General features: G+C 46.1%; 1 protein-coding gene across 1 annotated transcript; it reads left to right on the top strand.

Moving 5' to 3' along the window:
• Positions 1-19,702: 19,702 nt before the first annotated feature.
• On the top strand, positions 19,703-34,285 carry EMP1 (epithelial membrane protein 1). The gene is made up of 5 exons (XM_058805077.1): positions 19,703-19,852; positions 30,888-31,005; positions 31,678-31,780; positions 31,885-32,025; positions 32,626-34,285. Exons 2-5 carry the CDS (start codon positions 30,928-30,930, stop codon positions 32,787-32,789), a joined length of 486 nt encoding a protein of 161 aa, XP_058661060.1. The 5' UTR covers positions 19,703-19,852; positions 30,888-30,927; the 3' UTR covers positions 32,790-34,285.
• The last annotated feature ends 37,804 nt before the right edge of the window (positions 34,286-72,089 follow it).

The following is a 72,089-nucleotide window of genomic DNA, read 5'->3' as shown; positions in this document are numbered from 1 at the left end:
TGGAATAGGCTATGAAACTAGGAGACTGGCTGGAGAGAAAAGGAGGAACACAGCTCTGAGAGACTGCTCCCACCAGGCTGAAACATGGGTCAGATACACTGAGGACACCATGGTGAAGATTTGGGGGCTGGGTCAGTGGTAAAGAGGGTGGCTCTGAGGGAGCAGTGGCACTGCCTAAGCATGCTCATGGTCAGTCCTCATCTCTGGGTAAGAAGTGGGAAGGCTCAGCTCCTGCTCTCTGCATGACTCTCACATATTAGTTTCCACCAGCAGAGTTTTCAATTATGAGAACATTTTGATTAGAGGCTTCTCTCTCACTGTCCTTGTCTTTAAAATAAGAATTTTCTGTTTTGCTTTGGTTTGAACTCAGATTTCAGTGCATTGGATTAAAACAAGGGATTGAAGAGCTGGTCTTTCACTCCAATCCAGTGCTGGAAAATAAATATCCTCAATTACTCCCATCAGTCATGAAGCCTCACACACAGCTTGACCCTGCAATCCTGACTTTCAACATCCCTAGCATTTCAGTCCATGACTGGATGCAGTCACAGGTCAGGCACACCCCTTTCAAAGCAGGTGACTGGCCTGTGCTAGGGCCCTTCACCACGGCTGCTAAATATGTCTGTGTTGCAGTCCTGAGGATGCCCTCGGGCTCTGCTGAGGGACACCTGAAGTCCAGCCTTATTGAGCGTTTCCCAATCAGCCCTAGGAGAGTTCAGTCAATCCTACTGTACCACATTTATTATTCCAGCCTTGGAACACCTCCAGGGCTAGCACAGCAGACCAGGAAAACAGCTCCCTCTGCAATCATCATGCTCCAGGTTTGGTACAAAGGTGACGTGGGAAGTACAATATTGCTATGATTCCAAATGAAACCATTCCTGAGCTTACTGGTGTTTCTCTCCACCCACAGTCTGTTACAGACCTTGAATGTCTGCTTCATGGCTTTGTTGGAGCAGATCTGCTGTTCCACTCTCTTCATAGAGTAAAAAGCATTTTTTAATTAATAAATTAAAATTAAAATCTATAGTGAACTTCCCCACAGACCTTCTTAGCCATTTTTACAGCTCACTCAAACTCTGCACTGAAGATCTAGAGACTGTTGTTTCAAAAGCTCTTCTGAGGTCCTCAAGAAGCTTTGAGATCCTCTAGAGCAGAAGAGCTACTGATGTCTTTTCATTGTAGCTAAAGAAAAAACCTGTGGGTCGCAGATCAAATCTGGTAAGGTACAGGTTGTCCCAGACAGCACCAATTGCTGCCTTGGGGATGTGTTCAGGAAGGCGTAGGCAGGGGTGTCAGAGGAGCCATACATCCAATCTGGCTTTGTTTACTGTATTTCCTAATGGGAAGATGCCTGTGCTATTCCTTCTCCACCTTCCCAGGCATTCACTGGTGCCCTGACTCAGACACCCAGCTCACTAGCCCATAACCAAAATGTACAGGCAGGGAAAGTGACCTGATGTCTGCAGATCTTAGCTAGATTATTCCACCACTGCTTGGAAAATAGCCATGGCTTGGGATGTCTGTGTCCACCCCCAAAAAGCTTCTCTCTCTTTTTCTGAGCCCAGGGCCTCTCTAAGCTCCTGGGTTATGTGTGGGTGCTCAGACTTCCCACAGAAGAGAGCAGCAGGGAATGCAGGGAGCGCCACTTCAATCTCCTATCCCAGAGGCAGATTTAATCGAGTGCTTCCCACAGAGCTTAGGGCTCCTAGCAGTGATGAAGGAGACTGAGTCTCTTCACAATGCTTTGGAGGTTCTCACAGAGGCTTTCCCTGTACTGGTCACACCTCTCAGGGACACAGGGGCATCAGCTGGACACAGCAGATACCTGCTCTGACCCTGTGCGCAGCATTCACCCTTGGGGTTTTTCCTGCCCACATTGTGGCCATGGTTTGTCTTAAATCTGTCTTTTTTAGGGCAACATCCAAGCTGGGCTGAGAAACTTCAATTGACAAGGAATTTACTATCCCTAAACTGTCCCAGTAGCTAACCAACCTCTCAGTTTGGAGTGCACACCCTATTTCTAGATGCTCTTCGCTGCCAGCCAGTGAGGTGACTTCTCTATTGGCAACCCAAGCAGTCCAAGGCACGCACAAGCCCTGACAGGCAATTTCCCATGTTGTTCACATGCTTTGTGGCAAGTTCTGGCGTGTAGCAGCCAGTGCTCTCCGAACAGCAGGAGGGTTCTCTCCTGACAGCAGGGCTGACTCTGGCAGCTTGGCTCAGGGCACCGTTCTTAACAGATTATTTAAGGGGCAAGGCGACTTTCTTTGGGGGAGAAGAAGTTTTATTCAAATGAATGCTGTGCCACTTGCCCTCAGGTTCAGAGCACCAACCCTGGATCACTTTATTTACCAGTGTAGGTGTAACCTAGATTTCAACAAGAGCTTTTCTTGCAGCACTGTTTACTATTAGAAATCTATCTCAAGTGAAATATTTGTGGACTTCGATTAAGTCAATTCCTAAATTTCTTTTACATAAACTACATTTTGAGTCCTTTCCAGTTTTTAGCACCCTTTGAGAACTTCAAACAGGGAAACAGAAGCCAGTACTCCAGCATGATCTCACAAGCCAGGCCTGGACTGCAGGCTCTTCCCAGCTTGCCTTCTCCTTAGGAGCACAAGTCTCCTCCTGTCCTCACCCATGTACCTCATCTCCAGGGTTAGGGATCCTACAGATTTGTGCCAACTGGAGAATACACTAATCTTGTCCCTGATATGAGCTCTCAGGGTATCAGACTTTAGAGGGTGCCAAGTTATACTTCCGTTGCTCAGTTTGGACATAGAAGTTAGTGGGACTGAAAAAATAAAAATGTTGTCTCACTCACTACTCCCCTCATACATTTCAGAGTGATGTTTTTCCTAATCTGTTGAGGTTTTTAGCCTGGAGACTATTTATTTTGATTCCCATATCCTCTATAGTGGCACTGTGAGACAGGATACTGTCTCCAATCTCCCTGTTACATCTCAACACACACTTTGCTATGAGAAGGTATCCATAGCATTTTGTTGTTTAAATGCCCTGAAGAGATCCAACTGTGCAGTTTGAGCTGACCTTACTGTTGTCGTCCTCCTCCCTGTCATTTATGTGATACACAAATATGGCAGAAATTAAATTTTCCTGATAAATGAGTTCAGGAGATGATAAAAGATGACATCCATGGGAACCCCTCTAGAAGAATTTGCAGTAAAAGGATCTCCCCTGGCAGGTACTTTCTAAGGTCTAACCACCGACACGCTTTCCAGCCGTGCAGCAGGAGTGCTCTTGGTTATTTGCCTCTAGCCCAGCCTCCACAAGAACACTTCTGCATCACACCCACTGACTCTTACATGCCATGGTCCTGTTCATTCCATCCCAACACAAAAATAGCTCCTGCTCAGTCTCTTTGCCTCTGTGACCGCAGCAGGGCTCCGTCACTTCTGTTCACAGGGCCGCCGGTCACGCCAAGGCAGGGAGGCACCAAGGCAGGGTGCTACAGGTGAGGGGAGCACATAGACAGTGTCACCCTGTCACTACACCAGCTCCCATTGACTCAGGGACACACTGATGCAAGCTTTGTGCTGTTGCAAAACAAATACTATGGAGTTTCAGGCTCAGCAGCCCGCAGGTGTGACACAGCTGTCACCGTGCCTCAGCACAAGTGTCACTGCCTTGCTAGGCAACCATCACAACACGGCAATGGCCTGCCAATGTACCACGGGAAGGTCACAAGGCCGAGTCTTGAACCTGCAGCCTCAAACTCCAGGGCTTCTTTTGTTGAGCTCTCCATGGTCAGGTAGCCCAGGAGACAGAAATTATCTCCATCAACCAATATTTGTATTAGTAATAAAAATGAAAAAGAAAAGAAAAACACCTCAGCCTGCTTTGCAAGTACAAGTACAATTTGCAGCTGTGAACCTAATTTCCCAGCCATCAGAATGCATTTTTCTCCATATCTGTCCATTTTCTCCCCAAGGCAAACACTTCACTAACCGAATTATGGGCAAAGTTTTAGGGGCTATGTTCAGCCCTCTTGGAAAATACACACTTAGCATACTGGAAGCTTACTGTCCTTATTGTCAGGACAAAACTTCCCCCTGAAGTTCTGCCCCTGACTGGTAACCTCTGCTGGGGCACTTGAAGGGACAACTTTGCCTTCAGCAGAGAGCAAGGTGGCATTAAGTTCTGAGCACTAGATAAAGCCAGGAAAGCAGGAGTCTCATTGTGCTAACCCTTATCTCCAGAAACACCTTTGACATGCAGAATGTTTGTTCGAGGTAATTACCTGGGTGGAGAGGTTATTGTTGCATAAATTATTTACTTTTAAAACCACAGTTATTTGCCTCCACCCTTCTCACCACTGCCCTGCGTACCCCACTCCTAACACACCTTAGCATTTGGGAGCCCTGGGAAGAATTAGGAGGACAGCTGTGCTGGGGTGCACCTGGCAAGAGACAGATGTCCACTGGGACCAGTCATTTGCACAAAAGAGCAAAAATAGTCATCCACAAATGAAGGGAAGTAAGACCAAGCCTGGTAGCAAGGCACCAATTCCTTTGCTTTTGCCTTTCCCTGTCTCTGCCACATCAGAGGCCAGGGTGAATTTCAGCTAATCAACAGCACTTGAGGACACGGTTTAGTGGTGAACACGTTGGTGGTGCTAGCTGGACGGTTGGACCTGGTGATCTTAGAGGTCTTCTCCAAATTTAACCATTCTGTGATTCTGTGAAATAAACACAGTCTAGCAAGCCTCATGCACAACAGGGATGTGCTCCCTCCCATCCCTGCAGGTGACAAGTATATACAGCTTTCTTCTTCTAATGCTCTGTGCATCTGAAACTCTCAGAACCATTCCTTAACAGCTGCCTGAAGGGAGCAAGCAGTAGAATTGAACGGAAGGGGTTTGGATATACCCATGACACAGCTGCACTGATAAGAAGCACCTTAGAGCGCAGAGCAGAGATGGAAAATCAGCTCTGGGTTACTGGATAGAAGGAAGGTCACTGGCAACACTCACATTGGTTTTTTGTGGTGCAGGATTACACCCATAGTCTTAATCCCAGACAAAGCAAGTTAATTTCCTGGCCTGCAGTATGTCCTGCTGTGTCCAATCCAGCACTGGAGATCGGAACCATTAGGCTTCCATTACTGGGTTTCCCTTGGGATGCTACTCCATGCACCAACAAAAGTCAGTCCTGATAATCAACTAAAAATTTCCTTTCTTTCCATTACACCAGTTACTTTCTTCTAGATCTTCTCCCTTAAGCAGCATATTCCACTTGCCTCTGTCCTTCCAAGACAAAGTTTCATCACTGTATGTGCAAACCCAGTTCTTCAGGAGAACTGCCTGACCAGCCCTGCCCTGCCTTGGTTCACCACCCTGTCAAAAGGAAGCACAGCACTTGCAATGCTGGGAGCAAGACTCAGATTTTCAGAATTATTAATGAATCTCAATCCCAGAGCAGTCTGTGGGAGCTGCAATGACCATGTCCAGCTGCCCCAGCAGGCAAAGAGGCTCCAGTCCCAGTGGGACAGGGCTAGTTACCTCCAGAAGCAGGTCTTGCTGCTCCTGAGACAGCATTGATCACCAGAAATAGAATAACCGTGGTACAAAGGTCAGCGTCACATGTATAGAAATACTCTCCAAAGCACCAAAACTGAAGAGAATAATGAAAATAAAATGGTTCTCTTTCAGGCCAATGATTGCACTCTGAAATAGGGACACAGATCTCTGTGATAGCCAGGCTAGTGATGACTACTGCCTTTCAACATCACCTGGATTTCCAAGGGCAGTGGTGATGATTACATTTCTGAACAGCATCTGGCACGCTGGGGCCTGGCTTCTCAGCATTGCCATAGAGCAGATAACAGTAATAATCATTAGTAATAATATGGTTTGGTTTGCTTCCTCAGACCGTTAGAAAAAGTTGTCAGTAAGAGTAATGAGCATTGTGTTTGCCTTTCATGCCAGTGCAAATTTAATTCCAGTGCTACAAAGGTATTCACCTGGCTCTATGAGGATATAGAGACACTAGCTCTAGGCACAAGCAGCCATATTCCCCAAAATGTCTATTCCACATGCTCTGTCTCACTAAAAGAACGATTCAAGATTGAGAAAAGAAAAAAAACCAGTCACTTATTCCCCAGAGCTATTAACCCCTTGTTCCTTCAGCAGGCTTACCAGGGAAACAGTCACAATATGTGAGTCAAACTGAGGCAGCACATAGGCTGAATATGGCCCAGACATGTGCAGACCATTAAATTACATTATATTTGTGGGTCAGCCTGGAAAGATAAATTGAGTCAGACAAGTACCTATAAAATCTGTCATGGTTTAAGCCACTCTTGTTCAGTGGTTTATTGCTATCCTCTGAGCTATGACACACGAGCTGAACAGTGCCTGTAGTGGTATGACGTGAAACAGAGCAGCACAAATCACATCCTGCAATAGTTAACTTATCAAAAGTTGAATGGATGCCTTTAGTCTCTCTGGGACTGAGGACTAGAAAACTGAGACAGATCTATTATAATATATTCTTCCAGCTCTTGAGTGCATGTACATACACAATACATCTATTCTTTTCAGAATAGGGCTCACTAACTTTAAGAGTAAGAATTCAACAACCAGCCACAAATGGTTCTCAAATTGTACTAACATAGAAGAATACAGCCTCTCTAGTCTGTTCAGATTTACAAAACGAGAAGGAGCATCAAGGCAGGTGTTTCCAAGCAGTACCTTGGTGTGGTGCCAGAAGTTCAGGTAGTTGGACCCATTCAGGTCCCAGAGATCCAATGCAGGGTGAAACACCTGATGCTATTGGTGAAAACCAGTGAACTCCCACAGGAAAGGCACAGGGAGCTGCTGGCCATTCTCAGGACATAAAAACAGACAGACTCCCATTGGGGAACAAACAGGACATCCCCCTCACTTTTTTTTTTTTTTTTAATTACTTTAGGGAAAGGACACACCTTCATCCTCTGTGACAGGCCTTAAATTCCAGCCCACCAGTTCAAAGATCTTTGTCCTATTAGTCATGGCAGGGGCATTTACGACAATGATGAGTGTGGCTGTCAGCATTGTAAAGCACTCCACCATGCAGTCACAGAAGAAAGCCTGGACAGGCTAAGCAAACCCAGCGATAACAAGTGTGTGTCTGTTCTGAGGTATTTCAAATTGAATTACAAATTATCCAACTTCCCGGCTGGCAGGGGTCAGATTACAGCAATTGACTCTAAGGAGGCAAGGAGCATTCAAGAAACGTGAAGTTTATTCCTCAGTGGTGGAAGTCACCAAAGCCTGGGTGAACTGAACTGTCCTACAGACAAAATGCAGCCCACAGGCCACTGGCTGGACCACTTGGGCAAAGTCAGTTGTGGATGTTGGAACCTATGCAATGTTTCAGACAACTCATTTTAACTGTTTCTGGGTACATTTAACACCTCAGAAGAATAAAGCTCCTTTTTCTAATTGTTTCCAAAATCTGTACTTGGAGACCTCGAAACAAGGAAACCCCTAAACCCAAATAAAAATTCCCTTGTACTGAAGAAAGTCTTGAAGTTTGTCATTTGCAAAAGGATGTCAGAGTCACTGGTTGCTTCACAGACTCCCCTCACAAAGCCTCTTTCTGCCATGTCTGCAGCAGAGTATTTAGACAGAAGGCTGCATGGATTGGATTTCAAAGCAAGGAAGGTCAGATGAGATCTTCCAGCTGTGAATAGCCTCCAGATGTGGGCTTTTCTTCTCCAGTCCAGAGGGAGGGGATGAAAATGCCTTTCATTAGTCTCATAAAATTAAATGGAAAAACATTGTCTACTGAGGAGGCTGGGCAGCAGAGAAGGTGGAGTCAGAAACTGGGCAGAACAGAATAGGAAAAAAAAGCAGGACCAGAGTTGAAGTAGTTCAGGATGTGTATCATCCTAAAAGCTGTATTCTCTGAGGAGGGATTGGTCTTTAAACAATATGGCAGGCATCAGCAATTGAGGCATTTGGAATGGAAAAGGCCAAATAAACCAAAACATAACTGTTTGCAGAGAGAATATTCGTTCCTTCTCCAGAGCTGTGACAGGATCATAAACTGTGAAACACCTCCAGAGAGGCTGTGTCTGTCTGAGACAGCTTCTGGGTGAAACCGTGCTAAGCCACAAACAACATGCTTCTCTTACCAGCACTCCACAGTCCTGGACTTGTATCTAGTTATCTTTTCTTCTGCAAAGATTGTCTATGGACAGCTTATGCCTCCTCTCAGCTTATTCATGCAAAATCATTCTCCTTAATTGAAATTTGTCTCCAAGCAATGAATCTGTGCAAGCTGGAAAGGCCAATATCCCTGGGGACAAGTTTTACTCTCAGTTATTTCTGCAAATGTACTACTCCCAACTGCAAATACACAGAATCCAAATTTAATTGCTGATACAAAATTTGGTATTTCCTGCTTGGATAGGTGTAACTGTTTAGATCAGACAGCCAGAGCACATTTACTGCAAGGAAGACTATGTCTCTTCTATCTTCTAAATATCTAAGGAAATCTATGAAGGAAATCTAAGGAAAGTAAAGCTAATAGGGAAAACAATGTTCTCCTCTTTTTAAGATCATTACCACAATCTTTGCTTACTTTCACTCAAAAGTCCCTTTTTCTGGATTATAGCATGTCCTTAGCACACCAGTGCAAAGAACATTAGGAATGTCCTTAAGAGATGTCAGCTCCTCATTTGGAAGTTTTCTCTCTTTTCCAGCTCATCAGTTCACTTTCCACTTCTGCAATATGTCACCAGTGGTCAGATAATAATATGGGAATTACTGTAGAACAAAACCCCCAAAAATAGCTTTACTAGAAATGTAAGAAGACCTGTGCCAGCCCAGACTGAAGAAGCAGTATCTCTTCTCTTGCAGTCACCTCACTTAGGAAAGAAGTGTAAGAAACAGAGGAAATACAAACTGTGTATCCCAGCCTGCCTTCTCAGCTCCCATCAGCCTGTGGTTTAGGACACTTCTGATGCAGAGGTAACATGTGTGTTGCTGCATTTGACACTCTCCAAAGGAAATACGCTGCACAGATGTGCCCAACCCCTTCATGGATTGTCTTCCACCAACAGTCTGTGGCAGAGTTCCATTATTCCTTGATGCCTACGTGGAAAAGTCCATAGCTTGTTTATTTTAAACCTGTTGCCTAACCAGTTTATCAGGTGCCATTAGTTTTTGTGATATGGAACTGCATGAATATTAGTTCTTTGTTGACATTCTCCATACCATTTGTGATTCCCTTTCAGGCATCTCTTCTTCGAGATTAGCAATCTGTGTTTACCCAGAAACTTCTCCTACTTCTGATCATTGTTGATGTCTTCTCTTCTCTTACTAGTGTTTCTTTATGCTCTTCAGTGTAGCAACCAGAAGCACTCACAATTTTCAGACTTTCAGCAGGCCATGAAGTACACAGAAGTACAATCATGTTCTTTGTTTCGTCTGTACTCATTCCTTACATTTCTTTTTGGTTTTTTGACCTCAACAGAGCCCTGAGAGACTGTTTTCAGCAGCCTCTCTGCAATGGATCCAAGAATTTCTTTCTCTGCTGGTAGGAGCTGACTTAGAGACATTCAATCTATCTGTACAGCCAGACTGTTTTCTTCCTAGTGGAATTCCCTTGCATTAGCCACCACTGAATTTCGTCTGCCAGGGAGAGCCTAGGCACTCACTGCCAGGAGATTTTCTGCAACCCTTTGCAACTGGCTTTATGTTGCCTCTCTGGGATAACTGTGGGATTCAAGTAAACTCGCTGCTCATGTTCCTGTCCAGACTATTACAAGTGTGTTGAATAACACTAGTGCTACCACAGAGCCCTGTGAGGTCCTTCTGATGAGCTCTTTGTCGAGACTGACCATTTGAAGTGCTCAGATTGGCGTTTGTTTTCTTACTTATGCTCCCATTTACAGAGCTCTCCACGGCCAGGGCCTGCCTCTGAGACTGGTCCAGTGTAAACCAGAGCCTGGCACCAGCCCTTACAGATGCAGGGTGTTCAGACAGCAGGTATGTGAGGCCACTCTGTGATAACTAGATCTAGTTGCTTTAATGGCATGGTCCTTAAATCAAAAAAATCCAGGGATACAAGAAACTGAACCCAGATGCTGCTGGCATCTGTGTCACTGAGTTTCAGGGTATCTGAGGGCTGCATAGGAAAACCAGGGTTACTGCACAAGGAAGGTTGAGGCCATTCACACTGGTGGAGGATCTGCACCATTCCCCTGCAACTGCTCACCTCCATCTAGCAAGAGCAGAATGGCTTAGACACAGATCAGTGGGCCAAGTGTGAGCACAGCACACCCCCCCTCTCCTCTGCCAAACCACAGGCTCAGCCAGGATGTGGCCCTGATTGCCTCCTCTGAAATACCTCAGCTCCTCAACATTCAGCCCCTCAGAATCCCCCAGTCGGGATTCCAAACTGCAGAATGTGCCTTCTGCTGCTGACTCTGCAGCTGCCAAAAACCTCACAGTCATGTGCCCCATGGTTTCAGGTGCCACACTGTCTCCAAGGTGAGAGGGGCCACCTTGGGGGAAAGCAAATAGGAAAGTATCCCAGGCATGAGAATGCCTCTGTGGTTCTCAAGACAGGAATTTCTCTCACACCCATCCCCTCCCTCTATTCCTCCACGCTGCCTTGTGCAGTTGCTGAACCAGCAGCAGCAGCAGCGGGCAAGTTTAGTCACTCCAGCACCTGGGTATCGATTACACCTGAAGGTGGAAAGCAAGCAATCAAAAACAAGGTGTCAGCCTTGCCAGAGGATTCTCCTCAACTCCCAGTTTGGGCCCACTGCCAGTTCTCACCCTGCTGTACTTCAGCATCCCAGCTCTTCCCATGACAGGTGTTTATTCAGGCAGAGGCATTTCACTTTACGAGGCTTCAGGCTTCATGGAAGGCAGAGAATTTCCAGAGCTGCTTTTCCTTGCAGCATTGAGCAACCTAACACCACTGACAGCCAGAACAGGCAAAAAACAGAAGCTTCTTTGTGTCAGGGTCAAGCCCTCCCATTACTTGTTTCTGCCTGCTGACATTTCCCTAGATGGCAAAAGGATTTTTAAATTACAGTGACAAGCCAGCCTGTCTTGTATTAAGAACTCAGCATGCATGGTACCCAGCAAGCCACGGGCTGAGCAACAGCCTGCCTTCAGAGACTGCTCTCCTGGGAAGAAAAACCTCCACAGATCTCTGATTCAGAGCCTCTCAGCTTGGCAACCCTCTCCAGGCATTTTGGGAGGGACACAGGGCATACCCAGTGATCCACACTGGCGAGCAGCATCAGCTGCTGCTGGTACAGAGTGCAGGGGAGAACCTCAGTGGCCACTTGTGTGACTACAGGGCAGGACTGCTTTCCAGCAAAGAGAAAGGCTGGAATTCATGTCTCCAACACAGCCACATATCCTGCTCCCCCAAAAGGGGACAGCAGAGACAACAATAAAACCCCTCTGAGAGGAGATGCACATCAGCTACCAAAGACTTTGCAGCTTTGCAATTTGTCATTGCTGTTTCCATCCTGCTTTCACTCTGCAATCACTTATTTTGGTGGCTGTGGCATGCAGAGATCTTTCTTAACTTACCATACCACACTTCACCATGACCACTCTTTTCCTATGGCATGGAGATGACCTCTGCATGGATGGAGCCATGAAGGTGACAGCACTGGCCTGGAACAAGAGGACAGGAGGCAGCACAAGGAACCCCCAGAGCTGTGCAGCCCATAGATGTTCGTTGCCTGATCGGAGCTGGTCTGCCCTGCCACACTACTGCTCCTGACACATGATGGGGCCATCCTTGCTGTAACATTTGGAGACTTCAAAGGACATCCATACCTCACTTCTCCTCCACCCTGAGTATTTCTCCTACAGACAAAAGGGTTCTTCAGCCAGCCAGATGGAGCTGGTGGTGATCTGGCAGGCATAGCTGTCCTGCAAGTGGTCCATGACTCAGAAGGGCCTCTTTCCCCACCATCATAGAAAACACTGTCATTTTAAGGAGTATAACCAACTATCAGAGCTGTAACACACGTACCACACAGAAGTTCCTAACACGTGTCTCGCTGCCTCTTTAGCTACAACAACAGAAATAGGACACTGGAGTGCCCTGTCAGCTGCCTAGACACTCACAGCAGCACTGTGGCAGGATCAGACCCTGCCCTCAGGAGACTTTTGCCCTGTTCTTCTGGAACTGATGAAGATGATGGTGTCTCTTTCTCTGTGCCTCACTTGACCCAAAAACCTCAGCATTCATACCAAACCTGTCCACCACAAAACTGTTGTTGCAGGTTTTTCATCCTGTGCCTCATTTAGCTCAGCTTGATCCCCTAGTCCAATTTTGATGAGTACTATAAAGTAGACCCATTCTCTTGCATATCACAGGAGATGTAACATTTTTTCTCATCAGGGCAGTACCTACAGCTCTAGGGCAAAACTTAAGCTTCAGTCCAAGGTTCAAAATCTGCATTTTTTCAATTCATCTCCAAAAGTCTTTATTCTTCACCTGTGAGTACTCTTTACCTGTATCATGTCCTTTGCTTCAATTCACTAATTCTCACTTCTTGCCACATATCTCACAGGGATGGAGGTGTTCTAACACACCCATCAAATCCAAGCAATCACTTTGTGACATCAATCAAATACAAGCAATCATTTTGTGACCTTGAGATGTTTTGCTGAATTTTGTTCACACTCACAAAACATCATCCTTAATAAGCACACTTGAAATCCAAAAGACCAGGCTTTTCCTACTGTGTGTTTTCTAATCACGCTCAGAGCCTGGAAATGTGGTGAGTGCTCCCTTTCTCTTGCTAGCTCATTTCCTCCCCCATATTCCCAGTACACAGCGGCACAGGGACATGACAACTCTGACTGTGACTGGTATGAAGCTTTCACAGACCATCCAGGCAATTCTTTAGTCCCACCGCACCGTTTGTGACTACACTAGAGAGAGATTCCTTGTCGTAGGATTTAAGCAAAATCTCTCAGAAATTAAAACATTTAGCTTTCACTGTCATTACCACTGGTAGGGCATATCTGGGGGTGAAATATGGCTGTGAGATCTGTGAATGTTGGAGGGACATCAGCATCTGAAGAGCTCTAAATGACATGATCTGTGTTCTTCTGTGCTACCACATTGCAAGCTCTTCTCCAGCTCTCTCTCTTCTGTTAAGTTCCTGTTAAGTTGCTTCCAGCTTTATTTCTCTTGCAAGCTCCAAAGGCTCACACCCTCTGAATAGCTAACTTTGAATTTATTTTCCCCCAGATAATAGGTCTGCATTTTTCCAGTTTGAATCTTGTGTATTATTTCCTGCCCATATCCTGCCTCAAGCACGAGGGAGCCACACAAGCGGTGACTGTACATTACAAAAGCAGAAGGAATGGAGTAATGAAAATTTTTGTGTTTGAGAATGCATAAGGCACAGACAAGGAGTGGGTATGCATGAAGGGAAGCAAAGTATAATTTATTTTTCTTCTCAAAAGTCCAGTCAAGAGCTGGCAAGAAGCAAAGGGGGCAGGGAGCAAGGAAAGAGAGCTTAGTTAAATGTTCGGTCTTTATGCTGTGGTGAGAGGTTTTCCCCCTCACAAATTCTCTCCTTACCACCAGTTTCTTGACACGGTGGCACTGCTTCAATCCCTGATTCACTAATCACAAAAACTGCCATGAAGTCAGTTCAAGTTGTTCTGGTTCTGTCCTGCTGCAAATGCCCTCGGAAGCTGGCCCGCAGTGTGACACAAGTAGATGTTTCCTCTTTCAGAAGGGAACCATTGCTCTGCAGACACAGGAATCATTTCTGTCTCTCTCCCCCTCAGGGAATGAAGAAGCAAACCTAGAGATTTTCCCCTCCCTCTTCCATGCAGGACAACAGAAAGGAGAGAACATCCCAGCCTCCTGCCAGCTGTCTGCACTTTCTTCAGGAACTTGGAGCTCAGAGGCGTTGTCCTTTCTGGCTGCATCACCCATGTTGTTCAGCCCTCTCTGTCCTGCCCTGACCTTGTCAATGTTTAGCTGTCTTTCCATCCTAGAGACACTTTGCTATTTCTTCTTCTTCTTCTTCTTCTTCTTCTTCTTACTATGCCTTGAGCTTGGTGATTTCCCCCCTTCCATCAACCCTTCTCCTCAATAGGAGACCAGTACAGGTAACCACCAGGAATTCTTCCCTGAGCTTTTCTTTCCATTTAGTTGTGAAAGTGATCTGACTGCTTGGTTTGTTAATATGCCAGGTCCCTTTCAGTCTCTGCCATCTATATTTCCAGGCTAGCACTCTTCCTGCATATCTGTAGAGCCTGGGATGCTATAACATTATTTAAATAAAGGCATGCTGAGATTCAAAAAAGCAAGATACTGTGGAGAGTGTGAAGCAAATACATAAGCCTTTATGTGCCTTCCAAACCTTACCTCTGGCTGCAAAAGGAGATTCTACAACATCTGCTCTAAGAAGAAACCCAGCAATCCTTGAGTAGAGCTAACATGCATACAGCACATGGGAGCAGCAGATAAATAAAAATATCCTATTATCAAACCTCAACCACAGCGCAAAGGGCACCCTGCCCTTGCCTTGGCCTCTTAGCCAAGGTCCATTTCTATGGAAAATCAACACAGTTGCAGTCTAGGATGCAGGACAGTCAAGCAGCTAATTCACTTTGTTGTCACTGAATTAAGGAAGAACAGTAAGGCACTGTCAATTTATGCCATTTCTTGGTGCCTGTAGGATTTTTTTTTCCTCTACTAATATGGTAAAACTTGTTGGTGTAGCAATCAGTACTGTGCAGTGCACACTACAACAGTCACAGAAGACAGAGCTAGAAATGAACCAGGAGCAGGAGAGAGCAATAAAGAAAACCTTTTTGCCTGCCAGAATGCATAAGAAAGGCCTTCATGTGCAGGTGGAGAACACCACCAACCACCAACCCTTTGATGTGGAGTGGGAGAGGTTCTTGTGGAAAGTGACAGCTCAGATAGGTCTGCCAGAGCAGAGGCACCATTTGCACCTTATAAGCAAATACCTTTGGCTGAGCTGTAACCAATGGAAAAAAAGAAGAGACTAAGATGGAGATTAAAGTAAGGGAAAATGAAATGGGGACTGCAGTTCTCCTGCTCTTGTAAAAGCAGGGGGAAAACCACCACATTTAGATGGCTCTCGCCATGCCTTCTTTTACACCAGAGCACAGAAAAAAGTTAATTTTTCCAGGTTTGGGTCTCTGTTCCTAGCTCCAGCCAGCTCATGCTGCTTCCTCCATGTGTTCAGAGCCTCAGCCTGAGGATCATGTTCATCCCATCCAACCTAGGAAGCCAAGGCACCTTTGGGCTACCCTTCCCCTGAGAACAAATTCAAACCCCTTCACCAGTTACAAATGGGTTGCCATGAACCCACAGAATCTTCTGCAGCGACCGCAATGTGATTGTCAGACAGTCTCAGAAGCAAGTGCACCCACTGCACAGCAGAATGATACCTCTCCTTCTGACGTAAGAACAAAGTTATGGTGCTTTCCAAATGGGAGGACAAAACTACATTCCAATCACTATGAAACTATGGTAGGAATGATCCGCTTATCTCATGTCTATATCAACTTTTTTATTCCTGCTAAGAAACAAGGGAACTTTTGGGTCTTCCCAGATGTGATAAGTGAGGTGAGGGGAATGTATTCTGTCACAGATCCCACTCATACTGCTCAAGTCCTGAAGGGAACTATTCCAATTTTTACCTGTTAAAGCTTTGTTACAAACCATGCCTACACAAATGCTACAAACCCAGCGCATTTTCTATTCAATAGCTATCTTGCACTTTCAAAAGATCAGTCAGTCTGGCAACCCTCACTGATTTTGGAAAAGTCATATGTAGATGTTTCTGTGGGTTTTGTTCATCATACAGTTAGCAGAGTACTTAGGACAGAAATTATCCCTGACATGAAAAAAAAAAAAAAAACAAAACAAAGCAAACCCACCAACCAAACCAAACCAAACCAAAAAGAAAACCCCATAAAACTCAAAACAACAACCCAACCCAAAAACTAAACTGTGAACAGGAAGAGCTGCATCTGTTCAGTGTTGATTGTAATCCACCCTTTTCTTGTACCATTGAGCTTGCAAAGTCAGCCACCCAAAGTACTGGACATCTAGCAGTCCTTGGAGGGACAGGAACATGACAAGACACATTAGAGAAATGACTAAAACCACAGAGGTGGGACTCCCAATATCTGTTTCCTCAAAACTGTGAAGCTATAAATAAGGGAACCACCGCCCTTTCCTCTCCAGTGGATGCCTGCTTACATTTGAAGCTCTTCACAGTCAGGCGTGACAAATGCAGTTTATCACACGGTCTGAGATTTATCCTGTGTCTCTGCAAATTATTGCATCACGTGGATAATCCCACAACACACACAAACACATCAATTCCACCACTACAGAGCAGTGTGAAACTTGATGGTTTCTATTTCTTTAAACCCACACAGCAGCTGAGGCTCAAGCCTGCCTTCTCCATGTCATGACAAGTGTAGAAGCAGTGAACATGGTACCACTTCCATTTGCCCTGCAACCAGCCAGCAAGATGATGTACAGAGTAGATAGCACATATATGAGAGAGGAACTCTTTAGTTAGAAAGACACGCTCTTGAGACTGAGGAAGGCTCAATATGCAATATGTGCAGATAGTTAGCCAGAAAAGCAAATCCAAATAGCACATTGTTAAATTCCTGTTCAGAGCATCCCAGAGAGCATGGGAACTCAGTTACAGAACTTTTCCAAGTGCAGAGACATCACGTATGGTCTGTTTCTCCTGGCACCCCCAGTCCCTAAAAGCAATCTGTTCTCGATGTTCCCAGCCAAGTCTGACCATGCCTCCCCCACTCCTAACTTCACACCCCATTTCCCAGTCATATCCTCCAATCCTCCTTTGATCTGGGCTTGCAGAAGCTTAGTGCTTATCTAGTGTCATTGGGAACACTCACCTTTAATGCCAAGGGCTACTGCTCACAGACAGTAGTAATGCCTGAAAATGGCAATACGTAGTAATGTCTGGGGCATGGCAAAACAGAGTTACAGCAGCTGCAAGCTGCTTGCTTGGGAAGAGCTTCAGCAAAGGCATGGCACTGTGTGGGAAAGCTTCACCCTCTCATTGCCCATGGAAATGCTAATTCAGATTCTCACTTAAATTCTCATGGCTTTGACCTGACCACCTCCAATTAGCAAACTGCAGGCATTCAGAAAAGCCTGTGAAATGAGTGATGCCTAAGTCAAGGGACACCATGAAGTATGGCATGGGGATCTTAGGCAATTCAACCTTACTGTGTAAAACCTGCAGAATGCTTAAGACTTCTGATCTCATGTTGAGACTTCTCATGTCATGGGTTCTCTTTTGCAGCCTGCCTTGTGGAAACCACACACCACAAAGGAAGAAATTGCTGCAGACACACAGCAAGACCAGCCTCTTCTCTGGATGAGCGGATAGAGCTGGTTCTCCATCACCACACAAAGACCTGTTGGGCTAACCTTTCATCCACAGAAACAGCCACAGAAACGTGAACAATCCTATCAACTTGAAACTTTGTCCTTCCTTAAGCTACTGGTAGAAGTTCTCTCACTTCTACACTTTTTCTGTATACATATGAAAGGTGGAAGTATCTCAACGAGTTACCAATCTGCCCAATGGAAGCTGAACTCTCCCCTGGCCTCACTGTACCTTGGTGTGAGAGGGTACTCTCTTCTTTAAGCCATCACCTTGCTGATGTGCAGCATTGCTCCCTAACAGGAGCATCTATCCTCACTCCTGTTCACTTGACACGTGCTGTTACCCCCTCATACCCCTGACAGGTCTAGCAGCAGGGATGAAGCCAGTGGCTGGCAGGGTACCAGTGCTCCTCCAGGGCCACGGTCACAGCCTGTGTGGCCTGCCTGGTTACTCTTCTTTGCTCTGCTGGCTGGGCACCAACACTTCCAGATGGAGAGCTAGGAAGCAAAGCTCCTGTGGGGAAGCTGATGCTGATGCTGCAGAACACCTCCACCTCCCTGTGAAGCCTCTGATATTGGCCATTGCCTGTCACAGCCTCCCAGGTTAGAGAGCAGTTTGTACAAAACTAGTTTGCTCTCTCAGGACAAATAATGCTTTGCCAGTCACAGCTCACTTCATAGCCAGCCCCTTAAGGGGCTCCACTGTTGTTGCCCTATGTGTCTTTTTGCTGCAGGTGTTCTGTCTGCTGGGTGCCACTAAGCAGTTCTGTGATTGCAGGCAGCTGGTCCCTGGCAGGCGGGCAGTCACTTGTGAACAGGTCTGGGGCAGAGGATACCTCAGCACAGCTGAACTATGGTCAACAGAGTTTGCTTTGAGATCCTGCACTCTAGTACTTTGTATGGAGCTGAGCATTCCTCACTCCAATAAACTCTGCCAGGAGAACAGAGCAGGGGAAATGGATGGTGCAGCTCAATGCCAGCTTCTACTGCAGGGAAAGCAAATAAACTTTCCAAATCAACTCCTTTCCTGAATATTGTATTCATATATATCAACAAGAAGCACATTCTAATTCACAGGTATTAAACACAGTTAGGCTTATTTTATCCTTGAGGAAAAAAGACTGTCTTTATTTTCCATCAGTGGAAAAATTCCCACGGGATGTCTTTGCCCACCATATGTGTCATCTTTGCTGCTGTTTTATCCATAGCTCTTTTCTAAGCACGTTGCTATAGTGTAAAATTAGACCAGACACATATCAATAACACCATACAGCAGGAATAATCTGAAAACCAGTAAGATCTTTTAATCTGTATAGATTTCAAAGAGAACCAGCTTTGTTTTTCAAATAAAGGCAATCAAATGTCATCCTCAGACTTTTGCCAGGTATTTTGTCAGTATCTGCTTATCTCTTGCTGGGCCTTGCAAAGGCAGGGTAGTAGCAGACCGCCAGCTCTATTGCAGTATGGATCGTATTTTAACACAGATGCTTCCTGACAAACTTCTTCCCCTTTCACCCACATCTCAAGCACATCCCTATTCAATCTTGCCTGTAGCATCTATGAGACAACTCCACCAGCCAATTCTCAGCAAATGTAAAGGACCTATTTTTAGAAGTCTTTAAGATGGCAAGAAATGCTGACCTCAGAAAACTGTGAATAACAAGCTCCTTATTTCTTCTTCCCTGCGTGCTCTCTCTGCGGAAGCAAACCACCACTATCTGACCAAATCACTCCAGAGTCACCACCAGAGCAGGGCTGCATTTTGAGCATCTCTACTCCTTGATATATTCCCAAAAGTGTTGTCCATGTCAGCCTCACAGGTCCGATTTGAATTCCCCCGTGCTGTCAGCCTCAGTGCCTTCTCTGCATGCAGCACGGGAGGGGATACGGTGACTCACCCAGCCCCAGGATCCCCCCTGCCAACCCACTGTTTGTTTGAGTGATTTTATTGTTGAAGCCCTGTTGCCACATTTGTAACTATACATTTTTTTTTTTTTTTTTATGACAACCAGAAGTTCAGTTTTATAAACAGATGCTGTTGTGGGCCTCTCTTACTCAGCTGGATCAGCGTCAGCCGTTTTTCCAGGCTGCGGTCTCTGCGCTGCACACTGAGTCACAGGCAGCCCTGCACAGATTTCTTTGAATCGCTGGTTTCCTCCCAGAGACTCTTGACACCCTGCCAACAAAACAGGGCGTAGCTCATTAATTTTATTTTTTTTTTTCCTTCTCTTTAAAGGCAGTCTGATTCATAGTAACTCCTTTAAAACAGAGTGGAAAGACACCACCCTCCCACACCACCGGAGGAAACTTAAACCACCAGCAGGTCACTCCCCTTCACTCCGGCTCTGCGCTCCGGGACACCGGCACTGCAGCCCAGCACGCTCCTTCTTCCACAGGTGCCAGCACCCGCCCCAGCCCACACGGTAAGAGCTGTTCTTGAAAATCCTCACCAACTATGCTCCCTCAGCGGCTGCTCTCCTCTCCTAACAGCACCAGTCTGCCTTTCTCCTCTGCCCCTTCACTTCTCTTCGTCTTGGCACTCGAGCTGGCTATGGCACGCACCTTAATTTTCATCTTTTGCTTTGAAATCCAGCTGCCTTACGGGGCAAAGGGGCGCTGCAAAGCACCCTGGTTGCAGCCTCGGAGTGCTGGCAGCAGCAATGTTATTTTCACCTCCAGGACACGTGCAGCCAGGCTGCAGGCACGGGTGCCCAACCTGGGCCAGCTCGCACTCAGGAGCTGCTCTGTGCTTTTGGAGTAGCATTGTTGACAAATGTGGAAACATGCCTGCTTGGAATTAGGGCTGCAGGCTCAGTTTTTCTGGCGCTCAAATACTTCTGCTTGTCTCTCTCCCCCCCATAATTAGTTTGCCAAGCTCTAATTTAAAACAATAGCAATCATTCCAAGTGAAGACTGAGAGGCCCCAAAGCCACAGACTCTGGAGTACAATGGAGATAATCTCTTTTTTCCAGGGGCTCTGGCTCCTGAAAGAAGCCAGAAAGAAGCCAAGCCCCAGTTCTGAGCAGAAGGGCCACGTGAAGGGCAGAAATTTGTGTTACGCCTTGTGTGGCAGCACAGCCACTGGAGTGGGGAGCACTGCGAGGGGGAGCGGGTGAATTGCTAGAGCACCAAGGTCTGCTGGAAGGGTGTGTCAAGGAGCTAGAGACACTGATGGGAAGTGTAGGGTTGCAGAGACTGCCAATTCTCCCTCTTCACCTGCCTTTTTTCTACACAACCAGCCCCTCTTTCTTTCCCTCCTCTTCTTCACCATTTCTCTTGTTTCGTCTGCCTGCTGCGGTTTGCATCCTGCGGTCAAATCCGAGCTATTTTTGAGGTCTGCGAAAGGGAGTGCAGCAAAGCCAGTTTGTTGGCACCACACTGGTTCCTGTTGCAGGAACTCAGCCCGCCCCTGCACAGTTTCAGGGGTTTGAAAGAGACTGAACAGTATTTAGCCCAATACAGCCAGGAATGGGTGGGGCTCAGGCTGGGACTGTGCATAATTACTATATGAATGAGCTAGAAGCTGAGCTGACAGTAACTTTTTGGAAAAAGGATAGATTTTGTGAATTTTTAAGTCCCCTCTCGCCCTGCTGCTTGTAGCTCAGTCATGCAGTGGTGCCTTTTGACTAAGAAATAAATGTGTTTGGAGTGGTGGGGAAACTGACTGAGGCAGCGAGTGTTTCCAGGGCATCAGAAACTGGAATGGGAAGAAAGCATTTTTGGAGGTTGTCACTTAATAAGATTAACAACTAAATCATACTGATATTTAAAAAATGCTGTGGCCACAGAACAACTTTCACTCAGAAGCTTTGAATTCCTCAAGGCAGCTTTGAGAGCAGATTTGCCCAGAAACTGCCCACTTGACATTTCTGGATGTAGTGGGATTCTTTTCTGAGCAAACACTCCAGGGAGGTGGGCATGAAGAGTGTGAAAACCTGGAGCCCATTAGCTACTCTTCCTATGATAACAGGGGTTTAAGCCAGCCAAATGCCTCCACCCAGTCCACCTGGGGACTGTGGGCACTGAGGGAGTGAGGGCTTGAAGGCAGGTTATTTCTATTTGCTCCTTTGGATCACAACTGAGGTGCCCTTCTAACACTGCAGTGCCTGGAAGCACCCCTTGAAATGCAGCGTGTTGGTGTGGCCCTGCAACCCACCCACACTGAGGAATTCCTGTCAGTAGGCTCCTGTGGAAGCTCCCCAGCTATGACTAACCACCCAGACATGTGACACACATGAGCCATTCATCCCGGCCACCCCTGTGTGAGAGCCGGGATCTCCACTGGGCACATGCCATCCCCAGGGATACCCCTGACAGCCAGGGAATCCAGCCACACCCAAGGACACATTAATGCAGGAGTGTCTGACCTGGGATCCTGTGGAGAAGCACCAAGTTTGGGAGTGGGTGCCTCAGCTGCAGGGCTGCTAGAGCTCCCCCAGTGAGACCCTGCTGCTGAGGACACAGAGCCCTGGGCTTGGAAAACTGGCCCTTCTGGCCTAGCCGGTGGTCTTTGAGTTTTGCAGTGTAGGAGCGGTGCAGTGCACGCAGGAATTACTGTTTGGCGGTCTGGGGTGGAGCAGAGGTTGTATTTTGAAACAGTTCTGGGAGATTTGCTGATAATAGCCAGCATGTTTTTGGTGAAAGAGCCACCTCAGGGCCTTGCTTATAATGAGACTGAGGAGATTTGCTGCAAGCACTAATCCTTCTCTCCATTCGTCACCCTCCCAAGCCGCAAGGCTCGCACACAGCACTCAGCCTGTGCCCACTTCTGTTTCCTCAGAGCAAGCAAAAGCAGGAGGGAGCCTGCTTCCACAGCCCTGCCTGCTCCCATGGGCCTTCAGGGGGCCCATAATCCCCAGCTGGCTGGTGGGACACCCTCCTGTGGCACGTTTCCCCTTGCTCAGCCCCAGGTCACTCAGTGCTCCCTTCACTGAGTGCTGCGTGGATGGCAAAGGAGGAGACACCTGATGCTGGGCTGGAATTTGCCCTCAGATGCTCAAGTGCCCTTTAAGGCAGAAATAGCAATACTAGACCCCTTTGATCTCAACAGGTTCCTGTGCCTGTACCTTTCAACAGGGAGGTGACAGCACTGTTACCCAGTGCAACATAAGGCAGGCTGCAAAGAATGGCACTCCGAATTTTTTTTCCTTCTTTCTGTTTTCCAACAAAAAATTAATGAGCTAAAACTAAAAAAAAAATTAGATTTATTTACACTTCCTTCAAGGAAGGGAGCTGCTCTTCCATTCCTCTAAAAGGGAGGGTGAGGAAGGGGATTTCCAATCTTCACATCTGAAGATGGATGTTTAATACTTCATTGGTCTTTTCTGCTGAGGCAAAGCAGCATTCACAGAAAAGGAGGCTCTTCTCTATGGCCCTGCTAGGATTGATAACTAACTCACAGTCATTTCAACAGTGGCTGTAAACAAATGTGCTGAAGCACATCTCAGTTATTCCTGTATTGATCCTCTGTCAGGGCCAGTCCACACCCAGTCATCCCACAGCATGACACAGGGTGAAGCAGCAGTTGCCTGCATAAACTGCCCAGAGGGAAATCTGGAGTGCCTCTTAAGCTGCTTTCTGCCATTACACTGCAGGGAGAGCAGCAAAGCAGCACATCTCGGGGCTGCCATCTGGACTGTGATTTCTTCAAACCCTGCTGGGAGAGTTTTGGAAAGTACCTCTTTAGCTAGAGCAGCTTGACAATGAACAAAGGAAACTCTGGCCAAATTTGCAGTTTCATGCATCCTGCTCCTCCTGAACTGTTTTCAGGAGGGCAGAGAGTATATGGAAGGTGCACTCTTGGTTAGACCAAATATAGCCCATGCCTTGTCATAGAAGGGAGGGACAGGTTAGGACAGCTCAGCTCCAGAACCCACATTGCCCAAGGGAGTGACAAGTTTGCCAAGATCATAATTGAGATCTATCCCCTTTACCCTGTGAAAACAAGTCTGTAGCAGAGGCATGGGGAGACACCCATGAGGAGAGCCCAGGGACAGAACTGGGCTGGGTCATTCCCAGTCCTGCAGGAAATGCACTGAACCCTGAGCACTGGGGTGGCTGACACAGGTGAACAGAGACTCATGCTGAAGGCTTAGCCCTTGTGATGCGAGGCCACCTGGCAATATGTTTTTGTATTTGAGGAAATCCAGGGCGAGGACCTTTGTTGTCCTTTTGCCCTTGCAGGGCAGAGTCTGCTGAAGGAGGGGAGTTGTGAAAGCAACCTCCACGACTGGGTCCATTGTCCACATTCTTCTCATTCCAGAGAGATATCTTCCCTGTATTGGCTCCAGCAAGCCTCTGGGAAGGATAGTGAGAGCCTTGGGAGCAAGAGGGGAGAGCTACAAAATGCTCAGAGCCTGGAGCAGGCTGGTCAGAGGGTTGCTGAAGAGCAGCTGCAGGAAGGTGGGCCCCTGCTGAAGGAGAGCCGGGCACATCCCTGGCTGTGGCAGCCTGGGCAGCGGGGCCAGCCTGCCTGTGAGCTGTGGGCTGTGGGCCGGCCTCCAGGGCCTGCAGCTGGGCCAGGGGCTGTGCCCTCAGCAGGGGAGCTCCTGATGCCTCCAGAGCCACGTGGAACATGAACCAGCTTATATCTTACTGATCACAGGTGTGAGGAGCCCTCTGAGAGCCAGATGGGGTATTTTACACCACAGCCATCCTTACCCCACCCTGCACAGAGCACTGACCAGCTCCAGGGTGCACAGCCTCCTCCTGTGTCTGCTTTATTCACATGCTCGCTCCCCCCAGTTCATCTCTTGTGCACTTCAGTTGAAAGAAGGATTTTTCACACAATTTTCTATTTGAATCCTGCACAGTCTTTTCCAAGATGGCTTGCAGGAGCAAAGGCACCCTGAAAGCAAACTGACCCAAAAGCTCAGACTCTTTAGATGCCCCAGTCACACTTTCCTCAGCGTCTCATGGGCCGTGCTTGCATGTTCAGAGGTTTTGCAGTTTTGAGAGACAGACACACTGTAAGATGCAACTTCTTTTTTAGAGTTATCCTCCTTTGGAAAAGAAAAAAAGGAATATCTACACAAGACTGTCTGTGCAAATCACAGGACTGCAGTTTTAATCCAAGAATGCAGCCAAAAGCACAGCTGATGTGGGCTTCACCATCCTTCAACCTCTGTCTAAGTGAGGTTGCAAAGAGAAAAGCAGGAAGTTCCACCACAAGTGATCTGTGTACTTTGCTCATACCTCTCTGTAACCTGAGCTTTCCTGTCAGAGCTGTCAGAGAGTTTCTCCCATGTGGGCACTGCCAGTGTGGCACAGGTAGATGACCCATGCACCCATAAGGAAGCTGTGCACACACACACAGACAGACAGACACACAGAGTTCACAGGGATCCCACAGATGCACATTCCCAGTCATGTGGGGAGCCACACAGAGCTGCAGATGCACACACACAACGCCTCAACACCCAGACTGTCGGTCCTCCCACAAATGCTTCTCGTGTATCTCAGAATCTTGCTGGAGCTCCTGCCAGCATTCAGGGGTCTAATTAACCCACCCAGGGAGCACCCAGCGCTCTGAGGGGTGAGAGGGCTCTGCATGGCGCCTCTGGGGGAGCAGAGGAACCCTTCTGTGCCTCCCTTATCGCTGGGGTTCCCTTCCCACCCTCCCTCTACTCACTGCCCTTCAGTCCCAGCCCTTCCCTGGGGTGAGCAGTGACAGTGTTTTCCTCCAGCAGCGCTGCTGGCTGCCCGCCAGGCCCCAGGCAGCTGTCTCTTCCCTTTCCCACTACCAAGCCAGCACTGGCGTTTCAGTTGATGTTGTCACATGGCTGAGCACTTGAGGGTGGTTTCTTCTGGAGAAAATGCCAATTTCTCACTGTCTGCCCTAGGAATTCTGATATTTCCCCACTCTTATATGAATCATGAGCATTAGAGCTGGAAAACCCTTATGTGTCATCTTTTGTGACTCCCCTCTGCATCTCTCAGTGAGTGGCGGTTCATCACCAAGGGTGGATTCTTGAGGAATTTGTCAGATCCCATAAGAAATTTTTCACATGCTGGTGTTTCACCCCTCCCTTGGGAAGGCAGTTCCACTGATCTCTTGGAGAGAGAGTGGAATTGATCCATTTCACCAGGAAATGCTTCACACGAACCAGACAAAATCTTCCATTTACTTATTCCATAACTTATTTTCAGCTGTAGCCCCTCAGGCTGGGCTGCACTTTCCTTTTGGCTGACATTAACCTGGTGGTTTTACAGCCTTGCTGTGCCCATGGTCTGTGCTGCTGTGGTCACCACAGCCAGTTCCCATTTGTAGGTGAGATCTCAGTGCCATGAGCCAGAGGCTCCAAGGTCTCGTGTGCCCACGCACGCCTCCTGCCCAGCCCTTCTCCCACACACAGAGTGAAATCTCTTTCCAGAGGCACCAACCTACTCATCAACATGTCTATAAAAAGCATCTGACTTGTAAATTGAGTCAGGCTGGTCTGTCAAAACCAGGCTGTCAACAGCAGTGCTGACATACAGTCGTTTGTAAAAGTCTGGAGTCAGCAAGGACTCTGGAATCATCAGGATCTGAAGCAAGAGACAGAGCAAAAGGTGGAAACAAAGTTTCCTGTTGTTTAAAGTTGTCATGAGCTTTCTAGTAATGTCGTGACATGTCCAAAGTCATCATGCCACTGAAATATCAGAGAGGTATTCACATCTTCGCATACTGTGAAATGGCTCTGGGCACAATGAGGACTGGTGCTTATAGCCCACACAAGGACAAGGTGTGCAGTTGTAGCAGGGCTAAGATGCAGTCATGGTCTCAGATCAGTAAAAAGGCATGTGTACAAATTCTGCAGAAGGTTTTAGACCACATTGAGGTTTCCCTTACTGGTAGCAACATGGCAGCATTGCTATTTGTGGGTTGGCTTTGCACTGAGGAATGCACTGGTAACAGAGGTGGAAGCTTGTGGCTGTCTCAAACAATACCAGACAGTTTTTACTTTGTGTCCATTACTGTCCAGTTTTATCCTTCGTTTCCAAGTGGCCTTGGCCCTGATTTGAATCACCAGTATTCTGCTGTGACTCTGTGCCCCTCAGACAGTGGCCAAGACTTACTACTGCCTTCCTTATATTCTGTAGGGGCAGCTGGGAAAGGCAGAATTTCTTTTGAGTTAGTTGTTTTCAATCTATGGAGATTTTTGTTGACATTCTAACTAAAGGCATTTGTTTTTTCCCCAAAAAGCCATCTTTCCATTGTTGAGAAATATAATGTATTGAACTAAAGGGTCCTCAGCTGAAAAATTCACTTTGAAAGGAGTCAGAGGTCACCAGTGTGCACAGGCAGTGCATTTTAGATGTCTTCTTCTCCCTGGAAACTCTAGGGAGCTACGGGATATTGACTGGGTTCTCACCTCAGCCAGCTTCTCTCACAGTACACCTCACCAACTCAGCCTGGGAGAGGCAGTTCCAAGCAGGGACCTGAGCTCAGAGAGGAGGATGGAAATGGAAGTCAGATGAGCTACATCCATTAAGGAATACTTGAGATCTGAAATATTTCAAATTTACTTGAGAGTGCCCTGATTTTTCACCCGAAACAACCCCACTGTTCCAGCAGAAACATCCTGTACACTTACCCCACTTACCATTGCAGTCCTTTCCCTGCAATGCACTTTCTGTCACAAGCAAAGGACCTCTCCCTAATCTGGCTTACCCTCTTGAGTAACTCCCTCCCTATATTTGAGGAGCTATACCACTGGCCTTTATCATGTCTCCAAGTGGCACTACACATTCCATCCTGATCCTTTGCTGGATGCAAACCAGGGGCAAGGACTCACTTCTCTGTATTGCCCTCAGACAGAATGTCCAAAACACTTAGGTAGACAGAGGGGTGATTCTGGTGGCAACAATCTGCCTGCATGAGAAGGCTTTGTCTTAGTTTTAGGCACTAGATAGTACCAGCCTGCTTGAGCTGGAACTGGGGTGCAGCAGAGCTGTGTGTTGTTCCCCAACATGTGTACTCCTGCATGGTCAGAAATAGTCTGTACACAGCTAAGAGTCTGTCATGCTTATCTGCAGGTTTTTTGTGCTGAAGGCTTCTATGGTGATTCTTATTCATGCTTACTGTTGGTGTGGCTTGTTATTTCCCTTCATCCATCACCCCATGAAAAGGAAAGTCCATTGTTATCAGCACAAGATCTTCCCTTGACTCATGCAGGCTGTTCAGTACATGCATGACCTTCCCCTCCCCACCAGCCTGCCCTGCCCCTAGTCCTTCTACTGTTATGTCTCATTGCTTTTTTTCGTGGCTTACTTGGGGTCTCTCCTCTGAAGGATGCTTGGGGAAGACTCACAAATTGTTTGCTTGACTGTTTCTTGAGAAGCAGTCCTAAAACTGACAGTGTCCTGAGCACTTAATCTTTCAGGGTTAAATTATTGTGGGGTTTGAGAGCTTTGGGGTGAGTCAGTGGAAAAAGCTGGCAGCTCTAGGAAGGCTAAGACTGACTCATAGCCCAGGAAGAGCCTGAGGAACTCCAAATGCAGCTGCAGCTTAGGTAGGGGAATGGAAGAAAAGGCATTTGCATGCAATTTTGTCCTATTGCTCCAGCAATGTGACCCCACCCTGTAGTGGAGAAAGATGTCTCACACTTAACAAATGGAAACGGTATCCTGTCAGTCCCTGATGCTCTGCCAGTTTCTCTGTCTAATGGGAGGAAATGTCCACGCCACAGCATCAGAGGCAGAAGTGAATCTATTTCAGTGCCATTCCTTCACCCACAGCTCCTCTGGGATTGTTCTCTCGTGTTTTTTTTAACAGGCAGAGAGAGATGAAGAAAAGGGAAAGCAAATGAATACAGAGGGAGGCTTGTGCTTTAACTCACAAAGAATCAAAAATGAGCTGTGAGGACATATCCCCTGGGGGAGTTTGCGTTTGATATTGTGTGTATTCAGGGAGAGGTGCTGACGTTCTCAGGAAGTAGGTGCACTGAAAGCACCTGAACTAACACTGCTCTCCTGCAGTGCTAAAATAGGCAGAAAAGGCAAAGGGAATAAAGGATTTCAGTTTTTTTCTTCGAGTATTGGTCAAAGTCCTGGGTGTGGGGTCATGATTTTGGTTTTTTATTTTTTACATTGTAAAGTAACATTTTATCCCTCATTTTCATTTCTGAATGCAAACAAAAGATGCACTCAAAAGGACTGTTCTAGTCCTTAGGATGTCATGAAAGTAGGTTTTTAATCTTTCAAGTAGAAAGCTTTGTTTGAAGCTTCCTAAAAAATAATAAGAACAAAAAAAAAGCTGAATGAGATTTTAAAGAGGCCATGGAAAAATACATCCATCTAAGAAAGAAGAAAGTTTAGCCACTGTTTAGTAAAGGCAAATTTCAGAGCAGGCAAATTTGTCAGTTTGGTTTATGCTAGTCAGCACCCTATAGTGTCAAAAGCACTTGTTAAAGTTTGTGTAAGAACCAAGGTAACAAAAAAAAAAATAAAGAAAAATAAAGGGAAGTAGTCAAAGGGACAGAAAGATTTGACTCAAGAATTTGCTGCAGATTTGTCACTTAGTCATGGCAACAGCAATAGTTTCTAGTTTGAGTTGCAGTGGTGATATCTGTATCAGTCGCCATCCAGCATTTTGAAACTCTTGTTCCTTTTACAATGGAAAGAAGGGGTTTAACTCTTAGGTTAAGTGTGTTGATGTGGTAGCCTGCATATACCGTTGAGAACCTGAATTTTAGCAGTGCTGAAATCATAAGTGTCTGTCACTACAGTCAGAGTACGAGTCCTAAGAAGGCTGTGCTTTCTCCAGGATCATCACTAAGGGAGGCACTGTGACAAGAGAGGTCGCAGTGACCAGGGCATCCAGCCAAACCAAGCTCTAGATCACGAGTTTGCCAAGACACCCCAAAGCAGACAAGCAAACCTGGCCCACATTCAGCAAGTCAGGGATTAACATCTCCAGAGAGTTCTCCAGGTGAAGGAAACCTTAAAGTAGACATGATTTGCTGAGGAGATGGGACTAGTCACCAAACCTAATCTGTCTCACTGAAGAGTAGCCTAGTTTGGGTGGGAGCAGTGACCTAACAGAACTGGTTCCTTGAGATCCTAAACTCAAGGAATTCTTCCTGGTCCCCAGCTAATGCTGAACTGGTCAAAGTGCCACTGATGGAGAAGCCCTGCCTACCCACTGTGGTTTGGGAAATGGTAACGAAGCAGTGCCAGGAACAGCTGCAGCCTTTTACAGGAATACCCTCCCACTCATGGCCACAGTGAGAGGAAAGACAGTAGTGGAGTAGGTGGAGTCATCAAGTGAAAAAGACACATGAATGGGACTGTACAAAGCCTTTTGTCACAGTTTGTGTGAAGGGCATCATAAAGTATAAGTGTGTTGTTTCATGACAGTGTTGCCACACCCTGTAAAATGGTGACAGCATCAGACCCTACCTGAGTCACCTGGACCAAAATAACTTGACAGCTAACATTAATCACATGCTTGATACTTCTGAGGGAAAGAGCAGCACAACCTGTCAAACTTTCTAGGAAGCTTACTGACCAGAGAGTGGATTCAAAATGCTTCTGACTGAAATACACTCACTTGATTTCTGTGAATTGTCTGTGCTCATTCTCACAGCTTAGATTTGTTCCTTGTATTTCACGTTTTCAGGTGAGAAGCAATCAGTTTTGACAAACCATGTCATGCAAGCTTTCTAAAGCACATTCCCCTCTCTCTTTCCAATCACATGTTCATCAATGACAGGAAGTCTTAAAAAAAAGTAAAAGTTTGCAGGGTACAGAGGCAAAAATAACCAAAACAAACCAAAGAGGAATTTGCATTACAGGAGAACCTTACTGTGTTAATAAAGTGACCTTCATGCCTCAAGTTTTAAAAGGGAAACAGGCAGTTTTCGTTGCAAACCTGGGCATCTTCCCCAGCTCCAGAAAACCTCATGGCATTTCTGTACTATCCCCTTCACTTAAAGGAGTGGTTTGTGGAGTAGTGGCCACCCCTCTGGCTCACTCTCCACAACTACTCCACAGCTGAGGCACCAAGGAACCCACAGTCCCCCATTCCATACCACTTCCTGTGACCCAGACCAGTTGGAAGAGGCTGAGACACCAGAGGAGAACAGGAAGAGAAGAATCTTTCCTGACCTCTGTGAATCCCATGGGCAAAACCTCCTCTTCCTAGAATATATGCCTGGAGTATGGCATTTTTACTTTACATTAACACACATCAATCTAAGCAACCTGTGTATATATTCAGGCTATTTTTTAAATGCCCCCAGGTTATCTACCCATGCTCTACATCTCCTCCCATATTGGCTCCTTAATCTGTGGGCTCTGTTTAACTTCTTGAGCAGATTTTGACTAAGTTTCTAGTGGCTTTTTTTTTTTTTTGGTGATTCCACATTTCCAGAGTGAACCTAAGATCAGCCTGGGTTTTTGCATGTAAACAAATCTTACGGCAATGCTGTTCTTTGACTCTCTTCACATCCTGCCTCTGTTCTTGTTCTCCCTCAGAGCTCTCTGTGTCGGTGACACCACCTAGAAAAGACCCAAGATGTTGGTGCTGCTGGCTGGTATCTTTGTGGTCCACATCGCCACTGTCATCATGCTCTTTGTCTCCACCATTGCCAACGTAAGTGGGCTGCCCTGGACGAGGCATGGCTGTCACCTCCTGCAGACAGCCGGCCTTAGACACGGCTGGCAGGCAGATCAGGGGTGGGTTCTCAGGTGAGGGTGGGGAACACCCACTCGTGGCCATGGGGAGAGAGGCTGTTCCCACCTGGCGCATCCAGCAGTGCCGGCACTGTCCCCCCAGCCGGGGCCAGGCTGTTCCCACCTGGCGCATCCAGCAGTGCCGGCACTGTTCCCCGGCCGGGGCCAGGCTGTTCCCACCTGGCGCATCCAGCAGTGCCGGCACTGTTCCCCGGGGCTGTTCCCACCTGGCGCATCCCACGCCGAGGGACGCGGCGGGCCCATGGGAGCTCTGTGCCCAGGGGGATCCCTGGTGGCGCTGCCCGGGCCCCCCGCCAGCCGTCGGAGCGCATTTTGGGGTCCCCTCGCACCCGCCTCGCACAGGAGGAGAGTCAGGATGACCTGGGGGATTTCTCCACGATGATTGGAACAGACCTCACGGTGTTTTGCCCAGTCCACATGACTCCTGGCACTGGAAGCCAGTGTCCCACCTGTCCGGTGCCGACGTTTCTGGGCAGTTGGCCTACTCGTGCTCGCTTCATGGTTTAGTCTGATAGAAGAGTAAAGAAGCTTTCCTGCCCCAAGACACAACCTCTGTTCTATCCTGTTTCAGGTTTGGATGGTGGGTTCTTCTAACTATGCAACGATCTCGAAAGGACTGTGGCTGCTGTGCAACAGGACCTGCACTGAGCTGCCAGTCAGCAGTCAGGATGAGGGTAAGTTACAGCCGCATTTTCGTCGTGGTGAATCACAGGATGTTGATGAGCACTGCCGAGACTGAGTCCTGACCTTCTCCAATCCATTCTCTGTGTTTTGACAGCTTCCCTCAAAGCCGTGCAAGCCTTTATGATCCTCTCGATCATTTTCTCCGTTGTGGCGCTTGTCCTGTTCATTGTCCAGCTGTTCACCCTGGAAAAAGGCAAACGTTTCTACATGACCGGAGCCGTCATGCTGGTTTGCTGTGAGTATGCACCTGCACACGGTGCCTTGGCTCCCTGGGTGTGTCCCACTGCCTCTGTGAACACAAGTAGCCACGTATGGTCACCAGGGGAGGTTGTCAGCCAGTAAATGTTTCCAGTGGCCCAATTTTTGTTACAAAACAAAGCACCGGGGAATGGGAAAGTGTTGGGTTGGGATTTTTTTGGCTGTATATAATGAAAGTATTTCCAGATTTTCATTAGGAAATCCCAGTGGGTTTTGCAAAAGACCATTGAAAAACAACAAAAAGGATTCAAGTGTTTTGGGGAGCAGGGGAATAAACAGTTAGCTACTGCACTTGGGATTCAATACGTAGCACCAAACTGTCGTCAGATCTTATTACTGATTTTCTCCTAACAAAGGTTTATTCCTCATGGCACCCACTAAACAAGCCCCAAGTGTCTTATGTCATCACAGCTGCACAAGATATCCTCCACAAATAAGCCTAATGGGCAGCAGCTCCTCTCTCATATGGCACAAGACGTGCATTACAATCTCGGGGGACAGCAGCACTTCAGAAGTCCTGCGGCAATGCTGGTTTCTGTGCGTTTTCCAACTCTCTTTTCCCTCTTCCTTCCCACAGGGATGTGCATTCTGATTGCAGTCTCCATTTACACAGCTCGGTTCACAAGCACAGTGGCGTTCGCCACAAATCCTCACCATGGCTACTGCTTCATATTGGCCTGGATCTGCTTCTGCTTCAGTTTCATCATCGGCATCCTCTACCTTGTTCTTAGGAAAAAATAAGGCTGATGGGTGTCCAGGGGAGAGGGTTGGCTACTGGGAGTGGGGAAGAATTACTCTGCTGAGAGGACTGTTGGGCCAATAGACAAAACCAGCCACCATCATCACCATTGCCACCGCAGAAAAATCACTAACAAAGCTAGAATCCTCAGAACCTCCTTCATCAAAGAGAGGGAGAAACAACTCCTACTGATCTAGCACTTCTGGGGCTAGAAATCTGCAAGTGACCCAGACAGCTCTTCTCCTTTTCTGCAACGTTGTGCCATACCTTCACAAAGCTTCAAGCTCAGCAGTGATGATTAAAGGGCACCACATAAACAAGGGCTATATCTTTTTCTCTTCCTAGAGCCCTTCTCACTTACATTTGAGTGTGCCTTGTGGGTAGGGCAAGTGAGGATTATGACCCCTTTATTTGCCCATTGATACAAATGGGATGGGCCTTTTGTTACATTTTTAAATATATATATATATATGCACATAAGAGATTGCTAAAGACATTAAATTGAGAAAAAAACAATAGAAATTGAATTAATTTTGTATTAAAAAATCTACAAAAATAAGGCAGCAAATTTTTTTGCTGTTCTGTTTTCTATTTGATATTCCCATGATTGAATAAGATACAAGTAGGAATGGCAAATATACAGGCATGGATGATGGAGAGAGAGAGAGAGAGAATAGAGGTAAAGATATACAGAGGTTCTTAATTACAGAGGGTGCAGTTGCTCAGTGGTACATATGCAGGGAGGGAACCACCGGGATGTGTGTCAATAATCTTCTGTTCACCTCCAGAACATGGTAACAGCACTGCTACATCGCAGATCCTTACTGAGACAAGTCCTTATGTGTAGGCAGGGCTTTTTTCCTATATCATCATCTGGTATATGATATTAATTGAGTGCCCCACCTTGTGACAAAGCTCATCTGAAAAGCAGATAATGGTTAGCAGAGGAAAGTTATTCCCTAATGAGAGACTAGGAGAGAGGAAGAAGGGCTTGTGAGTTTTGCTCCTTGCTGCACAACATTAGGCCAGCCACTTAACCCAGTGCTTTTCATCTGCCAAATCCTTCCATAAAACTAGCTACCTCCCAGGGTTGCTGAGAGATTCTGAGTCCACTCTGTAACACAAGGTCCCCATGTGAAAGGCTGGCATAGGAAAGTTAGGCACTGGTACTGCTGCAACCCACTAATTTCTGTTAGTTTGAAGAATCTCAGTCACAAGAGGCATTTGCAAGAGACTAGGTCTAAATTTCCTGTGACTCCATTCACATCTACAAGGTAGAGAGTATAAAAACCATGTTAGTACAGATTGTGCATGGATGCTATTTACCTCTCTCTCTCTTTCTGTTACATTTTCTTCTTATGTAGACTTTATCAGTTTGGTGGATATATTCTAGTACTGTATGTTGGTGTTTCATTAACAAAGGTTATTTCATATATAGTCATTGTAAATATTTTTAAATGCATATTTTTAACTTTGTGGGTATAAAAATAAAATCTGATTCCCTTTCTAATAGAGTTTTGCTCTGTTTTGTTTTTCTTTTTCCCCATTAGTGTTTCAGATATTTGTTAGCAGAAGTACTTGCTGTTCTTACTGAGTCTCAGCCCAGCCCTTTCAGACAATGCAGAACTACCATGTTCTCTTGCATACCAGTAGATGAAATTTCCTGTTCTGGAGGGAAGGGGGAAGGAGAAGAGCTCCCAGAGCTCCTGTTTCAGGCTGCCTGCAAGCTCAGGCAGACAGTGTGAGCAGTGGTATCACTCAGTCTCAGTGCCAGGCTTTGCCTCACACTCAGGAAAGCTGAAAACATACTTTCTCACCCTGGCAGATTCTCATCTGTCCCAAAGCAAAATCACCAAGGTATATGCCTGGGTTGATGTAGCTGTTGCCTCTCCAGCGTTGTCTGGCCAAACACCTCTGCAGTTCCAGAGCTTGAGCAAAGAGTCCAAAGCCCAGGACACTAGCAGATCTCAGAAAACTTGGGGCATGATCCTCTGAGCTGTGAGGTAAGATGCAGCAAGAATCAGCTGTGTAGGAAATTTTTCTTTATCCATTAATCTACTGCAGAGAGAGCTAAGACATGCTAATTGCGGGTAGAATGGTGACATGAATCTTCAGGAGCTGAGGTTTAACCAGAGGGGATCTCTTACAGCAGGGTGTGGGAAGGGCTCACAGTGTGTCATGGGCGGACACTTGTCTTGGTCTCAGGAGGTTCTAGGAGTCACAGATTATAGAATATGCTGAGTTGGAAGGAAGCAATCAGGATCTTCAAGTCCAACTCCTGGCCCTGCACAGGCCATTCCAAGAATCACACCATGTGCCTGAGAGCATTGTCCAAATGCTTCTTGAACTCTGCAGGCTTGGTGCTGTGGGCACTGCTTAGTCCTGTGGGCACTGAGTCCTGCTGTTCCTCACACTCCTGGCACTCCTAGAAGTGCAGGGTAACCAAAGACCAAGGCTAACACCGACAGGCGAGACATCAGCCACCCACTGAGCACTGAGGGAAGTTAGCCAGTTAGCTTGCAGGAGCACACCCACTGCCAGGCTGGTATCTGTGTCCTGTCCTAGCATGGTACAGATGTGACAATATGATACTCACAGGATGACAAGGCAATGCCAGCCTTGTTGACATGACCACGTCATAGGCAACAGTCTCAGTTTTTAAACAGTGGTCTCCAACAGCATTTCAGTCACCACAAACTGTTGTCACTGATAGCTTACAAAGGATATGAAGGCTGCTGGACACTCTGGGTAGCTTGGTTTGGCTGAAAAAAATCACTTGGGCTACTAAAGGATCAGTACCCTAATGTACAGGTGGAAAAAGTCACTGAGTCCCCTGGCATTTGACAAACCTAGTTATCTGGTCCCTGAAGCATAATTCATTCCAAATGAGACAGTCTTTGCTCCACACCAAGTAGCTCCTGCCACCATCTTCTGAATCCTGTTACATTATGGGCACACAGACATGAATTTACATTTGGCACCACCAAGACAGAACACATCAAACAGAAAAGCAGATGCCAACAAATATGGATCAATTACAAAACATAAGGAAGCAGAAAAGGATAGGAGCAAATAGCACTATTGGTTGTGTCATATGACAGATGTTTGCTCAAAAATCATCTTCAACACAGCCTGAAGTGACCCTGACCCAGTGCCACATGGACTGTTAGACACAAAGTCATGTCACTCCTGCAAGAGCCATTACAGGGATTTCAGGGACCAAGCTTCACAAGGCCCAGGTCCACAGCAGAGTCCTTGGACTAGGAAGAGAAGCCTTTGAAAGAGGAGAAAGAGGGAAAAGAAATTCCCATGCCTGAGGTTCAACTGCAGAGCAAAAGGATTCCCTCTTCCCTGGTTCTTTTCTGCAGGTCACTGCAAGAGAAAGGTGTTTGACACAGATGAACAGCTGACTAATTCAGGGCATTTGACTACAGTAAATCAGCTGCAGAAAGCACTAAGAATGAGGGACAGCCAAAGGGGCAAGAGCTTTTTGGACAAGAGACATTCTTGCTCTGATCCAAAAGTCACACTATGTAGGCTGGGAAGAAGTAGTCCAATAATTGGTCACATTAAGGGGTTTGAAATTATCTCTACATATTCATGACTGTGTTGCAAAAGCCGCTGCAGACACCTTAGGGTAGAGCCCTGCTCTGCAAATGGCAGAAGCCCAAACCAGCCAAGCAAAGTAAGTGACTCCTGGCCTGATCAAAGGGTGATGACAGCACTGTGAACACAAAGGCAGCAGCACCTGCTGCATTTACAGAACGTGGCTGACTGCCAGCACACCCAAAGCAGAAGAACGGCTTGATTCCCTTACAGCAAAGACAACAGAGAAAAACCAAACCACCACCACCAATAACAAAACACAAAAAACTGCAAAACAAATGAAACCAAACAAGAACCAAGTGTGCAAGGAATGAGGAGCTCATGGGAGGTATCAAAGATGGGACCAGGAGTGATGTGAAAAGCTACAGGTTGCTTCCAGCACTAGAATAAGGCTTCACTGCTGGCATCCGGGCTGCAACTAACCCAGGAATCTTTTAACAGAGGAAAGCAAGGTGAAATCAGTGTGACATATTATCCCACTCAAAATATATCCAGTCCAGGGGGCAGACTAGAAATGAATTCTGTGGTTGTACTAGGTGTAATTAGAAGGCTGCCTAAACTTGTGATTATTTATATTTGCAGCTCTGCCTGCTCAGATAATAAGAACAGCCAGGGTACCAGTTGATTGTTGGAGGAACTGGGGAGGAATATTAATGGCAGACCCTCTGTTCCCACATTGCACAGTTGGTGAGGTGCATCACTGCAGGCAGCTCAGCTCTCCCAGCATTGTCAGCACCACAGTATTGAATTAGATACACTATGATCTGATGCATGATGACAAATCTCATGTTGCACAATTCACTCAAAGTACGTGGGTATGTGGTATAAATATACACCTTGTCATCTGTTACAGTGCTTAGGAAACCTGATTGCCTTTCTGCTCAGCCTAGCATGGAAGGCTGTAGCTGGCAGCCTTCCTACATTCCACCCCCTCTCAGGCTTCTCATGTGAACCAGGTTAGCCAGAGACCAGAGGGGTCAATCCATAGCAGATGCCTCAAGGCAAATACAGAAAGCATGCTCCTCAGCAGAGATTTATGAGAAGCCAAGATGCTTCAACTGATTTCTCAGGCTAATTTCAGTATCAGCGTTTGGATGACAGAACTGCATCTATCTAAGGGAAGAAGCAGTGCTGTGGAGCTCTGTCCTGTGAATATGGTAACTCTCATAACCTGGAGAATATAACACAGTCAGAGTTGCTAAAGATGGGGTTTTGGGGATGCTCCTGCCTCTGTCAACTTTCCTGATAAATGTATAGGTGGACAGAAGACTAGCTTTTGGAGTTCACAGATGGATGGGACTTTTTATGCAGAGTTTTATGGAGCATCATAGATTATTTCTTTCTCTGGAAGCAATTACCAGAATAAAAGGTTTGTTTAATTCATGTGCTCACTGCAGAACTTTTTGGACCTTGCTCTGATGATAACATGGAGCTGGGGTAGGTGAGTTGTAATTCAGTGAGTAAGAGCACTTCCTAGGTCTTTGGGAGGATGGGGAAATGTATGGTTGTGTGAGACAGGAATATCAGCCAAATGAGGCACTGTCTCGTTATCAGAGCCCAGCAACCATAAATGCCAGGGTTGCTTAGCCAAGAGAGCAAAGGGTGCTGCTGTGGGCATGGCCCGTGAGGGGCTGTGAGAGAGGCTTCCGTGTGCTTCTGACACTGCAGCCACAACAGGTTTCCCTCATGCTCCTGGGGAATGCAGGGCTCCCTGGGAACTGCCAACAGCCCATCAGTCCTAGTGGTGTCCCTAAAAGCTGAGTCTCCTAAGCATTTTGGAGGTACATTTAGCAGCTCCCCCAGGACTGCATCCCAAGTTTTCACCACTTTCATTTACAGACTTGGAGAAGTAAAAGACAACCTCAACACAGCTTGTGCATATTTATTAGAGGGTTGTTTCTAAACCACATTAGAAGCAGGAGATGCTTCATGTGCATGACACAGAGGATGATCCACTAAGTGGTACAGCAAGAAGCTTCATGGCAAAGAAACCAGAAGCCTGGGCCTTTGTATCCCAGCTCTGGAAATGATCTGCAGGCCCTGCAAAAGAGCCAGGGGTGAGGAGGGGATGCAGAGGTCAAAGGCAGAGATAAAGTGCTCAGGATCACCCCTGGGTAGACTGGCAGTGATCAGAAGCCATGAAGGAATGGGGCAGTAGAAAGAAATGAGTTATTAAATTTAGGGACAAAAGGGAGAATGAGATGGACAGGAAGAACAGACACTTCAGAGAATGAAGACCATTGCGGCACTGGTGGGTTGGGGAGGACAAGTAATTTAGCGGGCAGATGTATGGAATCTGGGACACCTGAGACTCACTGCAGTCATCTACCGAGGAGTCAGACCCTCCTCAGTCAGTGAGCTTGCTTCCCGGTATGTATATATATATATATGACATTCACAGCTCTGCCAAAAACTGTGGTGAGCTGCTGTAAACCATCCAGCGCCGGTGGATGGACCCAGACGTGCCCTCTGAGCCCACTGGCGGCTGAAGGCCCCGGTCCCCTGTGCTGTCACTAGATGTCAGTGCAAGCCCAGCAAACGCCTGTGCTGATTAATGTTTCTGTGCGGTGCGGCCACCCCCAGCCGAAGCAGCGGTGATTTATCTCAGTATAATTCAGAAATGGGAGCATGCCCCAGCCCCACTTGGCAGCCCTCGGATGGGCTCCCTGCTGGCCTGTGGCATGTCATGAAACAGAAAAACGCAGCATCTTGACCCACGTAAGAGGTGACATCATGGGAGTGTTTCTCACCAGTAAGAAACCTACAGGATGAATGGAAACGGGGGAAGAAACTCTGCAGGGGAATGGGCAGAACTTTGGAATCATCAATCTGGAGCAGATGACCAAGGCTCAATTCCCTTTGGCGTCTGAGAGGTGGTTTGGGCTCAGGGAGGTCAATGGGTTTGCCCACTTCTCCTGCAGTTAATACCAACCCCTCTGCTGTGTACAGACAGAGGAACTGAGGCAAAGAAATAAGATTGACCGGGGAGAAGCAGACTGGAAGCAGAGAATGGAGGAGGTGATGGGATGGCCTGAAGGTGAAAATACTTCAGAGCTTTAGGATCTCAACAGTTCCTGCTTCAAGGGGACACCATTTCTAGCTAGCTCTCCTTCACTTCCAGTGGATCTTGAGAAAACAGGGTCTTTCTCAGTTTTGCAAACGGCAAGCCTTAGGTCCCTAAAGACTGATTGCAGTACATCAGTAGCTAAACCTGTATGAAGGCAATCAGCTTTCAAGGGTGTGGTTTTAATCCTGATCATTTGCCAGTGAAATCTGTGGAAGATGCAGAGGCTCGGCAAGGTCCATCAGTTTAAGTATCTCGTTTCAAACCACCAAGACAGAAAAATTTGACACAGGCACTCAGTAGAGACCTTGAAACCCTGCAATAGGGAGACAAAGAGAAGTGTCTTTTTTGGGTTGTTTTTTTTTTTGTTTGTTTTGTTTTTTTGCCATGTGTCTACCAAAAGATTTGCAATGACCTTGCTGCAATAAGGGCAAAGTTTGTATTTGCAGTGCAGTAAATCTAGTGGTCCCTGTTGTATAATTGCTGGCCCGTAGAGAAGCATGGCTATAATATATATCACAATGTCACTTAGGCCAACACATATGCTATAGATAAAACAACTACTTGCTTAGAGAATCCACAATCAGGAAAATTAACCCATTCTTAACGTTTTGCCAATTTCAACTGTGTTGCACATGTATCCAAATATCAGCAAAGCTTTTGTGCCACTGTAGAGTCAGATATATTTGGAATTCAAGTGGAAAACACTACACAGCCTTGCTTGTGTCATGCCAGATGGAGCTAAGAGAACAAATCCGCATCCCTATGTTGTAAACTTACTCTTTTCCCCAGAATCACTGATTTGAGTGGGACTCAAGTAAAATGGAGCTCTTCTTTCATCAGGGAGCTCTCTCTGTGAGAAGGTGCAATGGATGGGAAACCACAGACCCCTGAGCCTTTGTTTCTTCTCTCTTTCACTGTCTGAAATTTCTGTTTATAACACCATTATTCATATGCATGGATTTACCTCAATTTTCATAGTTCCACATCACCTACTTCACAAAAATTGAAAACATGGCTGCAAAGTCACCTCCAGCAGGTCTGGAAAGACAGATTTCTAGTTTGAGAGAGAAATCATATAACCTCTGCTTTCTGGGTCTATGAAAACCTCATGGTTTCTGACAAGCAAAACAAGGCTACTATATAGACTCCTACTTTCAACACAGCCAGATCAACAGGCACGAAACAGGCACCACTTGACATTATTTAACCAAAAGCACCCTTCTCACAGTCTGATCCCCAGCCCTTCCAGGGGTGGGCTGACTCACACATGCCTTGTCACACCCCCACCACACTGCTTCCCTGGGGACTGCATTCCTCTTGCTTCCCAGTGCTGCCACCTTCCAGAGCTCCCACTGGTATTCAAAGGGCAGAAGTCTGGCTTTAATCCTCAAAGCCATCAGCAATTATTTTGCATCACGTTTGCCACTTTTCTCTGTCACATGTGCACTCCTAGCTCCCACCAGTGTTGAAAGCTTCCAACCGCCCTTGCCTTTTGAAAGAGCACTGCAGACAGCCATTTACACTTTAAATAGACATTAAAATGAAGCCACCTGCATGCCTTCCAGTTCCCGAACTGCAGAGCAGAGCAATGGATAATGGAAGTGTACCAACACATCAACAGTTTCCACTAGCAACTGCTGCAGAATAGCTCGATACCAACTTCAAATATGGACAGGAAATGGCTTTTGATATCAAATGTAAGTTTCAACCCCAGAAGAGTCTCTAAAAATAAACATTTTGTTCCTACCCATCCTTGATTTGATACCAAATGGATTGTGGAAAGGGACCAAACTCTAGAAACAGAAATAATAATAGAGGTACAGTTTTAATTAACTCATCCTATATTATTCCCTTTTCTACTGGACCCCCTGCCTCACTCAGCACACAGAAGTGCTCTGTGGATGAGGCTGTCCTTGTTATTCACTCTTGTGGCCGTATTTATCTGCACGCCAGCAGTGCACTGCACAGCACACAGAGCTCTGCCTCTTCTCTGGGCTTTTCAGTGTGCCTCATTATTATCACCATCAAGCCATTCTCAAACCCAAAAGGACTTTTGTCTTTCAGTCACCCCTACAAAACCAAACCATTATCACAGATATTTTAGAAGCAGGGGAATTGATTCATAGGCAGATCACAGCTAAAAATCTGCAATGCTGGCCATTAATTCTGGCCACCACAGTGGCCTCTTACATATAAAACAGCTTGTGGCTGCTGCTGAAAAGCTGAGGGGGGATGATGTGCTCAGCATCACATTCAGAATCCATGGCAAAGGCAGAGGGGGAAGAGTGTACTTCTACAACCCACTATAATGTTCTCAGTACAGCAAGCTGTATTCATCTTCTTGCCTGCATAAAGAGAGTGCATGCCTCTCCTTAAGCCACCAGTCACCTCAGGTTAGGATTCCTGATCTGGGAACTCCAGGAAACCTCTCAACAGTGTAAACCCTCTGGATGGGTAACACAACAACACAAAGACAAACGTCAAAAGGATCAATTAATCTTAGGCACCTCTGTCAAGACACCAATAGCCCATGTATAAAAATCCCTATGCACTCAAAGCACACCTGCCATAGGATTCAGCTGCAGTGAGTTCTGCAAAGCAGGCCCCAAGGGCTGCCTTCAGCCCCTTTCCTTCCCTTCCCTGCAATAAGTCATGCCTGCATAGATCTGCTTTTAAACAATTGAGCACAAGCTCTGTCTTGGCTGAGGACCAAGTGCCACACATTTGCATCCCAACTTTACGCCTTCCTGTGCATTGAGCCCATCCAGATGGCAGGGCGTATTCCAGGCTTAATGATCTGCTTTCCCTCCCTCCAGTATGGGCACAATAAATCACTGGAAAATCTTCCTGATGGTCTTTTAGAGGGAAGACAGATCAAACACATATAGTGAGTTTCAAAATACCAAGTCCTCAGGAAAATTATGGTTTGCAACATGGGTACAGAGCATGGATTCAACTGGACAGCTTAAAAGGCCTGCAACTAAGCTTCCCCTGCCAGTCCACCCTTCCCAAGCCCCTATGCCCTGCACTTTCTCCTTTGCCAGGCAAAGATTTTGCCAGACCTGGCTTGCTTGCTCCACTCTTGGTCACCACAATCCTCTGCCTGCTTCAAAGAAACGATCTTTTAGCAACAACACTCCGACCAAAACTTTTGAACAATCTCAAGAAGAGAAGCTAGAGTTTGGTCTTTTGGAGGCTGGGCCCTGCTCACCACAGAGACTGCAGGAGACCTGGCTTTCAGGGAGGAATTTTACATACCCAAGTCATGATCAGGAGATGTATGTGCTCATGACATGAGACCCAGGTGCATTTTCTGCCTGCAGAGCATGGCACAGGACACAGGGATCTGTTTACAGGACCAGACCTTAAACACCAGAGAGAGATCTCAAGATATGTGGCTGCATAAAAAGCTTTTCTTGTTTGACGAGAGGGTAAACACAAACTTAGTCTCCGCAAATGGCCACAGCAATCTGACTGTCCCTCACAACATCACACAGAAAGTTGTGGCAGAGGCAGGCATTCCTCTGAATTGTCCCGAGAGCATTAAACAGCCTTAATGTGGAGGTACCTCTGTGTCCAGCCTGGGGACCTCCACCTCATTCTCTTGAAACTTTTCAATATCTGCAGGGACTAATATAAGGCTTTGCACTTTGCAGTACTTACTGCCACTGAGCTCTGACCTCGCCTAAAGTTGCTTCCACTCTGCTGATAAGTGAGGTTCTGTGTAGAAGCACCATGTGCTCTTGCATTTAAAGACCAGTGAATTGTTTGGGATGTCAAACAAGAATTCAGTTTCACACCAAACTTTATTGTGACATTTCCTGGGTAATCAAATCCTTTTACCATCAAAACACTGTTTTCCAGTGTGTAGACTTTTAAGAAGAAATTCCCTGCTCTGTAGTTCACTGTGTTTCTGGCTACTTAAACTAGATCTGACAAGTTAAATTATTTGTATGCCTTGAGCTAACCATCTGCATGGGAGTAAGCATCAGGTACAGCTTATATGTAGAATGCTCCACAAAATATAAATTTATCCACATGTGCATTCAAACAAAATGTCAATGCTATTTCTCAAAGAATATAGGAGGAAAGGCCAGGGGCCAGTGAAATAATTTTCAGCTTTTAAGTGACAGACAATGGAAGTGATCCAGTCTTGCATCTCCTAAGTACTGGCAGATTGGCTGGGATTTGGATGCTAACAAAGAGATTCAGAACATGGGCCTGGTTTCAATTAATAAGCATGTGTCCATATGGCTCTGTGTGTGTTTGTGTTTATACCGAGTGTTCTTTCCTGGTAATGGGCGTTGCATAAGTACAAGCATGCATGTGTGTGCCTGTGAAGGCAGGTTCAGAGACAGTTCAAAAAAATGCCTAGCAGCAGAGGCAAAATTTGGTGTTGACGACAAGAACAAAAGGTTTCTTCCCTGCCAGGGAATCAGAGATCAGAGCCACGCGGCAGCAGTGAGAGCACCCAACACGAAGTGCTGACCATGCAGGATCTGCCACTCTGTTGTGGCAGGGTGGCCACAGCTGGTACTGGGACAAACTCACCCAGGGAAACAGAAGGACCAAAGACAACCAAACCTGCTCCTGGGAGGCACACCAGCCAGGCTGACCAGCTTTGTCTGCCCTGCAAGAGGCTCACAGTGCCTACTGCTTTAAGTGGATGGTGCCACTCTCCTGTCACAGGGACAGATCCCACTGTTCTGCTGCCCTGGGCAGCCTGACTCCCAAGGAAATGTCCTGCTCTGCCCCTGCCTGCAGCCAGCCCACCGGCGTGCATGTCAGACCACACACATGCCTCAGATTTGTCAGCAAACCACACGGCTCTGTGTCTTGTCTACAGCACTTGCTTCTCCTGTATCTTTTTTTTCAAAAAACAATGTAGTTGTCAGATCAGTAGCTGTCAGATGGTAGAAGGAGAAAGAGGCAAATGAGATAAAATACTTTGTACGCTATAGGAAATTCATACCCAGTAATTTAAAAAAAATTGTGCATCCATAAGCCTAAATCAATTCTTTATCTCCCCCACACCATCTCAGTTTCTTAAGTTAAACTGTTTCTGCAAATAATAGGCTTATTCAAAATTATGATGTACCAATGAGGTTGATGGTGACCATAAAGGACCACAGACTCTGATAATGTGCTTACCTATTGTTTTAGGGTTATCTTGACTTTTCAGCTCTACATTTCTTTCCTCAAGATGCACTAATTTTGCATTGTTTTAACTAATAGCCACTCTAAGCTGGCACACCTTCATAACTGTTTTTGTCAGTGCCTTAAGTACTCCTTCAAGCCCTTAACTTTTGGTGACTTCTTGCAATGCAGAGATAACCCCCTGTGACAAATAGCAATGAAAGACACAAGGAAATCCACAAAAGATTTTTTTTACATGAGCACTTGCAAGCATCTGAGCACCTTGGAAATACTCTCTGCACCTTGCATTAATTTTCCTGCCCAACTCCACTCCCACGTCATTTCTCATGTTTAAATATTCCTTGTATTACTATTTTCCCCTCACAATAATTCTAATTGTATAATTGACCTCTCAACCCCCAACCAGTGCTCAAACACAGCTTTAAGGGTTTTTCATAAATCACAGTCTAGAGTATCCTGCAGTGCAATGCAGAGCTAAGTATGAACATAAGCTTTTCAGAGAGCCGGTGTCTGAGAATGGGGCTATCCTGCCACAACACGACCCCAGAAGCATTTTTGAGGCCAAACCTCACCACCACAAACCACTGGACTGAAGAGCCTACTCTGAGGATTCCCAGCTGGAAGTGATGAAAAGTAAGGTTCCCAAGGGTCTCAGAGCTGAGGGCTGAATGGGGGGAAGCCTACCAAGAGAGAAAAGGGCAGGAAAACAGTAGATATTCAGCCACTCACTCTGAAAAGAAAATTTTTCTGCCAGCTTCCTTTCAACAGGAGTACAATGACAGCTTGAGGAGACCTCCATGAGCAAAAGCCATATCACACAGCCCTGAGGTGCCAGCTCTGCTCAGGAGTACCAGAGACAGTGCACAGCCAGTGACATGAGACATGTTGGCCAAGAAGATAGGAGCAGAATGTTAGGGTCTTGGACAAGAAAAATGAGAAATACTGAGAGGTATCTCAGAGCAGCAAGGCCAGGAATAAGACTGGGGACCAGAGCTGAGGAATGACAAGAGAACTGGAGTGCTTTATGGACAGAGTTAAATTCCAACATTCATTTCTTTTAGAAGACTTTTTCTTTCCTTTTGATTATGGGATGCAATTCCATGCCAAAATTAATATCCTAAGACAAGACACAACAGATGGACACCAACCAGGAGGGGAATAAGAAGAGACAAGGAAGCAATTCTGGTCAGTCTGACAGATCGTGAACTCAGCAGCCTTCTACCCACCTATATCCTTTCACAGGCAGATCAAACTTTGTCTTTCAGACTCTTTTGCTATTTCCAAGAGAATTTAATTCCTTGTCTTTTTCCTCATCAGCATTTTCACTATGTATTTACTCCAAATCTGTAAAGAACCAATTGCCCAAAGTCTCATGACTGCCAGGAAAGAGGAAGGAAGTTTTGTAGATGCACCAAGGGAGAGGTCAGAAAACCAGCTTGGAATTCCTAAATAGATGTGCTCCCGTATCCACAGCAGCCCACACATGGCATGCCAGCAGTGCAGTCTGACCTGCAAATGAATGGGGAATCCACGTGGCATCTAACACATCCACAGACAGTTTGAAGCTATAAATTTTCAGGTTCCAGCCTGACACCATGCTGGGACTTATCAGGGAGAAAAAAAAAGCAAGCAATTCTTCCATCCTAGTGATTCATTCTTCCGTGTCTCAGACATCACAGAGATGAAGCCAACTGTACTTTTTCAATCATTGTTTCCCTCAATTAAATAGAAACCTAGGCACCCACAGCACTGTCTGCTATCCTTTACAAAAGAACTAACCACAGTAAATACAAGTTTTCATCCTTGTAACATCTCTGAGGCCAATGCCAAGCATGTGATGGATTTAACTGGAGAGCATGAGGGACTTCATGTCTAAAAAATAGAAATCACTTAACTGAGGTGAAATCATTGTCTTTATGGAAAGTAATGCAAGCTGATAATTTTGGTAAGGATGACAAATTCACTTCTTCCATCATAATTCATCTTAGAGAACCTGAGTGTACTTTCTGGATGCCAAACACCAGCTACTATTACATTTTTGCAAATGTCTTGACAAGCAATTAAAATTATCACGGCTCTTAGGCAATTTCTCCTTCTAAGAGAATGAAATAACCCAAATATGTGGTAGCACCAGTAACTTGCAAAGAGGGCAAGTACCCTCAGAAGGCAAAACTGTGATGCACCTCCACTTGAAACAGCACTCTACCTTCAAGATTTTAATGTGAAAAACCGAGGTACTAATAAAGCCATCCCCTAATTTTTCCTCAAATTTTAGTTAGACCAGGATGTCAAGAAAGACAGAACAGAAACTGAACTAGAAACCGAGGAGCAAGAACCTAGATGAGTAAAGAGACTATGGCATAAAGAGAAATGATAACAATTATCTTTGCTTAGTTTCATGAGGCAATAAATAAGTGAGGCCAGCAAAAAATAAATATCAAAGAAAGTTGAAGGCAAAACCATTGCCTTGTACAGGAAATGGAAGGGGATTCAATTACGATAGAGGCAGGTACAGTGAAATATTTTCCACGTGTCATCTAAATGATCTGTTGAATTTCTTGTTGGAAGATGTCATTCAGGTTAAGAATTTAGCAAAATATAGAGCAGGATTCATGCATCTTGTAATGGATGGGAATTTTTAGGAGCTTTGTGTATTGCAGGGAATAAAAACCAGATTCTAAGTGGCAGGGATTAAGCAGAAATATCCCTCCGGGAAGGTTATCCTTGAACAATGTCTTTTGGGATGTTCCCATTTCCCCTGAATTGCTACACACAAGCCAGAGGTAGCCTACTTCACCCTGATCTCATCTACAGGATAATTCCAGAGAAGTGTTATCACAGCTGAATGGAGGAGTTGCATGCCATTTAATCCAAGCCCATTGGAAATGCCTGGCAGCATCTCAGGCTGCACTGTTAGGAGATCAATTATTACACCAATAAAAGGAATTAAAAGCTTTGTCAGAAAACCATCAGAAGTGTGACTGCCCTAAAACATACACAGGCCAATTCTGTGTTGTTGTTCAGCGGGAAGAGGGCCCTCCCTCATCCCTGCCCCAGTTCTGTGCCGCAGAAGGAGAGAAGCAGATTACAAAGAGCAATTCCTCGCAGTACCCCAGGTGAAAGAGCACTTTTCCCAGTTCCAGTTATTGTTAGTGGAAAAGTTCCTCCTGGGCTGATTTGCATTGACCTACAGAGACACACATGTGAATGCAGTTAAGTGTTGACCTCAATGTCACACAATAAGAGCAGCAGTCAGAGCAGAATGGCTTAAGGCTATTGCACAGGTTATTGAACACAGAGAGGCTCTGCCTGCCTGGTGGGAGCTGGGCTGGCAGTACCACAGTTGTTCCTGCAGCCCTTGGCCCTGCAGCAGCTGGGAGAGCAGACCTAAGGGTGACAGAGATCACTTTGAAGATAGGTACCAGGCTTTTCTCATCAGGGTGAGGAAATGAGATCGTGCCTGGCTATGGGGGAAGAGAGGGAAGTAATGGAGTTTTTTTCATTAGTTGGATCCTGAAGTTTTAGTTCATGGGAAAGGAACATACATTCTCAAGATGAGGCTACTATCTCCAAATATAAGGCAACTTGCCTTTAGGATGCAACTTAACAGTACTTCTGCAGACTCCAGTAGAAAAACTCAGTGGCACACTAGCCCCTAATTCCAGATAACTGTGCTAGAGGACTTGCACAAGCCTGTTCTGCATCTCATAAGTCAGCACAGATCATCTCAATGGCTGCAAATCGCTTAACTCAGTGCACTCAGCTGTGGCCACATTTCTCTTTGCAGAGAAGAGCAAGGCACAATTTCCCAAGGAAGTTTTCTGGGAATCGCAGCAAGGAACCTCAGAGAAAGAAAACACAATTCTTATCTCATTTGCTGCGCCTGTGTTTGTGCCACAGTAGAATGCAATATGGAGATTGTTTACCCAAAGTGATGGTGTTTTGTTTCCTTGGCCTGTCAGGGCCAAACACGTGTGCAGACTGTCGGTCAGCAGACAATCACAAAATTCTGTTTGGTAGAGTTGAGTGCTTGTGCAGTTTCAGTTTAGATGTAGTGCAATATAGTGTAATATAGTATAAAACAATATAATAAAGTAATTAACTAACCTTCTAATACCATAGAGTCAGATACATAATTTCTCCCTTCTTTGGGGTTGCCCTGCTTCTCTATACTCAGCTCCTGATAGGAATCTGCAGTGTTTCAGTAGACTTGTTCCTCCCCCTCCTTGCCTGCCTCTCTCAATGTGCATGCTCACACTGAGGAGAACAAGTTTCCACCTCTGAGTGAAAGGTGACATCTCTTCAGGAGGGTTGTTCAGCAAGCAGGCAATTTAATCTGAGCTTTCAGAGTTCTCCTGCTGTCTAATGGCTTGGCTTGGCTACCTATGGCTCTGTAGTGCTTTAAGTCCTTTGTTATGTAGGGATTTGATTTTTATTCTCCCTGAGATTGGAAAAGAAAAATCCTTTTCTTAGCATGTATCAGGGGCTGGCTTAGGAGACTAAAAAATGCAAGGTCATCAGTCCAAACCAAGCCATATCATTGTGAAAATGCTAACATGCCTGTGATAAGAAGGGAACTCTCCTGCTTTATACAAATTATTTGATCACAGAAGGGCCATCAAGTTCATCAACTTTGCACTATGTCACAGACAGCATCCTAATGTCATCTACTGTATCCCCCATACCTCTCCACCAAAGTTAGATCAGGCTCAGATCTGCTTGCCTTGCAATATCATGCCATCATCAAATTGATTAACTATTCAATTGTCTCAGCAGCCTGGCAGGGCAGGTAATGACTATTATTGCTATTCAATGCAGGAGAGAAATTGTGGCTGAGAAATCACTTAGCTTACAATCAAGAGAGTGATCTGAGAACAGCCTGGCTCCCAGGTGTCCTCCTAACCCCTACAGCTTTCACTTAGCAGCAAGATGAATACTCAGCCCATGCCATAAGGAAATTTATACAAACTATCCGCCAGAGTGAAATTTCATAAGAGACCACAATAATTCTTTTACCCATTTATGTGCAAATTGACATCATTCCAATAATCAGATTGGGGTGGTGTCTGTCCAGAAAACAAGCAATCCAAATCTGCTGCAGTTCTCAACATGATGACAGGAGGATCAGATGGACCCCAAGTCTGCAGCAAGTTCTCCTCTCTAGTTGCTCTTTGGCTGGCCTTGGACACACAGCATCATTCACATTTCATCCTGCAACCACCCACCAAGGAGCCCACTGCCAGCGCCCCAAAGAGACTGCATGGCCACCTTGCTCCCAGAAATAAGAAGGCATAAGTTTATCTGAACCTCCTGGAAACAGGTTTTTAAGATCCCCAGGTATGTATGCACATGAACACACACACACCAAGGCTTACTGCATGTCCAATCCCAAAAAGATCACATATGCCCTCTCAAGGAGTATTTGCTCTTTTCCTCTTGTCAGTCAGACTTTCTTTCCCTTGATGCTGACTCTTGCCTCTTCCTCACAAGGGACAGCTGCCTCCTTCCTCAGCTAGGAAAAAAGGAACTCATTGTTTCCTTCTAGATTTCCACTGTTTGCTGTCTTTCACCATCCAGTCCAGCACACAAATCACAGCCCCACTCATTCAGAAGAAGACAGCTTCTTTCAGAGGTTTCTGGGATGTACCAGGAACACAGAGATGAGAGATGACAGACATCTTGAGGAGAGTGTTTACATCATAGTTGTCTGTATTCTATGGTTTCTTAAAGTAGAGCAGCTCCTGTTCTCCAGATGGATCAGCAGAGATTATATCCATTGTGTCTTTTAGACAGTGGTTGTCTGACAATAACATGAAGACAGTTTGGTTTTCAGAGGCAAAAAGAGAGGTGCTCCATAGCTTGATATTACAGGGATGAGCACATCAGGAGAGCAAGATGTGAGTCTAACCTAGGGGAACTGACTTCTGATAATGACATTTTTTGGAGGCAAGACACCAGAAGAGATGTGTCCCTCTGGTCTAACCAAGCACAGACAATCCTTTGTTTTTAAGAGTCTGGGGAAGCCAGAGTGATAGTGGTGCTGCTACAGCTAAAGTGCCTAAGAAGAGAAGGCTGAAGGACAGGTGACATCTAGAAAATGCAGCAGAACTGCATGGCACTTCGTGTATCCTTCCTCTCCCGTTCTTCCACCACTTCTCCTGTTCTACTCCAGAGACTCAGCCAACCTTAGAGAGCTGTTAAAAATTTGGTTCCAAGATGGAGGTTTGAAAGGAAGGATTTTGGCAAAGTTGAAGTTTCAGTACTTGATAATTTGAAATTAATTCTAAATCAAAAACTCTCCCTGGATTTTCTTTAACTGCACAGCAACAGCTTCCATTAGTTTCCATTGCCTGCAGAGCAAATATGGCACTTCTCAGGCCAAGCCAATTTTCCAAGTAAACATTACTGAGCAACTGAACAATACCACTATTAATAGAAAGAACTGATGAAAATATGTGGAAAAACTATTCTTAAAATGTTACACCAACATTTCCAAAATTCCCCCTTAAAAACACGCGCACACACAATGGGTCTTACAAATGACCATATATGTTTGGATAAAACTCAAAAGATGAAAACAAAATGTTCAGCGACCACCAGAGGGCTTTGCATATATATGAGAAATGATCAGCTGAAATTGACTCCTTAATTCATACCAAAGTGACTGTGTATGCTGAATACCAGGCAAGTCTCCCCATTCATTGCATTTCCTCCCATGCAACTAAACAAACAAACAAATAAAAACCAAACAAACAGATGAAAAAAAAATGTCCTCAATGGTTTTCCTTGGAGAAAATGCCCATGAACACATCCTGGTAGTATGGCTGCTGTCTCCATGCCTTCACAGTTGGGACAAGCCACCTCATCTTCAAAGACTGAATATCAGAAGAAAAGACACATTTTAGAAAATATGAAAGGGTAGAGGACAGAGCAGGGGGGAAATGAGAAAAGAGAGTGCTTCCTTGAGAGAGCATCAGTCATGCAATATGCACAGCATTTGTCAGCAATTCTCAAGGATGCTTCCCCCAGCACAGTAGCATTTAGACCCCATGCCAGATGCCAGCAGCAATAATCTCCATGCAGAGCATACAGTTCCACTGGAAACAGTGGAATTGTTCTGGTTTCAGCAGGACCAACAGAAGTAGCTATTTTCCAGACCCAGGGGACACCTGCACTTTGCTGAAGTGAGTAATGTTGTTTGGTCTGGTTTGGAGTAGCTTTTACTTGACTCTTGCATCTTCCAAGGATACAAATTTACCCCCTGAAAAGCCCAAGGGATGTGTAACTAAATCAGCTAATCTGAAGAAATAGAGAGTCGTGCAGTACTACATGCTGCTTGGGAACCATGAGAGGATCAATGAGATGCTCCTAAGGGATTATGTCTTTTACCTCTCAGTGATTTTTGTGGTGATTCTGACACTCACTTAGAGAAGTGGCATCTAATCTTTAAACTGCTGACAACTGTGGTCTCAGGGTGAAATTCAGCCACATGCTGAACGGCAAATATCCCTACTGGTGTACATCCTACCAGCTGCTATGACTGAGGATGGTGAAAAGAAAAACAAAAAGAGAACAAAATCAGCATGGGAATGGCCAGTAACCAGAAGCCTCTACATTACGTGCTTAGTGAATGCTAAATGCTGCACTTCCTCCCAAATTTTACAACCAGGCCATGACCCTGTGTCATCTGTTAAGTGCCAAAATGTGGAGAAGATGTAGAGAAAGGGGAGTGGTTTGCATTATCATATTACCTTAGGCACACATATCTTTTCTGAATCTGATCTGTAGCTAAATTACAGTTGCTGACCCTTAGATGTCTAGCAGTCCAGAGAAGGTGGGATTGGTTTCCATTTCCATTTCATAACCATCATTCATGTGAGTTGACTCCACTCTGCTTCATTTACTGCAAACTGTAGTACACACACCTAGAAATATTTCCAGAAGCCAGCACTGGGGAGGGTTAAGGTACACACACTGCCACAAGTCTATAACCTGTGGGGCTATGTGAATCAGCAGCACAGTTTGATCTGCTTCAAAGCAGGTGCCTACCTATACTTCCAAGAGAGGACTGAAGCCTCCACAAGACAATAAACCCAGGAGGCATCTTGCATAGACAGCCAGCAGATTTCTATTCTTAGAATAATTCTAGCATAAAATGTTTCCCAGTTTGTCTTGCTGATAAAGATAGTTCTTAAAACTGGACATGATGAAAGATGCCATTGCAGAAAAAGTACTATCCAGGATGCCCAAGGGGAGCACAGTCAGTATGTGTGAACACAGCACGTGTCACAGTGTATAAGCAAACAACAGCATTGTGCTCATGAGCAATGTCTCACTGAGAAGCTGAGCAACATCTCCTCAAGTAGCCAAGCTTCAGTTATGCACACTCAAGGGGCATGGAGACTCGAGGGGTATGGAGCATGCTGATGACTGCATTTACCAGTGAGGACATTTTTGAAAATGCCCAAATGACATAAGTATTTCGTTCCCTTTTTCAAATTTGAACAAGACCTGTGAGGTAACATTCATCACACTAATATTAGGTCTCTAATAATTAGGCATCTGGGGAAAATGATGCATTTGTGTTCCCTCTATAGCAAAAAAGGAAGAAACAGAAACATCCAGAGGGCAACTCAGTGGGCCTGATCACAAAACAAACAAGAAGAGGGCAGTACTACTCACTCAGTGCTCTGTGAGATGGAGGTATTTCTCCTTACAGCATGACCTCACTAGATCGTGCTGTTGATTTATGCTTCTCTCCCTGACTGCAAAAGGAGCCCAAATGACAAACTGTGCTTAACTTTTCCATGAGTAAAGTTGAACAAGATGAATTCACCTTCCCTTTCGATCAGTGTGTTAAAATATTTCGCTATAAAAGAAACAGAAGCAGCTATTCTAGAAAAGAGGTTTCAAGAGATTCTAAGAAAAATCCTCCCTTTAGTGGTTTTGAAAATGAAACGAGAATAATAGATATTTCAACTGTTCTGGCATGAAAAGGTGTTAACACTATGGCACTTCTAAAGAACTCTGAGATGACAAGACTGATTTTCCAGAAGCAATTTTTCAGTTTCATTTTGAAAATTCCCTGTAGAGGAAAAACCAGAAATACTGCTTTTCATTCCCACTTGCCAGAAAAGATGTCAAGAAGCCTATCAACTTTGGTAAAGCCAGAGCTTCCAAACCCCAGAAAACTAAAAACCTACAGCCGTCACTATCACAGCGCAAAGGCAGCTCCTTAGGAGGAATTATTTTGCAAATCCACAGTTGAACTGGGCTGTTTGTTTACATATGAGACATGGCAGACACCTTGCAACAAGCAGGAAGAGCCAGTGATAACTAATTTATCCTAAGGGGGTAAGAGTAGTGGTCAGCAGGCTGAATTCAACCATGGAGGTCTCCAGGAAATCTCCAGGTGCTGGAGATGCCACAAGCAACACTTAGTGGAACAGGAGCAGATATAGGATGACTTTATGTCCAAGAAGATCAAGTCTGCAGCTCCTGAGTACTCCTGGGTGCACCTATCCATCTCCCATAAAACTCTCTGGAAATTCTTGCTTTACCTTCATTTTTCAGAGGAAAAAAAGGCATCTTGCTGGAAACAGCAAATCTATACTTATGGTAACTGGAAGCAGGAACAGCTTAAAGAATGGCTGCTTGAAAGACTAAGTGAAAAATGCTTCTTGGCAACAAGCACGATTTACCTTCACAGGAAGGGAAGAAACTTGTCCCTCCGGATGCCTTCCCTGCAGCTATGGTCACACAGAAAGGGGTTAAAGAAAACCAGCGTTCTGTATGTCAGGTACTGCCTCGGGGGCATGGCTGGGAGCTGGAGAGCAGAGGACAGGTGAAGGGGACAGCAGCACAGTGCTCCTCTGCTGCCACGTGTCCTGACTCCCAATAACCGATCTGAGAGCTGGCCCAGGCTGCCCTGATGCACCCCCTCCCGAGTGCTGAGATTGGGCTCTCTCCTCAGGGGGATGTACCCACATTTTTGTTAGGAGCATAAGAAAATGCCAGGGAAAAAGCCTTCCAACATGTCATATTATTGTAATGGGAAAAGAGAGTGGTTATAGCTTCCTTTAGTTAGTCCTGGATTTTCTTGCAGATGACGTTGGTTTTTAATGACAAATGGATGTTTGCATGACAATTCATACTCTTACGCTTCCTCAACACATCCATGTGGATTTGCTGTGCCACATATCTCCAGTCTAAATCTACATTTTCTTCTGCTCCTGCACAGGCATCAAGGCAAATAAATGTGCCAGAAACATGGGGCCTCCTCCTCATGACTTTTCAAAGGAGCATCTGACCTGAAGAGCCAAAGGCTGTTTCCCTTAAATATCCCTCTCCCTAGCAGCTCCCAGCACCTCTCCTGTGTTGTTTCCCGGTCCACCCTACAGCACAGAGCAGCTGAGTGTCCTTCAGAGGGGACACAAAGGATGTGTGAAAACACCTTCCTGGCTTCAACTGCTCAGTACCAGAGGTTTCTGCCTGTACCAAAGAGACAATATGTCTCACCTCTCTCTTTTCCACCTACTTCCTTGAGAAAAACTCCATATGCTACTGATATTGCATAGAAAGAAGAGTCAGAGGGACAGCACACATGGGCAAACTCAGGTGCTGCTTCACTTCTGACAGAGAATGAATAAAGCCACTGCAGAGCAGCCAGCCTGGCCGAGACAGGTGTCCACATCACAGTGCCCATATCCCAGGTCTTCCTGCAGCACCCTGCTGGCTGGGACAGTGTCTCCAGCCCTTGCCAGCGGAGGTGACAACTGGTAGGAAACCATGACAGACTGCTCTGTGTCCCCACTCTGTCCCCATCCTCTCGTCCCTGAAATCCAACCTGGTGCATCCTGGGGGAAGCCCCATCTGCTTCTCATTCCAGACCATGTCATGTCATAATTATTCCTAATTATACCTCATTTAGCTTGATCGGCACCAGATTGAGAAGGATGGCCTAGTGAGAGCGAGCATCTCGGCCGGCCGCGGCGGCGGGGCGCGGGCAGGGGAAGCGCCGAGCGGCGGCGGCCGAAGGGACGGAGCGGCACCGCGCAGCGCCGCCGGCAGGGGGCGCCCTCCGGCCCCGGCAGCCCCGCCGCAGCCCCGCCCGCCGAGAGCCCGCGCTGAGGGGCGGCCCGGGCCGGGCCTGCTGAGAGCCCGCGGGAGCGGCCCCGACGGGTCCCGGTGCCCTGAGCCGCCACAGGGCCCCGCAGAGCCCCGGCTGCCGGTTGGATCACAGTCACAGAATACGCTGGGTTGGAAGGGAACCACAAGGGTCATCGAATGCAATTCGTGGCCCTGCACAGCACCATCCCCAGGAGTCACTCCCTGTGCTTGAGGGCACTGTCCAGATGCACCCTGAGCTCTGCCAGGCTGGTGCTGTGACCACTGCCCTGAGGAGCTGTGCCAGTGCCCAAACACCCTCTGGGTGAAGAATCTATTTCTAATACCCCACCTAAACCTCCCCTGACACAACTTCAGGCCATTCCCTTGTGCCCTGTCGCTGGTGACCACAAAAAAGAGATCAGTGCCTGCCCCTCCTCTTCCACTCACAAGATGATGTAACTGCAATGAGGTTTTTCCCTCAGTCTCCTCCAGGCTGAACAGAGCAAGTGACTTCAGCCATTTCTCATACACCTTCCTCTCAAGGCCCATCACCATCTTTGTTGCCTTCATTTGGATGTTCTCTTGGTATCTTTTTTTTTTTTGTAGTGCCTAGACTGCACACAGCACTGGAGGTGAGTCTGCCCCAGTGCAGAGCAGAGGGGACAATCCCCTCCCTTGCCCAGATGGTGATGCTGTCCCTGATGCCCCCCAGGACAGGGTTGGCCCTCCTGGCTGCCAGGGTAGTGCTGGCTCATGTTCAGCTTGCCATCAACCAGGACCCTCAGGTCCCTTTCCATGGCACTGCTTTCCAGTGCCTCATTTCCCAGTCTGTATGTACCATGCCAACAGGGTTGCCCCATCCCTGGGGCACCAGTCCTGGTGCACCCCACTGCAGGGGTATTTGCAGCTGATCACTACAGAACTGACACTACAAAAATAATGTTCCCCAGACACTGGTGAGAGTCACAACATGTGGGGCTCACATGTTTCTCCATCCCTGCTGAAGGCCTGCACAAGTGTTTTCTAACAGGTGTGTGCTTGTCATTCTGCAGGAAAGCTCTGCTCCCTGTTTCTCCACACAGCAGCATCACCTGTGAACACCTGGACATGGGCAGCACCCTCACCGATGCACTAGAAGATACACTGAGTGCCAGGCAGCTGATCCTCCATGACAGGTACTGGGAATAGCATGTTTCCATTAGAGATCTCTTCCCCTCTTTGCACGAGCCATAAGTCAAGGCTGACCTGTCACCCACTGACATGTGGGTCCAGCAACAAGTAAAGCACAGGAAGGTACAAAAATGTCAGGTATGCTGACCAATGGAGGTTGGTTTTCACGGGACACTCACTGCTCTGCAGATCTCAGTGGCCTGAGCTTCAGTAGTCAGTGAAGAGGTGAAGGAAACTGTCTAACAATAGTGTCACTGTGACCTAGGCAGAGACATTTTCACAGAACATATTGGGTCAGGAGGGAATGAGCCAGCACAGGCATGAAACATGAAGAAATGGCATCCTCACATGCACTGGTCGCTTTCTGAAAAACAAAACAAAACCCACAATTTTTTTGCTTGGGTCTGAGCTCCTGCAGCTAAAATAGCTGTTGGATGAGCCAGGGCTCCACTGTAGTCAGCTGCAAGCTGCATCTCTGAGGTGATGCAGGCATTGCATCTGCAGAGCTGCTTGCCATCCTCTCTGCCTGTTTGCCCTCCTCAGGAAGCACCTCCCAAAAAGCCCACCGGGGCAACAGGCCTTCATTGCACCTGTGTTTCCAGCTGAAGGCTGTTCTGCTGCAGGGGGATGGAGTCGGATTCCAGAGGGCAAGAGGGAGGCAAAGCCACCTGCAATGCAATCAAGCGACTGCTGTGGGAAGAAGCCAGGCAGCAAAGGAAGGATGATTTACTGACTCAAGCTAAGCCAATATAAACACTTATGATACAGGTGCCTGTGCTCTCAGATATTGCCTGACTTAATTCAATTGTTTTGTAAACTGATTTAGTTAAATCTGTATAAAACTGGTGTTTAAACAAGCCCTAACAGTGGTCAAAATGCTGTTAATAAAACATATCATCATAAAACAAATATATATTACAAAGGCTTCCTTTTTGCTGACAAGATATATCCTTTCTCATTCTATTTCTTTTTTCCTCTGTTCTTTTCCTTAGAGGTTGTACATTCTGCTGTGCCATGACTGTCTCTTTCTTTCTGTACTGTACAAAAATAGGGTTGTCTCCATTCAGAAGTCTGCAAGTCCACCTCTAGCATTTCTCAGTGTTGTATAAAGTAGAGCTGGGGAGACATTTATTTATTTTTATATAGCCTTCAATAAGATTCAACCCAGAGCAATATTTTTAAGCAGATTTTAAGCAAAGTAGTTTATTCTGGATCTAGCCTGACCCTTTTCATTCTTTCTAAACTGACCTATCTTACAGTTTGGAGTTATTTAAGCACTCTGAAAAGATGTTCCCATTTTTCTTGTTTTCAGCAAGGTCACTTTTTTAAGCAATGTTAGTAATTTTTTGGTATTTTTAAGTCCTTTTCCAAAATCACCCAAATCAAAATCTATCTGTGTCCAAAATTAACTTTCAAAATACTAATATCTTCTCTCAAACTTGGCCCAAATGCCAAATTAGTTTGGTCTCCTCCACCAAAGACCCTTCAGTTTTTAAACAAATGCATGACAGAGTTGTAAAAAAATAGGAGGACCAAATTACTGTACCTTCAGTAGAAATCAACAACAATAAGACTATCATAAATCAACTTTTTCCTAGACACATCTCTTTTTGTGGTCTTTGATTCATTCAGAAGAGAAATTTTGGTCAAGTGTTTCCAGCATCCAGCTGTTAGCACATCTGCATGATGCACTGGAGCAATTGCTCCCTTGGGGACGCAGGTGAGAGGTGGCTGGAGCAGCCACACGGAGCAGCAGGAATTTTCACTGATGTAAATGAAGAAACAAGGGACACATTTGAAAAAAAAGGCAGCGGGGATACATGATGGCAAACTTCATGTATCTGTTGGGCAGCTCTGAGGGACTTAGGAGCGATATACAAAAGCAAGGTGGGCTGGGGTGGTCTGTGGAAGGGATAGGAGGCAACCTCTGGGCCAGTAGGGAAGAAGGAACGAGTTAATCTGTGAGACAGCAGTGTGAGAGCTACAGGCTCTGGGAGGAAAGGGGTCAGAATGCTGAGCTGGGCTCAGTGGCTGGAGGATGCACCCCTAAGTGGAACTCTAGCTCGGTGGGCATCCACTGTCTGCTACTATTACAGTCAAACTGTACCCAGAGGCAGCTGCCCTGATGGCCAGAGAGCAGCCTGCCTTCCCACCCCGTGCCACGCAGCGCTGCTGATTTGTATCCTCGAAGCCAGGCAGCCATGGAGAACAGCTGCACAGCATGTCAGGACCTCAGAGGAGCCCAGCCAAGCCCTCACTGCCTCACACTGATGCTGTCTGAAGAGCTCAGATCTTCCCCTGAGGAAAATGGTGTGCATACAAAATCTCATGGGAGAGGTTGCCACCTACGGTCTCCCATCTGTCCCAAATTCTTGCTCTTTATCAGTCTCATAGCCCCTTTCCACTGCAAGACAAACTGCCGACTGGCTGGTGTGCCAGCACAGGGGTTGGCTCCTAAAGGCTGTGTTAGGAAGGGAACTCTGCTCCAAAGGACACATTCAGAGTAAGCCCTGTGTACATTTGGCAGGGATTATAATCCACAACCACCCAGCCTGGTGACATTGCTGGAGGCCTCAAGAGTAGACAGTCCAAGCCAGGATTTGTGATTGTTTACCTTGACATCCATTTGGATACACTCCAAGTGTAGACAAGGGATTTAGATGCCCAGATTATTTGCCCTCATGGCAGCAATGCACAAATACAACTACTAGGAAGATTAGAGATATTCCATCTGCTTAAATTGCTCCCTTTTCATGCCAGCTCTGATAACCATGATGATGGGGATTTAAGCCCCAGTGCTACTAGCTGTGACTGGCACCAGTGTGATGATTATATTTCCCATGGGACCACCCTCCCGGTTCTGTGCAGTCCATCTCTGCTCATCTCATCACAGCAGTAGTCTCATCTCTGCTTGTAGAGCCCCACTCCACATCAACAGTCCCCAACAGCTCCTGTGCAAGGCACTAGATAAAACTGTAACAGAAAGATGGCTTTTGCCTCTTTATTTGGCTGTTAAAGCAAACGGAGGTAGTACAGATCATGAGAAAAAACAGCAGACAACAGAAGGAATTAGAGGAATTGTAGATCTTCGTTATCTTTGCACAATTGCAAGTTCTTATGCTAGTTTTATTCATACTTTGAAATGTCACCTCTTTGGGCTGTGGCCAAAAATATTAAGTCCCAGTCCACAGTGGAAAAATAGAGGCTTCAACTAAAAGTATCTTTACTAAGCTTGAACTAAACCATTTGTTATCAGTAATTGCTACAAAATAAGAGGCACTGTTCTGCCCTGCATCTTTGGAAGGAAATGCTAGAAGTAATTATGCATAATAGTTGAATCTCAAGCACTTCCCTTGGTGGTAGACAATTCTGTTGTTAAGCTGTGAACTCTGAGTGCATTTTAGCACACTGTATCATTTGGACCTGGAGAGCAAAGTCTTCCACTACTTCGAGTGCTCAGGGTTGTTGTTCTGCTCCCCAGAAAGAAGGCACCTCCCAAAGCATGCTCTTGCCTTGTGAACAACATTTTCCATGGATTCCCAGGGAATTCCACCAACTCTGAATCCATTAGAACCTTTTTGTACCAAAAGTTATGGGTCTCCTAAACAAATAAAGAGGCAGCTCAACCTGACTCCTATTTGAGAGCACAGATAAGGAAACAGAAGAGACTAATCTCCCTGGGAGGAAGCCACTCTTGTTTTGCAATCTTAAGCCTTCCGGTGCACACACTGGGGTCTCGTAATCTTCCCCTCTGACTCTTCTCCTGGAGTGGGGCAATTGCAGTAGATTATGGAAGTCAGTGATGGTGGCTGATGACTGATTTTAGAGTATGTGCTCCCAAACTACCAAAGGGGAACAATTTGATTCATAGGAAACCCCTCCTTTTACTTTTCTCTTTCTGTAGCATGCCCAAAACTCGTTAAGACTGGTTGTTGATTATCTGCACTCTTGTCATCCCACCTCAGTATCTCAGCTGTGAAATGCAGCTCTTCTTTTTACTCCTGGCAGTCAAATGCAGTAAACATGGGCATTTTCTCATGCTTTTGTGTGTCCTAGCTTATCCTTTTGCAGGGTCAGAAGATGCCTTCAGAATCATCCAAAGCCCTGCTGCCTTCAAATAAATTGCCTTTTTCTTTTGATTTTTAGCCATCTAGAAAACACTGTTTGCTTTCTAGGACTGACAGTTATTCCCACACAGAAGCAACAAAACACAAACAGGCTACATCCTTTGTAGTCAGCTTTAGCACGTAATGGCAGAGGTACCCAAAGCTGTCCTTCTGGAGGGAAAGAATGGAGGGAAGCTGTGACTGGTGAATTATTATGTGCTCATAATAATTTTATCTGAAATGCAGCCCATAAATTCTGAGAGGATGTAACATGTTGGCCACCAACATAAGACCTTTTGCTAGGCTTTTCAAAAGGTTTTCACGAGCTGCAAGTCACCTGTGGACTGCAAGGGAGGAGCTGCAGTGGGACATACAAAGTTTAGAGTGGACTGTAGACGTGAAAGGAAACAGGCAGCTGCAAAGCATAGTGAGGACCATCTCCTCAGAGCTTGACTGCTCCTAGATCTCTTCCTTCATCTGTTATGCAATTCAATAACCAAGACTCCAATACGCAAGTGCAACCCAGCGCTATGCAATGAAGCAAGCAGGCTGTGGTTGTAGGTTTCACAGCAGAGATTGCAAGGCATGGAATCTGCAGAGACAAAAATCATTGCTGTGAAAGCACATTTCATCACTTTCTTCCCATGAGTGGAAAAGCTTACACCTCCTTCCTTCTCACCCCCAATACCCCAAAAGACATTCAGCTGCATTGTGTAACAGGGAAAAACTTCAGCTGCAAGGCAGGTCCATGGCAGCAGGACTTCTCCCTTGCCCTTGGGAGAGCTTTTGGGTTCAGGCAAAGGAACTTTGTATCACACAAAGTAAATTTCTGATTTGGAGTTAGATTGTCACAGAAAGCCATTAAATAACAGGGACAATGAGTAAGAGGGAAGGATGGCAAAGAGTCAGTTTAGATAAAAGAGCAATTTTGTGAGTTGTTTTTTGTTTGGGTTTTGAAGAATAAGAGCATAACACTTCCAGCATATGATGCACAGTAAATGCTGAAGGGCCAAGCAGAGCAAAGAAAGGGAAAAGGCCCTGAAAACCTTCAACACATTATTGAAATACAAGAAGGAAAAGGTTTTGTTTCCATGGCAACATATCCTATGGTGCTTCTGCTGGAGCAATCTACCAGAGACAGAGGACTTTCACTGTTAGGTATGCCAGTGAAGTGAAAGATAATTACAAAGACCCCTTTCCTCAATTGAATGCATTTGTAAATTTTCTACTTGATGCGCGTGAGTGCTCAGATCTTACAGAGCTCCTGGAAATGGATGTCTCCATAGATGACAGAATGAGCTCCAAAGAAAGTGTAGGTAGCTGTTGCAGACCAAATGTGTGTGAAGGTTTGGGTGCATTGTGGTTTTTTGCCCTTCCACAATGTTGCTTTGCGGTATGAATATGGCCTGCAACAGAACTCAAGGGTTAAAATCGTTCTTAACTGCAGATTTTGGAATAAGAAGTTGCAGTTTTTCATCCAAGACAAGAGTACTTGGTTTCCAGCTGTCACCTCCTATTTCTCACATACATGTATGTCAAAGCTGAAGTGCTCCATGCCAGCTGTTTTACTACAGCAGCATGGCATGAAAGAATTCAAGAGGAAAAAAAAAGGAATATGAAACAGGAGAGGGAACTGAGGAGATACAGAAAATACTGATATGAGAAGAACAGGAACAGGACTCCAAACATAGCTTTCACCCCATTGCAATCAGTGTCACTGGATCAACTGTTACTAAAAATGATGAGCTGTAATACTAAAACTATCTGTCTGTGGTATGGCAATGCTCAGGAGCACAAAGAGAGGCAGTTATGCATTTTGCAATCCAAGTGGGTAAGAGAAAGATTTTGGTATCTGTAGTTTGCAGAGGGGAGGCAAGAATGAATTGCAAAAGGTTAAAATACCTTGTCTAAAGTTGCAATGAAAGTTTGTGATAGAAGTGGTTGAACCTACAGCTCCTGACCTCCATCCAGATGTCTAATGATATAACTATCTTCAGAGTAATATCTCCAGGTGTTCATTGAAGAATTCTGCAGATGCAGCTCAGCTTCTGAGGGCCAGCATAATTGTACAGATGGAATAAATAAAGTCAGCACAACAGCTCCATGGTCGTGGGAACCTGACAGACATTTCTCTGCCCGCCATGGTTTCAGCAAAGACATTTTCTTCCCCAACTATAAACAGCACTAACTAAAAAAAAAAATTTAAAAAACCTACCAAAAAAACCCCAACCAAAACCAATGACCAAACAAACAAAAAACAAAAACAAACAGAAAAGCCAACCCAGCATCCTCCAGCCATAATAGCATATCACACAGAGGAAGCAGGAGAGCATTTATCAGCTGGAAGGAAGATATCACTACAATGATTAGCTTCATTGAACTCAGGGCAGCAACAACCACCCTGTCCTGTATTTTAAGGAACAGACTATGAAAGGACATGCTGGGGAAAATTTATATTGGGTGGATCTGTCTGGTGTCCTTCCTCCTCATTTTGACTCTGACTAACTTTTGGAAAAATAAATATGGAGTGGAGACGGAAGTGTGCCAAGAGCTAGAGAAAACAAGTACTTGTGCTCTCAGATTCTGATGCCAGGATTATCAGCAGGGGAACAGGCCACAAAACTGTGCTTCAAGTGAGCAGTCTTAGCACCTCTGGATCCTGAAGGGAAGAATGTACATAATTGCTTGGCCTGGACAGCAGTACCCTCTCTGTACTCCAGAGAAGGAGCCAGCAGTAAATGCCAGTCGCAGCCTGAAGCTGGCAAAGCACTTACAGAAAGCAGACCAGACAGAGACCGATGGCCATGGACAACATCCTCCCATCACTCTCTGCAGTTTTGCCTTGCCATGATTTCCCTCATCAGTGCTACAGACTGGCCTCCAGCCCTTCTTTCATCCCACCTGATCCAATGCCACAGGCAGTGACACCATAACTGTTGAACTCATGTTGCATTTTGTCTGTTGTGTTTTCATGTTCTGCTCCAGTTATCTATCATGGATTTCTCTTGTACACTCTTGGGACACACAGGATTTATATATCTTCATCTGTGCACCCATGAGGATCTGTTCTTCTCTAGCCTCATGTCACTACAGTCCTTAAAGACAACATCACATTAACAAAGAGGTAGATTTCTTTCTTTAATCAGGCTTCAGAAAAGCAGGGTGGCCATTTCAGAAGGAAATTGGATTTTGAGCCAAGCATGTGGTTTTTTACTTCTCTTCCTTGCAGTACTCTTCATACAGAGAAAATCTTCAAGGTTTTTCTACAGGACTTCAATGCAGCTCTGCAGAGCTGCCAGAAGGTGGTCCTGCAGAAGCATTTTCAGCAGCCCTTGGAAGGCTTCAGGAGGGCTACAGTGACAGAGGGATGCTCACAGCAAGTCAGAGTGCAGCTCTCTAGGCATGCAGACTTGTCAAGTGTGACAGGATTGAATACCCCACAAGCAGCACAAAGAGCCTGTAAGTGATCAGCCTCACAGCTCCATGCTAGGAGATAGGTATACCATCCTAGGTATAGGTACCATGTCTTCCTGGGCTCAAATTAGGGACTTCACACGTTGGAGTTCAACATGTAGGACTCTGGAGAGGCAAAGCAGCAGCTGGAAAAGGTCTGAGGAGAGATGGAGCATGGCTCTCCTGTGGACACCTGCACAGCATGGAATCTCTCCCAGTCCAGCACTGAGAGCATCCCAGCTGGCTGGCTTCAAGACAACATGGCACTGTAATTCTCATCTATCCAGTGCTAAATTATCCCTTTCTATTGCTCCCTTTCCCTGCAAAGCCTTGAGAAGCATAAGGACCATCTGAATATCTGGTAGCTTTATGTAGCTCATAGGCGTCTCAGAATATAGAACTGGTTCTCTAGGTCCATTTCATGCTAGAGATGCACTGGAGAAGCATCAGGAGTGGCAGTCAGTGGGCAGCCTTGCACACAGCCTGCCATAGGGGAAATAGGGTTTTCATCAGCTCCTCTTTGCTAGAGAAGCTGCACCCAGCCTGTGATCATCTCTCCCAGTACAAGCTGGTCAGGAGGCAGAGAGCTCAGTGCCTTCTCCCTATTGTGAGGACACCCCATCCACAGCTGTGCACCTAGGTAAAGTGCCAACAAATTATGGAGGCGAGGCAGAAAATCATTCCTGCAGTTCCATTTGCAAGATAAATTATAGCATCTGCTTCTGAATTCAAACGAGAGCAATGCTGCAGCCTTTCTAACCTGCTGCTCTTGCTGCACAGTCGTCACCATTTTCTGGCTGTTCTGGGAGCTTCTGTGAAAGAGAAACACATTAATAGACCTCAGACAGCTATTAGCAAATGCTTGTCTGGATTGCAATAGAGATCATGACTTGTGCGGTTGCCCACAGCCTCAGAAAAATAGTCATGGTCTGAAATAAGATGACAGAAATGGTAGACCTGCTCTCACCTAGCACTGCTGAAGGATCAGCAGTCAGGTGTAGGAAGCAAAACAGGAAACCATAGTCTCTCCCCTTGGCAAGCATAGTAGAAATGGTAATAATGTGCCAAGGAAATGTGACTCAAATGAGTTTTGCCTGTGTCATATCCTCAAGCTGGGAAATCCTCTTTGTGTACCTGACATGCGTTGCTGGAATGCACCAGGCATTTAAGTCCCAAAATCTTTGTCAATATTTTGATGTAGGCTGGGATTAGGCTGTGGTTTGCCTAGACATGGCTGAGACTAGCATAGCTCCTTTGCAGTATATGTCTGTCTCTTGCTCTTTCTCCTTACCCTCCTTCCCAGTAACACAGCTGCTAATTCACTGTGAAACCTCAGTTTCCCACCTACAACTGGACACCTGTTCCTTCTGGAAAAATGTAGGGAACAAGATGCTAATCCCCTTCATAGGGATAATAACCTCCAGGGTATGTGCCTGATGAGCTGGTCAGCTGGTGTCTCTCAGAAGATAGACAAGTGGAGAATCAGTCCAGCCCTCCATGGTAAATACACTTGCAGAGTCTGACACCTCTACTCTGATTTGGATATCTCTAAGAGTAGTATGAGTTGTACTTTGGAGTTCCCCATGTCTGTGTCTTGGCCCCTGGAGTTACAGATGATGTGTCCCCCCTTTCCTCAGCAAATGATTGGATTAACCTCTCTGATGCACAAGGATGATACAAGAACTGCCATGTGGGTTGAGGCATGTTGTGATAAGTCGTGGTTCACACCAGGCTTTCAGTTGTGCCTGAGCCACTCTGGCAGAGCTGCCCAGTGCTGGCCCTCTCATGGTCAGTGTCTCCTGCCAGGAGGGAGTACGGAGACAGCAGCCAGCGCTGCTATGCTGCAGGGCACTCCTCGTGGCCCTCCTGCTGCCACTGGCCTTCCCTCCAAGAGCCCATCTGCTCATCTTCCTCCCTCCCTCTCTTTTTATGCAAAGTAGCTCATTAGTCCGATTAGCAGCCATTTCTGATTGTTCATCAGTGATTCCTTTGTTGCCCTCCATCACTCCTGTTGAGCCTCATTAGTGCTGCTAGGAAGCAGAGGAGCTCTTGGGATATTTATAGGAAGGGTGGGGTGTTCTTTAGGCTTTATGGCTGTCTAATATTCCTTCTCCACTCATCACCTCTTCCCTTACCCCAGCCCTCCCTCAAAAGCCTTGTCTTAATATGGAGCTTATCCAGGGGGTACACAGAGACAGGAGAGGACCAGTCTGATGGTTTTGAGTCAGGGAAATGAGAAAGACAAGCTGGAGGTATGCAGAGGCTCAGTCCTGGGTCAGGAGTGTACAAACCTACACAGGACAGGGTACCTGGGGTTGAGTCTGTGCCCCTGTGCAAACACCCATCAGGTGGAGTATCTGTAGCAGCCCACAGATGAATCCCAATGGATCATCATGTGCACACAGCATTCCTGGGGAGGTATATACCCCAGCTACAAGCACAGCTTGAGCATGCAGCACCTGTGACAGGGGTTGGGTGTGAATGCCTTTCCATGCAAGACACCCACTTCTCTGCCTGTAAGCCGATGGAGAACTGTACCATGCTCCCAACAGCTCCAGAGGGAGCAGCTGCCTTGGTTACTTATAAAAATATTCTTTCATGCAGCACTTAATTATGGAGGCAACTAGACAAAGACTAATCATTCATTCTAATACAAGGGAGAATAATCATTCTGACAGCAGGAGATACTTGGCTTCTTTGGGAGAGAACAGAGTGTGAGGAGGAGGAAGAGGCTGAAGAAAAACTACAGGACAGGGAAAGGAGTAGAAAGGAAGAACAAAATCCTAAATCAGTTATCCGGTACAGACATCTTTATGACTTCATAAATGGAATATGCTTAGTGCTTAGATCTTTCCCAGCATCACGAGGACACCTCTCCCTAGTCCAAGCCTGAGGCCTTGATCATGCCAGAAGTCAAACCGGGTGACATTTTAATATCACTTTTCATCTCAAGATTGCATCTTCCTTCCAAAGGGTCCCAAAGTGTTTTTATAACCTTTCCAGGCACATAATTCATGTCTTGTGGCACTGAAATAGAACATGTTCCTGAGAAGGATGAGCCACCTCCACCACTGTGCAGGGATTTTGGACAGAAAGCAGTGACAGCTTCTGTGTCCCTCTTAAACCATGGGGTGTGCTTGTGCATGTGTGTGAGGAGGGGGATTTCAAGGCAGCAGAATGCAATTGCAGAGTATGGAAGCTGGCCAGGAGCTCTAGCCAAATCCTCAGCTAATACGTAATTTAGCACTGGGGAGCTCTAAGAAACAGCCCTGGTGATCCAGAGTGACAATCCTCCCTCTGCCTTCCTGGTGGGTCACACCTCTGCAAGTGGTCAGACTTCTGCGTGACTGGGGATGGCTCTTGGAAGGTTGCAAGCTGTGGTCCTAATATGGGTAGTCAGTCCTGATTAATCACAAAAAATATGGTACTAATCCAAGTGTTTTGGACAAAATCCAGGTTTGGGAAATGGCATCACGCACTTCTGTATTCCCCCTTTTGGGCTTCAAGCAAGTCCAATGACTTTTCCCTTCAGAGCAGTGCCTTGCTGGGAGCAAAAATGGCTCTGTTCCACTCTATTTCTCCCATGATCCCCAAGTGTCTGCTCTGTGCCCACAGCTGGCATGGGTGAAATGGATCCCCTGTTCAAGACAGTGCTCCTATCAGGCTGTGTTACGCCCAGTGCTGTTCTGCACTGTGGCTGGTGAAACGCTGTCCTGAACTGCCCACTGTGATGAGTCTTCCTTATGCCCCACCAGGGGTGCTGCTAGATGACAGACATGAGGCAGGGTTGGCCTTCACTCTCTGGGAAGTGCTGCTCTGCTTTGTCCAGAAGACCTCACAGGAAATCAGAATCCTCAACATATTATGAGCAAGAGCCATGTGAGGATTAAACAGAGCCCTCTATCCCATAAATCTGTCAGGAACTGACCCTTCCCTTCCTCAGCCAGTGGACTGCTGCAGTGCAGCCCAGAGCTGTTGGGGAACATCTGCACTCCTACACAGAGCTGTCTCTCTGGCTCCCTTAGTAGCAGGAACAGAGCTTTCCCTGCCCTCTGCAGCTGCAGGCCATCATGCATACAGTATGAAGTTTGCATCTCTTCTGCCTTCCTCACTGCTGTATCTCTCCACTTCCAGCTAATTTAATTGACTGCTCTGGTTATGAGGAATCATGGTGTCTAAGCACCAGGAGTAATACTTAGCATGATATTACCATTTTCACATCCCAAGGCTGTGCAAACATTAACTAACGCTGTCTCTAATTAGCTGCAACTCACTGGAAAGTAGGTAAGCTTGATATTAACCCCGTTTTTATAGCTGGTGACACTAAGATTCAGAAGGCTCAAGTTGCTTGTCTCTGCTATGGAGGTGAGTTCAGCTAAAGCCAGGATAAAAATGGGCAAATATGTTTTCCAGGCTGTTTCACCATTCTGAGGGGTATTCTGGCCTCCCAAACAGCGTGCATTTCACCATTTCACCCAGACATCTGAGCACAGGATGCCTCAGTCCTGCCATGCCGCAAGTCCCACCACAAGCATGTGGTGCTATGCTGAACCAGCTGAGAACCCCTCCCTGTCTGGTGGGGCCTTCGCATGCTGCCATCTCCCCGAGAGCACCCAGCTGGCAAATACAATGCCACCAGGGCCAAGGAGGTTTCCCAAAGCCATAGTTATGCAGGGCAGCACAACAGAGACTTCCCCTTTCTCCCATTTTCCCACCTGAAAGTTGTTGAATGAGATGGCAAAAGACTGCACTGACAGTGCTAGAAGCTGTATTATGAGTGGAAAATGACGTCCTGCCATGGTCCAGTTAGCAAATGCTGGAGCAGTTTCTAAATGCTACAGTTCTCTCTAAACAGAGTATGGCTCTTGCGAGGGGACATTTTATTTTTAGATATTTTGTTCTTCTCCACTAAAATCCAAAGTTATCTAGAATTAGCATTTCACACTTAGGAAAAGAGTCAGAGAAGTCCTTCCTTCTTCCTCCATTCTTGCTCCTCTGCCTCATAGCTGACCTTTCAGCAAGGTCATGAGAACTACTGTCTGATGGACATCCTGCAAAATTGTGTTAAGAGCAGTTCCCCATGAGACAACTGCTAACTTGTGCAATTAGTTTGTCTCAAAATTCCCCCAAGCCACTTCTATTGGCAGTAGCCCTCACCTTCACACTTCCCTGGTCACCACACCTTACTGCTGTAGTTTCCTGCCCAGAGGTGGCTGCATATTTCTTGAGGATGCATCCACTCATGCTCCTTTCACTGCATTGCTTGGAGGAGAGCCTGAGCTTTGAGCTGAGCTGTCCCCCTATTTGCAGCACAAGAGGTTAGGGTCTCTCTCTTACACACACCCTGGGAAAGTTTCCCTGATTAGTGTTGCACTTATAAGGACAGAAAGGTTGGGAAAATATCAAAGTTAAGGTGATTGGTGAAAATACCTTTGTCCAATGAAAGGAATGGGTGGGAAAAGGGGTCAAGGGTAGCACTGGCTGATGGTGTTTATTCCTGAGTGGAACAAGATGCCACTGTGCAGTCTTCTTCCTTTGTACCATTTTGCTACCATATAAAATCCAGATGCATGCAGCTCTGGGATATGGTAGGCAGTTTTGGTCCCTGCTTCCCAGGAGGGCAGCATGGAGTCAGAGAGGGGGTGGAGAAGAGCAGCTAAAATGGCCAAGGGTTGGGGCAACCACTGTGGAAGGAGAGGGAAAAATGGCTGTGTCGTTGCTTTGAGAGGAAAATATATAAATAGGAATCTCTACAGACTCCCCAAGTCTGGTAGGTAAGGTGACAACAGAGCTGCTGCTCACCACCTGCCATGGTGCTGAGGGGTACACAGTGAAGGCAGGTGTCCAGTCCCAGTAAACCAGCAGCCACCTCCTACCCAGTCACACCTCAGTGTGCACAGTGGGCAGCCAGCAGAACAGGCAGGATCCAGGCACCCTTCAAGCACTGACTCCTTTATACAGCCACCAACCTGCTCTAGGGTTAGCTACAGTTGTAGCCTCACACAGCAGGACTTGTGCTTGAAGCCAACAGAGCTGTGGACGAGGAGGAGGAAGAAAGAAGCCATTTCTCATTCAAGTGGTGTCCCCATTCTCTCTGTGAAAATGGGGTGGGGGAAAGTTGTGCAGGGGCTTCAGATACTGCTGTTACCCAGGCACCCTGGGGTGCTTAAGGACAGAAGGAAGGATGAAATTGCAGCCACTTCCAGTGTGCCTGGGAAGAAGAGCTTTTGAGTACCACCAGTAGCCACAAGCTACCTATCGACTGAGATGAAGGCTTTGCTTGTTGTTATTGCACTAGCCCAGCCCTTCTTTCCTCACTAAATATATTCAATAAGCAGTGCTCAATCTGACAGATGTCTTGCAGCTCACACATGAGTTAGAGCCAGAATTTACAGAGAAATGAAGACAAAGAAGGATTTATATAATCTGTAGAGTTTCTCTCCATTCATAGCCTGCCTTCTTAATATTCCCTGCACACCTTTGCCTCAGGACTACAGCCCTGCATCAGGGCTTGTTCATTCAATATTGTATGTATAGTCTTTGATGGCAGAAGACATCATATGTAGGAACAGGTGGTAGAGAAAGAAAGAAGCAGAGGAGGAGAGAAAATTATCCCTCCTTCAGTTACATTCTTTATGGAGAGGAAAGCAGTGTCAAATTGAGGAGCTTTAAGAATTAATTTAACCACAGGCTTTGGAGCACACACACCTACCTTCACAAAGCTGTGTGTGAATATTCCATATTTCTTTTGCAGAGAGTCTTTTAGGGTTTAGTTCACACTGACTCCTTTGCTAGGAACTGGAGCGCTCTGCTCTTGCACAAATCTCAACAAATGCAGCAGAGTTGAATGACAGACCTTATCAGCGGAGATGATTTTATTCTAAACCCCGTCTTTCATTCACACTCATTCTTTCATATCCGCATTTTCTCAGGCACCAGCAGCTGTGTGCCAGGGTGCTCCAGCTAGAACTCTTTCCAAAGACAGGGGGCAGGGGACATGATGTGTCACCACATCTCTAGAGTTCATCTCAGGGAGGTGGTCAGGCTGGGTTTGGATCTGTCTTTTGTTCACTTTAAGAATTCACAGTGATTGTGATCTCTTGTCTCCTCACCTGGTTCCACCTTTCGGAATTATTAGGAAAGATTCTCTTTAGTTGCCTTACCTGTATATTTTCATTGGTTCGAGGCTTGTCCTTTGTCTTACCTCTTAATGGCTTCAGTCTGTCTTCTGCATCATTCCCATTCTGGGTGTTTTGAGAAGCTGCAAGATGTGGTGTGATCTTGATGGTCTTCTAGCTTAGGTGTGATCAACAGCTGTCATTCCTGCTCTTCTGCTATGTCCTCTGGTGCTATTAATGCCAATCCATTCAACTCTCAATGTTTCTGTTGGATCTCTACCGTATCTCTGGCTGAGGCATAGTCACAGCCCACACACCTTCCATCGCTATGCCTGGAAGATCCTATCATAGAAGACAGACATTTTAAATGCATGGCATATTTAGCTGAAGCACTGCTGTTTCACTCATTGGTGATTCTTGTGTGTTCTGACTGCACAGTAACCTGCTACAGAGTTCATCAACATGACTTCAGTTACCAAGACACATGTGGATGTGTAGAAAACCTGTCCCTTGGCT

The sequence above is a fragment of the Ammospiza caudacuta genome, chromosome 5, assembly GCF_027887145.1.
Source record: "Ammospiza caudacuta isolate bAmmCau1 chromosome 5, bAmmCau1.pri, whole genome shotgun sequence".
NCBI lineage: Eukaryota > Metazoa > Chordata > Aves > Passeriformes > Passerellidae > Ammospiza > Ammospiza caudacuta.
The sequence above is the reverse complement of the archived record's forward strand: the minus strand, read 5'-3'. Positions and strand labels throughout refer to the sequence as shown.

What these genes read in the sequence shown, in the direction of transcription:
- EMP1 (XM_058805077.1), top strand. Translation starts at nt 30,928, where the DNA reads ATGTTGGTGCTGCTGGCTGGTATCTTTGTGGTCCACATCGCCACTGTC. An exon ending in TTGTCTCCACCATTGCCAAC is followed by an intron (nt 31,006 to 31,677) that starts GTAAGTGGGCTG and finishes ATCCTGTTTCAG; the next exon opens with GTTTGGATGGTGGGTTCTTC. An exon ending in AGCCGTCATGCTGGTTTGCT is followed by an intron (nt 32,026 to 32,625) that starts GTGAGTATGCAC and finishes TCCTTCCCACAG; the next exon opens with GGATGTGCATTCTGATTGCA.